Source organism: Mustelus asterias, chromosome 16, assembly GCF_964213995.1.
Source record: "Mustelus asterias chromosome 16, sMusAst1.hap1.1, whole genome shotgun sequence".
Lineage (NCBI taxonomy): Eukaryota > Metazoa > Chordata > Chondrichthyes > Carcharhiniformes > Triakidae > Mustelus > Mustelus asterias.
In genome coordinates, this window is record NC_135816.1 from 18,098,285 (window position 1) to 18,170,373 (window position 72,089).

General features: G+C 44.6%; 1 protein-coding gene across 4 annotated transcripts; it reads left to right on the forward strand.

Moving 5' to 3' along the window:
* The first annotated feature begins 33,891 nt into the window (after window positions 1-33,891).
* Window positions 33,892-51,900, forward strand: atox1 (antioxidant 1 copper chaperone). 4 transcript variants are annotated; one of them, XR_013499755.1, is made up of 6 exons: window positions 33,941-34,008; window positions 36,512-36,581; window positions 40,353-40,428; window positions 43,279-43,435; window positions 45,532-45,629; window positions 48,834-49,110. XR_013499755.1 is itself a non-coding variant. In XM_078230713.1 (5 exons), exons 2-4 carry the CDS (start codon window positions 36,564-36,566, stop codon window positions 43,401-43,403), a joined length of 219 nt encoding a protein of 72 aa, XP_078086839.1. In that variant the 5' UTR covers window positions 33,930-34,008; window positions 36,512-36,563; the 3' UTR covers window positions 43,404-43,435; window positions 48,834-51,885. The 4 variants fall into 4 exon arrangements, 2 of the variants coding, with proteins under 2 accessions (XP_078086840.1, XP_078086839.1); XR_013499756.1 differs by lacking the exon at window positions 36,512-36,581 and having other exon boundaries at window positions 33,892-34,008; window positions 48,834-51,885; XM_078230713.1 differs by lacking the exon at window positions 45,532-45,629 and having other exon boundaries at window positions 33,930-34,008; window positions 48,834-51,885.
* The last annotated feature ends 20,189 nt before the right edge of the window (window positions 51,901-72,089 follow it).

Sequence of the window (72,089 nt, forward strand, 5' to 3'; positions counted from 1 at the left end):
GTGTACATGAATGCATATGTGTGCGTGTGCATGTGTGTGCATATGCATGTGTATGTGTGCATGTGTGTGAGTGTGTGTGTATGTGTGCACGTGTGTGTGTGTGCATGCATGCGTGTGTGTGTGCCTGTGTGTGCATGTATGTATGTGTGTGTGTGTTGCATGTGCATGTGTGTGTGTGCAGATGTGTGTGTGCGTGCATGCGTGTGTGTGCACGAATGAGTGTGCATGTGTGCGTGGTGTGCATGTATGTGCATGTGTGTGCGTGCATGTGCATGTCTGCATGCATGGGCATGTGTGCATGTGTGTGTGTGCATGTGAACGTGTGTTTATGTGTGCACGTGTGTGCATGTGCCCCTCCATCAGTGTCTGATCACGGTGGAATGAATAAATCTGTCACTTCAAATCTTCCAGCAATGGCAGAAAACATCCTAGGTTTTGATTCTCTTGTACCTACTCAAAATATATCCATTGAAGATTTACAGAACCTGTATGTTAAATCATTCCTATTTTCTTCAGCTGTTACAATTATTAAAAAGCAGCATTAGATCATTACAGAATTTACAGCAGCAGAAGAAGATGATTCAATCTACTATGACATTTATTGCAAAAGGACTGGAGTATAAAAGTAGAGAGGTGTTGTAGCAATTGTATAGAGTGTTGGTGGGACCACATCTGGAGTATTGTGTCCAGTTTTGGTCTCTTTACTTGAGGGAGAATGCAGTGGCTTTGGAGGCAGTTCAGAGGAGGTTCACCAGATTGATTCCAGAGATGAACGGTTGTCGTATGAGGAGAGATTAAAGACTTTGGGCTTATACTCAATAGAATTTAGAAGGATGAGAAGGGATCTGATGGAGGTATATAAAATTCTAAAAGGGATTGATAGAGTACATAGACCCGATATTTCTTCTTATTGGGCAATCTAGAACAAGAAGTCACAGATATAGGTTGAGAGACGGTAGATTTAAAACTGAGATGAGGAGAAACTACTTGCAGAGGATGGTAAATTTGTGAAACTTGCTGCCCCAAAGCGCGGTGGAGTCTGGATCATTAAATGGTTTGAAGAAGGAGATAGATATATTTCTGATTTTAAAAAACAGGTTAAGGAGATATGGGGAACAGGTGGGGAGGTGGATTTGAGACCAGGGAGAGATCAGCCAGGATCTGATTGAATGGCGGAGCAGGCTTGAAGAGTTGAATTTGCCTACTTCTGCTTTTAACTCCTACGTTCCTATTGGTGTTATCTCTTCAACTAGAGCTAACCTGGCTAATCCCATTTCTCTGTCCTTTCTCCATGTCTTCTGTGATTTTTCATTTTCAAATAATTACTGGGTTTCTTTTTAAACAGTTTAGTGAGATTTGAGATTGCTGACAGCCTGGCCACAGCTCGCCCATGCCGTACTGATGTGACTCTACACATTATTGCAGCATGACTTTATTCAAACAAACAGCAGGAGCCCAAAGTACAACATCAGCCTCACCTCTCGGCAATTAACCTACTGACTGTTAGTATCTCTGATTTAAAGAGAAATGCAAACCTAAAGGTAAGAGCGTTCATTTCAGGGGGCAATAGCGGGCGCGATTCTGCCAAAAGTGCTGAATTGGTGGGAAAACTGTTCTAGATCACGACTGTTTTCTCAGTTCAACTTCTCACCCGAATCTCCCCGCTCTGTGCACTGCAGAGGTCCCAATCGCGAATCTCATTAAAAATCCAGGGGGGCGGGGCCTATTCGTGCCAGAGTCTGACAGTTCTGGAACTCTGCGCGTGCGCAGTGGTCCCGACCTGTCAGTCTCCCCGTTTGCGGAGAGGTGGTGCTCCCCGGGCATGGGCACCCTGGCAGTGCCAGCCTGGGCCCCTGGCACTGCCCAAGGGGGCAAAGTGCCCATGCACAGGGGGTACCTTGGCACAGCCCATTGGGCATCGGGCAGTGCCAAGGGGGCCAGCCCTATTGTGGGCAGAGCCTAGGAGTAATCGGTGGGGGTGGGGGTCCCGCTGCCACTCTGCATGGCGATCGGTCTGGGATGGAGGGAGGGCAGCGATTAGGATGGGCTGGGTGGGGGAGGTGGTCTGCTGGAGGGGGGGAGGGGGCTGACCCTGGGGGGGGTCAGCAGGAGGGAGGGGCTGTCTGCTGGGGTGAGGGAGGTTGGGGTATCGCCCTGATTGCCCCCCCCCTTCATTCCGATGGGGTCTCCCGCTAGTTCCCCGAACGTGGGGAGCTACTCTAAACCCCGACGGAATGAAGTTCTCCTGGTGGGATGGGAGATTCATTCGGGACCGGCAAGTTCCTGATAATCACATTTAAAATACATTTTTAAAAGATTCAAATGAGTTACCTGCCTTCCCGCCGGTTTCCAGCGTGATCTGATCTCCGGCTGTTCTCCGGCTTTGGGAGATGCGCATGCGTTCTGGCACATGCGTAAATCCGGAAAAAGGCCGGCGATGCGCATCTCCCACCCCGAACCACCAGAAATGTTGCAGGTCAAGATGGGAGAATCTCTCCAGCATTTCAGCCATCATAAAGTCACAAAATTAGTTTTACATTATTGTCGGCCTTTGTGAAACACAGAGAAAAGTATCCCAATTAAAGTTAAATAAAAAGGGACACTGTGCAATTCTGAAATAGAACCTCAGCAATTAATGAAGCAATTAACCAAGCTTCAGGAGGTGGCACAGTGGCACAGTGGTTAGCACTGCTGCATCACAGCGCCAGGGACCCGGGTTCAATCCCGGCTTGGGTCACTGTCTGTGTGGAGTTTGCATGTTCTTCCCGTGTCTGCGTGGGCTTCCTCCGGGTGTTCCGGTTTCCTCCCACAGTCTGAAAGACATGCTGGTTCAGTGCACTGCGCCATGCTAAATTCTCTCTCAGTATACCTGAACAGGCACTGGAGTGTGGCAACTTGGGAATTTTCACAGTAACTTCATTGCAGTGTTAATGTAAGCCTCCTTGTGACATTAATAAATAAACTTCAACTTTTTTTTCTATTAGCTTGCTGTGTCAGGCAGTCCCCAGTTTGGTAGTTCAGGAGGGCAATAGTGCATTTCAGCGACTAACAAATGGTGGCTTGTGTCCTCATCTGTACAACACATGGGAACTACATTCACACCTTGTACTCTGGGAACGCTGGTACTGAGAAAACACCTTTGCCCTATCGTGCCGATGTTTTTTTTACAAATCAAAAATTATGATTACGTTACCCTCTGCCAGTAAGGACCATTGCATTTGGGATGAAGGAATTCCTTCCAGAAACCTCTCCATTTCTCTTCTCCTCCTTGAAGGCACTGCTTAAAACTTAACCTCTTTGACAAAGCATTTGGTCACCTGTCCTAATATGACTTTCTATGGATCCGTGTTAAATTTTGTATGGTTATATAAATGTAACTTTTATTGTTGTTGATGCAGCTGTCGTCAGCTAATTAACTTCTTTTATGTTGATGGTTTGGAAGGATCCTGCTGTAAAGGTTTGATGCGTGCCGACACGAAGAAGCATCTCTGTGGTACAGGTTGTCTGCTGTGTGGTCTCCAAGGTACAACATAGATAAATGCCAGACCTTTTCGGAATCAAAATGTCCTCTGGTAAGCCCAGGAAGTGGGGAGAGCATTAAGACAGGTTAAAGAGATGTGTATTGTCTCCAGACAGGACAGCCAGTGAGACTCTGCAAGTCCAGGCAAGCTGTGGGGATTACAGATAGTGTGACATGAACCCAATATCCCGGTTGAGGCCGTCCTCAAGTGTGCGGAACTTGGCTATCAGTTTCTGATACTCACATTGTTTGTACCTTTAAGACTTGATTAGCTGTAAGTATTCGCATTCCAACCATTATTCTGTAAATTGAGTCTGTGTCTTTATATGCCCTGTTTGTGAACAGAATTCCCACTCACCTGAAGAAGGGGCTTGGGGCTCCGAAAGCTTGTGGCTTTTGCTACCAAATAAACCTGTTGGACTTTAACCTGGTGTTGTTAAACTTCTTACTGTGTTTACCCCAGTCCAACGCCGGCATCTCCACATCAAGCCCAGGAAGGACAGCCCGACAAGTATTGTTTTTCGGGTAAATTTTATGAATTTGCATTCCTTGCTTAGAGCTCCAGTGTGGTGGAGGTCATCGAATCATTCATTGTGTTCGATTGTTATGTCCCCTGTGGGACAAACATTAATCAAAATAACCCCCACCCACTGCCCCTATCAAAGAAATTACCAACAAGATTCCATTTTTGTAGCTTTTAGTTGAAATGAATCAGAACCAATGGCTGAAATTTTCCAGCCATTTCCGTCAGCGAAATCTTCCAGTCTTGCTAATGGCAACACTCTGCCACAGATTCCTGCCCAAAGTAAATCACACACAAATCATCAAGCAAATGAGATATATCTCATGCAACCACAAGCACCCACATCACTCCTTGCACTAATATGGCACCTATATAGCTACACAGTTCCACAAAATACTCTTCATCATTCATACGGGGCAGGTCACGATTCCTATCTGGCAACAGCTATTGCCTTCGAGTTTCACAATTATCAGCAAGGCACACTCCTCTGGCCCTTTGAACTAGATTACTTTTATTCATTCGTGGGACTCGGGGTTCTCTGGCTAGCCAGCATTTATTGCCCATTCCTAGTTGCCCAAGGACAGTTGAGAGTTAACCACATTGTTGTGGATTTGGAGTAACATGTTGGCCAGACCAGGTAAGGATGGTAGATTTCCTTCCCTAAAGAATATTAGTGAACCAGATGGGTTTTTCCGACAATCAACAATGGTTTTATGGTCATCAGTAGATTCTTAATTCCAGAGTTTTTTTTATTGAATTCAAATTCCACCATTTGTCATGGCGGAATTCGAACCCAGGGCCCCAAAATATTAGCTGAGTTTCTGAATTAATAGTCTAGCGATAATACCAAAATGCCATCACCTCTCTACTGAACTTTAAAAATTAAGAAACAAGAAAGCCTTAACAGTTTAATTTTCACTGTGCTCCAAATTTCCAGATGACCACTCTCACTCTGGCCGTGTCTCACTCAGAATGTGCTCTGTCCCACTTCTCATGCATGATGTGGAGAATCTGGCGTTGGACTGGGGTAAGCACAGTAAGAAGTCTCACAACTCCAGGTTAAAGTCCAACAGGTTTATTTGGTAGCACAAGCTTTCGGAGCACTGCTCCTTCATCACGTGAATCAGGTAGGGGGAAAGTGGGGAGGCAGAGGGGCAGTGGACCCCCCTCCCTCTCCCCCTCCCTCACCGATCGCAGGCTGAGTGGCAGTGGACCCCCCTTCTCCCCCCATTGATCACAGGCAGATTGGCAGCAAATCCCCCCCTTTCCCCCACTGATCACAGGCAGAGTGGTAGCGGACCCCCCTTCCCACCCACTGATCTCAGGCAGAGTGGCAGCAGACCCCCCCTTCCCCCCTACTGATCTCAGGCAGAGTGGCAGCGCTGGAATTCTACTGTCTCGCCCGTCATGGGAATCGGAGTGAGCGAGGGCAGACAATGGAAAGATTCGTTGACCTCGGGAGGGATTTTCTGGTCTCGGGTCAATCGAGGTCATAAAATTCCGCCCATGGAGATCTTCACAGTGGTAACAGAGAAAATAGAGTACAGGAGCAAGGAAATTATGCAAAATCTTTATCAAACATTGCTTGGGCCTCAGTAGAAGTATTGTGTTCTAGCTGCCATACGTTAGGAAGGATATAGAATCATAGAATACCCACAGTGCAAAAGGAGGCCATTCGGCCCATCGAGTCTGCACCGACCACAATCCCACACAGGCCCTATTCCCGTAACCCCTTATATTTACCCTGCTAACCCCCCTGACACTAGAGTCAATTTATCATGGCCAATCAACCCAACCCTCACATATGAGGCCTGAGAGATGGTGTAGAAGAGGTTTACCAGAGTGATACCAAGGATGAGGAACCTTAAGTATAAGGAGAGTGTGGAAGAGGCAAGGTTGTCACCCTTAGAGCAGAGACGTTTAAGAGGAGATTTGATTGAGGTGCTCAAAGAATGACTGGTTTTGATAGAGTAAATAAAGGGAAACTGTTTCCAATGGCAGAGGCTAACAATCAAACAGGGGACTGAGTATTCTCAATGCTCAATTGAACTGGTAAAATATTATCAGGGTTTTAAAAAAAATATCTTTGGATTTTTTTAAGGTCATGTGAGGAATGTTTATGTTAAAATAATGGTAGCTGACTGTTTATGAAAAGATTGGAAAGTTGACTGCAGTTGAGGTATTTGCAAGATTGTACCAGGATAGGAACAGCAGAGAATTATAGTGGGTCCTCTTCTGGCAAACTTCCACAGGAGCTCGAGGAACAACAAGGCAGGGCCATCTCAGTCCAACTTACACTCACTAAGTTACATCAGCATTCTTGATGGGATTTGATCTTAAAGTGCTTCAAAGCAATTTTTTCAGATTGAAGTGATACAAGATAAGATAAAAGATGCCAATTAGCATTTATATGAAAGAATGATCTGCATTTATACAGTTAAAAGCAAAATGCTGCGGATGCTGGAATCTGAAACAAAAACAGAAAATGCTGGAAAATCTCAGCAGGTCTGACAGCATCTGTGGAGAGAGAATAGAGCCAACGTTTCGAGTCTGGATGACCCCTCGCCAGAAGTCTGATGAAGGGTCATCCAGACTCGAAACATTGACTCTATTCTCTCTCCACAGATACTGTCAGACCTACTGAGATTTTCCAGCATTTTCAGTTTTTGTTTGCATTTATATAGTGCCTTTCACAACCTCAGGACATCTCAAAGCACTTCACAGCCACCGAGGTGTAGTCACAGTTGTGATGTAGGAAACAGCAGCCAATTTGCATACAGCAAATGAGCAATGAGACCATGGAGGGGGGGCGGTGGGGGGGGGGGGGCGGGGGGCGGAACGGATGTAAGAAACGACAAAGTGACAATGACCAGAGAATCTGTTTTTATGATGTCAGTTGAGGGATAAAATATTATAACCCTGATAATAAAATATTATCAGGGTTTTAAAAAAAAATCTTTGGATTTTTTTAAGGTCATGTGAGGAATGTTTATGTTAAAATAATGGTAGCTGACTGTTTATGAAAAGGCTGAGGTTAACTCCCCTCCTCTTATCCAAAATAGTGCCATGGGACATGAGGGCCGGAGTTTTCTTGTTGTTCATGCCAGTGGGATTTTTCTGGTCCCACTGCACTGAATGGAGATTGGGCTGAACACCAAATTCTCCGTACTCGCTGGGAGCGGCAACGGGACGTGAACGGCTGGAAAATGTCCGGCCATGATGTCCACCAAGAGGACAAATGATGCCTACGTTTAATGTTTCACCTCCAACAGTGCAGAACCATCTCAATACTACACCCGAGTGCAAGCCTTGATGTATTTTTGGCTGAAGTGGGATGTGAACCCATACGTCCGACTCAGAAATGACAGTGCTACCAACTGAGCCGTAGCTGACTGCAATCCAGTTTGTGGCACATGTCTCTGAGTCTGAAGGCAGTGATTTAAGTTCCAAACTGAGACAGAAGCACAAAAACTTGGGATGACATTCCAATGCAATCGTAGTGGGAGGGTGTTACTGCACTGTTGGAGTGCTGCCTTTCAGATGAGACATTAAACCAAGGTTCTGTCTGCTCTCACAAGCAGCTGTACAATTTCCCAAGGCACTATGTCAACCACCAAGAGTGGTGGAGTTATCCCTAATGTCCCGGCCATGATTTATCAATCAACATCATCAAAGCAGGTTTTCTAGTCATATTGCAGCTTGTGGGAGTTTGCTGAATGCAGTTCAGCTGACTACCTTACAACATTTCAAAGACACTTCATTGGTCATAAAATATTTCTTCATGAAAGGTGCCACCTGAATGCGAATCTCTTTCTTTGTACCCACGATTACGCCACCAACCGTGGTTCTGACGCATGTACCTAGTGATAATTGAGAACAAGTGCCTTGTTGCCAAGGCATGCCATCTGCCACAAGGCAACCTGTGGCAAACCTGCACTACAGGCACCACTGGGGCTGTCAAGGTCACCACAGGGCACAATAGGGATCTTCTGCAGTGTGAGCCAATGTTCTGCCCACACAATTATCGAACATGCAGTTGATACTTCTGTCAGCATGACTGGTGTATTCCTTTCCATTCTCTCGAACAGCAGTGCCACCATAAAGCTGTACTTCTCATAGTGTAGGTGCAGGGAGCATTGAGGCAGCCATTTTGATCCCTTGGTCCTTTCCCTCTGCTGCTGATACTGTTTAAACATCCTATAAATGTATTATTTGCTTGAGTCTTAAAGATTGTGACACATTTTTTCATTTTCCCCTATACTTGTTTGAGAATTTTTGTCCCCTCCTCTCCTCTCCTGAAGCAGTTATCTCAACAGCAACAACCTACATTTATATAGTGCGGGCAATTCTCCCAAAAAAATCTAAGTGTCGAATTCACATAAAAATTGGAGTAAATCCCGCTGATTTTTCTAGCGGGAGTTTCAAAATGAATCTCCCACATTCCGTGCACAGCAAAGTGCCTCAGAGCTGAGATTCAGGGAGCGGGGCCCATTCCCACTGGAGAGGCCGGCAGCATAGCGCTGAGCGAGCCACTGCACATGCTCCGGTCTGTCAGCACTGAGATCAGTGCATGCGCAGTGGCCCCGCACTGCCAGCCTCCTGATCGCCGGCCAGTCCTGTGACCCCTCGTTGCTGGCCCTTTGCCCACCCAAGGGCCGATGACTGCCCCTCCCCCACAACCGAACATGCCCGGGCCAGCCTCGATCCATCCCCATACCCAGCCCACCTCGATGTTCCCCCCGACGCCCGGAGCCCCAATCTCCCGATCACCCCCACTGGGCAGCCCTGACCATCCCCCTGGCAGTCCCATCAACCCCCCCACAGCCCCTCTCCCCTTGCCACCCCAGCAGACTGACCTTCCCCCCACCCCGATGGCCAACCCCAATCACTGGCCTCCCTCCCGCTTTCACTCAGCCCAGTGACAGCAGAACCCCTCATCCCCATCGATCTCCCCCCCAGAGGCCTCGCCCCCATTAGGCCACATCCCCTTGGCACTGCCCAATGCCCCTTGGACATTGCCAGTTTGCTCCTTGGGCAGTGCCAGGGAACTCAGGCTGGCATTGCCGAGGTGGTAATGTCCAGGGGGCAACACCCCCCCGGCGCTCGACCCTCTGGGGGCCCTTGATAGCCTCCCTTCACTCCAGCTCCCAGCAAGTGGAGCGCTATGCTAAATCCCGCTGGAGTGAAAGACTCCTGGCAGTGGGGGAGATGCTAGCAGGCCTGGAGATTTCAGTCCCGAGCCCACGAATGATATTTAAAATAGATTGAAATGAGAATTTAAATTATTTACGCAGCTCCATGCCAAATCCTGGTGCAGAGCTGACAGTGCCAGAAATACGGTTTCCAGAGACACACGACGACTGTGGCGCCCAGCGGGGAGCCCACAAAATGGCCTCTGCTTGAGTTTCCTGGCCCACTGCGCTACAAAAGCAGTGCAGCGCTCTGGGAGAATAGCCTCCAATGCCTTTAATGTTGTAAAATGTTTCAAGGCAGCTCACAGGAGTATTATCAATCAAAACTTGTCACTGAGTCACAAGAGGTGATTTTGAGGCAGGGGACCAAAAGTTGAGTCAAAGAGGTAGCATTTAAGGAGTGCCCTAAAGGTGGAGAGGGAGGTACCGAGGTGGACAGGTTTAGGGAAGGAATTCTGCTGAGGGCAGAGTTGCAACTAGTGGAGTAATTAAAATCGGAGGATGCTCATGAACTCCGATGTGGAGGAAATCAGATATCTTGGCAAGTTTTGGTGCTTGAGGAGAATAATGGAACAATGAGCAGTGAGACCATGGCGGGGGGCGGGGGGGGGGGGGGCATATGGGGGGGCTGGGGAGGGGTGGGGGAACAGATGTCAAAGCAGGGATGAGAATTTTTGAATCAGGGTATTGCTTAACCAAGAGCCAATGGAGGGCAGTGAGCACAGGGATGATGGGTGAATGGAAACCAAAAGAGAAAACGCTGGAAAATCTCAGCAGATCTGGCAGCATCTGTAAGGAGAGAAAAGAGCTGACGTTTCGAGTCCAGCTGACCCTTTGTCAAATTATATTACATGGATGAATGGAACTTGGTGTGCACATAATGATTCGAGCGGCAGAGTTTTAGATGACCTCAAGTTGATGGAGGGTGCAAGATCAGAGGGGAGGGTGGATATGAGGAGGCCAGTTGATCAATGCAATTGCAAAATCTCAAGGTAACAATGGGAGATGTCGTAATGTCACTGGAACTAATAATCTAGCAGCCCCGGAGGCACAGGTTCAAATCCCTCTACGGCAGTTGTTGGAATTTAAATTACATTAATTAGTAAGCAAATTAAATCTAGAATTGCAAGTTAGTTTCAGTAACTGTGTCATAAAACTATCATCAATTGTTACGTGAATGTTTTCCAGATATTTTCTTAGAACAGCATGTTCACAAGCCAGCCAGAGAGCAGGCTATACTCGACCTACTATTGTGCAATGAGACAAGCAATAACCTCATAGTGAAGGCTCCAGGTAGCAGCAATCATATGATATAGCTTTACAGAGGCAGAGTGCATCCACAACTAATGTTTTAAACTTCAATAAGGGCATTTATGAGGGCATGAAATTAGAGCTAGCTAATCTGAACTGCCAAATGTGCTCAAGAGATAGACCAAGAGATGTTCAGTGGTGGACATTGAAAGGGATATTTCAGAACACAGAGAATAGACACATTCCAATGAGAATGAAAAATTCCAAGGGAAGTAGCCTAGGAAGTAGTTCCTACTTCCTAGGAACTTCCTCGGAAGTTAGGAAGTAGCCCATCATCCGTGGTTAACTAAAAAAAATTAGAGACAGCGGGTGGGATTTTCCACCCATTTTTTACGGTGGCTTGCCACTGGCCAGCGGTGGGTTCTTTGCTCTTGTCAGAGAATCTAGAACTAGGGGTCACTGTTTAAAAATAAAGGGTTGTTTATTTAAGACAGAGATGAGGAGAAATGTTTTCTGAGTGTCACGAGTCTCTGAACTCTCTTCCGCAAAAGGCAATGGAAGCAGAAACTTTGAATATTTTTAAGGTTGTCAGTGGAGATGTGCGAGGGAAGTTTTTTACACAGAGGGTGGTGGGGGCCTGGAGTGCACTGCCAAATGAGGTGGTTGAGGCAGACACGTTAGCGACATTTAAGACTTATCTGGATAGGCACATGGACAGGCGGGGTTTAGAGGGATACAGGCGGTTGGTCTAGGTAGGACATCATGATCGGCGAAGGCTTGGTGGGCCGAAGAGCCTCTTCCTGTGCTGAAACGTTCTTTGTTCTAGAAAGATTCTTGATTAACAAGGGAGTGAAAGGTTATCAGGAGTAGGCAGGAATGTGGGGTTGAAGTTACAAACAGATCAGCCATGATCTTATGAAATGGCAGAACAGGTTTGAGGAGCTGAATGGCCTACTCATGCTCCTAATTCATATGTTCGTATGTTAAAATGCATTTGGTTGAATAATATCTCTTTCAGGAAGGAAAGCTGCCATCCTTACCTGGTCTGGCCTACATGTGGATAATTTTTAACTGACCTCTGAAATGGCCTAGCAAGCCATTCAGTTCAAAGGCAATTAGGGGTGGCCAGTGATGCCCACACCATGAAAGAACAAAAACATGAATAAGGTTTGTAGCAACAGATGAGCTGAGGCAGGGGTTGGGCAATGTTATGGAAGTAGAAATTGGTAACGGCAAAGAGGTCAGGATCTCATCGTGTGTTCAAATATAATATCATTATTATGAAAGCTTTGGTTTAGCCTCCATTAAGCTGCCAGGAAGAAAATTGGGGTGGGATTTTCCAACCCCCACACTAGTGGGTATTGTTGCGGGCAGAATGAGAAAACTTGGAGAGCCGTTGACTTTCAGTGGCTGCCTGCAACAATTCTCACTGGTGTCGGAGCCAGAAAATTCCCCCCAATGGAGCAGGTGTCCAGGGAACAGAATTTGTGAAGGAGTCCAAATACAATGGCTTCCCAATATTTAGCTCATCCTGTGCTGGATTTTGGATAAGCAACCTGACAGCTGAGTGATAATGAAGGAGTGCAGAGAGGCAGTGCTGAGATAGAGCTGGGTAACTTCAGTGTACATGTGGACACCGAAGCTTTGTTTGCAGTGATGTTGCTGAGGGGCAGCCTGTAGATAAGAAACAGGAGAAGGACAAGGATTGACCCTTGGGGGACTTCAGAGTGGTGCAGAAATAGAAAGTAAAATCAGAGGCAGGTGGTTCTCTGGCGATGATTGGAGGGATAGGAATGGAACCAGGAGAGGGCATTCCCACCCAGCCAGACAATGGTGGAAGGATGTTGCAGGAAGATGATGTGGTGATACCACAATGCCAAAGACTACAGACAGGCCAAAAAGGATGAGGAGGAGTAGTTTACCACTCTCACACTCACCAGGGATAATATTCATGACTTTGCTAAAATAGATTTCAGTGCTGTAGCAAGGGCAGCGGTATGTTTGGAGGGATTCAATTGTGGAATTCTAAGAATAATGGGCCCCGTGTGGGACATTTCAAGGATGCTAGAGAGGAAATGGAAGTTTTGGATGGGCCAGTTTTTTGCAAGGATGGAGGGTTCAAGATTTGTCCTTCTGAGGAGAGGATTGAAGAGAGCAGGTTTGAAGGAGATGGGCAGAGTCAGGTAGGAAAGCACTGTGACAAGCAGCTTGGTGGCAATGGGATTGAGAAGGCTGCAGGAGATGGGTCTCAGGGACAAGATAACCTGGAGAGGATGCGAGGGGATATAGGAGAGAATCTCGAGTATAATGCAAATTCAGAGCTAGGACGGGGAAAATCTGAGAGGATGTTTGGCCCAGTGGACTAGAGAAGAGAGGGAAGTGGCAGAAATAGCTCAAGCTTAGTGACAAACAAACACATAGAATCTCTACAGTGCAGAAGGAGGCCATTTGGCCTATCGAGCTTGCAACAACAACAATCCCACCCAGGCCCTATCCCCATAACCCCACTTACCCCAGGGACTCCTCGTACCTATTGTTGGAAATGAGAGCAGTTTAGACAATAGACATCTTGCAGGGCCCAAACAACCTCCGCTATCTTACCTAAGTGTCCATTATTTGTGGACAAACCGTGAAGGTGACTCTGGGAGGGAACTGGAACACAGTGCAGGAGGAGGCCAATCAGCCCATCAAATCTGCACCGACTCTCCGTCAGAGCATCTTACCCAAGCCCTCCCCTCCGCCCTATTCCCGTAACTCCATGTAACTAAGCATGGCCAATCCACCTAACCTGCACATCTTTGGACTGTGGGAGGAAACCAGGGCACTCGGAGGCAGACACGGGGAGAACATGCAAACTCCACACAGTCACCCAAGGCCAGAATTAACCCAGGTCTCTGGACATGTGAGGCAGCAGTGCTAACCACTGTGCCTCTGTACCACCAGTGCACACTGCGGACTGTCTGATGTGACTGTTGGGGCACTGGACCAGAACTCCAAGTTACATCAGGAACGAGAATTTGACTCCAACATTTTTTGGCATAAATGTGAGTATAAGATATTTCTCTCCAGGAGAAATCCCAGTGACAAAGTGTGGATGTTTTGTAATGAAACCTTCCCCCTACATTACTCACCCAGCCAGGATCACTAATTGCAGCTTTTTCACTGCGGAACCCTTGCTGAGAAACATTCACTTTTCACAGATTTAGAATCAAACTCTGGATACACAGAAACATAGAAGATTGGAGCAGGAGGAGGCCATTCGGCCCTTCGAGCCTGCTCCACCATTTATTACGATCATGGCTGATCATCCAACTCAATAGCCTAATCCTGCGTTCTCCCCATAACCTTTGACCCCATTCGCCCCAAGTGCTGTATCCAGCCGCCTCTTGGGTACATTCAATGTTTCGGCATCAGTTACTTTCTGTGGTAATGAATTCCACAGGTTCACCACTCTCTGGGTGAAGAAATGTCTCCTCACCTCCGTCCTAAATGGTCTACCCTGAATCCTCAGACTGTGACCCCTGGTTCTGGACACACCCACCATCAGGAACATCCTCCCTGCACCTTGTCTAGTCCTGTTAGAATTTTATAAGTCTCTATGAGATCCCCCCCCCCCTCATTCGTCTGAACTCCAGCGATAACAATCCTAACCCAGTCAATCTCTCCTCATACATCAGTCCCGCCATCCCCGGAATCAGCCTGGTAAACCTTCGAACTGATGGAAACATGGAACTCATATTGTTTGTCTAATCACTGTGCCTTGGAAGAGCTCATAAAGATATTTTGAAAGTGACAGATGTAGAAATTCTATTCTGAAAATTTCTGAGTTTTTAAACCTGTGGCTTTGCAGCAGCTGGAACAGCAGGTCTGCACTGCCCCCTTAAGGCTACAGGTAAAAACAGCAACTGATGATCGGAAACATGTTTGGAGCTGTAAAAATGATGTGGAGATGCCGGCGTTGGACTGGGGTAAACACAGTAAGAGTTTTAACAACACCAGGTTAAAGTCCAAATAAACCTGTTGGACTTTAGCCTGGTGTTGTTAAAACTCTTGCTGTAAAAATGCACATGGGATTGGCAAATTATAAAGATGGGAACTGAGACATTAGGGTGAGCAAGTGCTAAAGCTTTGTGCAATCCTTTGAGAGGCCCTCATTAAAATGTTGTGCGCAGTTCAGTGTCCCTAAATTTAAGAAGGGTGCCAAGGTCATAGGGGTGTACAGACAAGATGATGCCAGGGCTGAGAGATTTTAATTGTGAAGGAAAATGAGAGAAATTTGCTCCTTTTCAGTACAGTGGAGAAGTGTCAAAGGAGTTCCAAATAATAAGAGTTAAACTTTGGTGATTCACTGACACATCATCATCGAAAGGCAAATTTATTTGTAGCATAAGGTGTGCGGGTTAGGTGGATTGGCCAAGTGAAATTGCCCCTTAGTGTCAGGGGGACTAGCTAGGGTAAATGCATGGGGTTATGGGGATAGGTCCTGGGTGGGATTGTGGTCAGTGCAGTCTCGATGGGCCGAATGGCCTCCTTCTGCACTGTCGGATTCTATGATTCTATATGGAATGCCAGTCCTGTGACGGTTTTGCCAATTTGTCTTGCCGGTTTTAAAAATTAAGACAAAAGGGGTGAGAATTGGAATTTATTTTCAGAGTTCTGACAGCGCTGGTTTCAAAAGAAAAAGTTGAACTTCATAGAATTCACAGAATCACAAAATTGTTACAGCACAGTAGGAGGCCTTTCAGCCCATCTTGTCTGAACTGGCTCTCTGAATGAGCAATATACTTAGTGTCATCCTCCCACCTGCTTCTCATAACCCTGCAAACTGTTCCTTTGCAAATAAAAGCCTAATTCTCTCTTGAACCTACCTCCACCACACTCTCATCAGTGCGATCCAGCCAATAACCACTTGCTCTGTGAAATAATATTTTTCTCAAATCGCTTTTGCTTCTTACCATTAATCTGCGCCCCCCCGCCCCCACCCCCGCCCCGCCCTTGTTCTCGATCCTTTAAGACCATAAGACATAGAAGCAGAATTAGGCCACTCGGCCCATCGAGTCTGCGCCGCCATTCAATCATGGCTGATATTTTTCTCATCCCCATTCTCCTGCCTTTTCCACATAACCCCATATCCCCTTATTAATCAAGAACCTATCTATCTCTGTCTTAAAGATACTCAATGACCTGGCCTCCACAGCCTTCTGCGGCAAAGACTTCCACAGATTCACCACTCTCTGGCTGAAGAAATTCCTCTTCATCTCTGTTTTAAAGGATCGCCCCTTTAGCCTGAGGTTGTGCCCCCTGGTTCTAGTTTTAAGTTTTTAAAGTTTATTTATCAGAGTCACAAGTAGGTTTACATTAACACTGCAATGAAGTTACTGTGAAAATTGCCTTGTTGCCACACTCCGGCACCTGTTCAGGTACACTGAGGGAGAATTTAGCATGGACAATGCACCTAACCAGCACATCTTTCAGGCTGTGGAAGGAAACCAGAGCATCAGGAGGAAACCCACACAGACACAGGGAGATCATGCAGACTCCGCATGGACAGTGACCCAAGCCAGGAATCGAACCCAGGTCCCTGGCGCTATGAAGCAGCAGTGCAAACCACAATGCCACTGTGCCGCCCTCGTGAGGGGGATCAGTTTCTCCCTATCATTTCCATTCTCGGCCTTCTTTTCTCCAAGGAAACTAGTCCCAACTTCTCTTGGATCTTTCCTAGTCCAGTATCATCTTGAAATTTTATTGTCCTCATCACATATTTTATAGATCCCTTTTCTTAGATCTTGATGTGTTCTTGTGTTTATGCACCTTCAGCATTTGAGAAATCTATCGTGTCACATGCCTTAATTGTGTGGCCTTTCTTGGGTTGGCAAGATGTAACTAGTTGTGTGCCACATGGTTCATTCCTTGGGCCCTAACTATTTACAATCTATAAAACAAAGAACAGTACAGCAGAGCAACAGGCCCTTCGGCCCACTAAGTCTACGCTGACACAGATGCCTCTCTAATCTAATATTTTCTTGCCTCTAGTTTCTATATTTATTTTCTCTACTTCAACTTCTTGTAGAAAGTGCCCCACCTGAGCACAGCTTTGGCGTGCTTGAATCTTAAGAGATTCCTTCCTGTTGATTCCCATCTTGTGTATTTTGGCTTCAATTCCATTTTGGGAAGCTTCTTTTGCGGCCAATTCTGTGGACACCATGTTTTAAACAGCAAGTTTTAGTGTTAAAGAGTGTTCAGTGAGCAATCATCTTTGAATTGCTTCATTTTGAAGTCCACAAACATGTCTGTCTTGCAGACTATCTTTGAGGGTTGAGACAAACTCGCAGTTCTTTGCTAATCTTCTCAGCATTTCAATGAACTGTGATATATTTTTGTCCACTTCTCGGTTCCGATGATGGACTCAGGATCTCTCAGCCATTATTAGTGGCTGAGGGGGAAATTAATTTCGAGAATTTTGGTCAGTCCCTCATATAGGTTTTTTTGACGACACGTATCAGGATGGACGAGGCTCTGCTGAAATGTAAAAGCTTTACACCTTATTATGCCTAGGAAAGTAACAACTATAGGTTCATAGAATCCTACAGTGCAAAAGAGGCCATTCGGCCCATTGAGTCAGCACCGACCACAATCCCACCCAGGTCCCAACCCATAACCCCATGCAGTTTACCCTAGCTAGTCTCCCCCCCTCCCCCAACACTAAGGGGCAATCTAGCATGGTCAATTCACCTAACCTGCACATCTTTGGGCTGTGGGAGGAAACCGGAGCGCCCAGAGGAAACCCACGCACACATGGGGAGAATGTGCAAACTCCACACAAACGGTGACCCAAGACGAGAATTGAACCCGGGTCCCTGGCGCTGTGAGGCAGCAGTACTAACCATTGTGCCACCGTGCCACCCCTACCTTGTTCATAGCCAGATAACATTGAAATCTCCCTTTGTAAGTATTCCGTGTTTCCACATTTTCTTCGAACGCCTCTACAGTGCCACCTTTGCCCAACATTGCAGTTATCGATTATTAAATCGTAGTACTTTCTTTAACTTTTCCTCCCCTCTTATTTCTTTTTCTCGTCCTTATTAATTTGTATTATTTATTGTTCTGTTTTGTTTTAGTTGGATCTGTAGTTTTGGAACAAAAAATTCAAACAACTTCTTGGTAGGCATTCACACTTTTATTCCCGAAACAAGAATTCCCTCTCGTTTTTTTAAATTGGAGTAGTAGCTTCCCCTTTTCCAATTCCAATTCAAATGGGAGCTATAAAATAAATGGCAGAACCATCAGGAGCATAAACACACAGAGAGATCTGAGAGCACAGGTCCACAGATCCTTAAAAGTGGCAGCACAGGTGGAAAAGGTGGTGAAGAAAGCATATGACACACTTGACTTCATCGGCCGGGGCATTGAGTATAAAAGTTGGCAAATTATGTTACTGTTGTATAAAACGTTGGTTAGGCCACATTTGGAATACTGTGTCCAATTCTGGTCCCCACACTACCAGAAGGACGTGGAGACTTTGGAAGGAGTACAGGAAAGGTTTACCAGGATGTTGCCTGGCATGGAGGGTATTAACTATGAGGAGAGATTGAATAAACTGGGATTGTTCTCCCTGGCAAGACAGAGGCTGAGGGGCGACCTGATAGATGTTTATAAAATTATTAAGTGCATAGATAAGGTGAAGGGTGAAAGTTTTTTTCCCAGGGCAGAAATGACAATTACAAGGAGACACAAGTTCAAGATAAGGGGGGAAAGGTTCAGTAGAGATGTGCGGAGGACGTTTTTTACACAGAAGGTGGTGGGGGCCTGGAATGCACTGTCAAGTGAAGTGGTTGAGGCAGACATGTTAGTGACATTTAAGACTTATCTGGATAGACACATGAACAGGCGGGGAATAGAGGGATACAGGTGGTTGGTCTAGATAGGACAATGTGATTGGTACAGGTGTGGTGGGCTGAAGGGCCAGTTCCTGTGCTGTACTGTTCTTTGTTCTTACAATGTACAGGCTCTCTCTATCTCTGAGTGTGAGGATCGCATTGCTGCAGTCCCCGCATGTGAGGTCCCACCATTCGGAAGTCTACCCAGCCTTTACAGAAGGTAAACTCTCCTTTCCCAAGGCTACTCGCAGTTTTTCTTGCAGTGGAGGGTATTTCAACCTGCTTCCGAGTCGAGGAGCTGAATCTTCTTTTCTTTCATCGTCCTGATGGCGAGACTCCGTTTCGCACCAAAGTCGCAGTTGAAAAGAATAACTTCAGAATCCGGCCAGTTTCGGCATAAAACCAATTTCATCCCGAGATTTTCCTTGTTGTGTGTGCAATTAATTGACAACAAGGAAAATGGATCTCTGCGGTGCCGCACCAGGGGTTACTCAAACAAACTAAGTGCAACTTTATTTCCAATGTGCTGCCTCACTGAAATCCAACACGGAAGAGAAGTAAAAGCCCGCGAATGCCTCTGGTGAGATCATGTCATGTGACTAATCACACAGCGATGCATTGTTTTACAACACATGACAAGAGGCGACTTGGCCAAGGTAGATTGGGAAACTACATTAAAAGAAACAATGATGGACAAGTAATGGCTTGCATTAAAGAACTACCGTGGGTGGCACGGTAGCACAGTGGTTAGCACTGCTGCTTCACAGCTCCAGGGTCCCGGGTTCGATTCCCGGCTCGGGTCACTGTCTGTGTGGAGTTTGCACATTCTCCTCGTGTCTGCGTGGGTTTCCTCCGGGTGCTCCGGTTTCCTCCCACAGTCCAAAGATGTGTGGGTTAGGTTGATTGGCCAGGTTAAAAAATTGCCCCTTAGAGTCCTGGGATGTGTAGGTTAGAGGGATTAGCGGGTAAATATGTGGGGGTAGGGCCTGGGTGCGATTGTGGTCGGTGCAGACTCGATGGGCTGAATGGCCTCCTTCTGCACTGTAGGGTTTCTATGTTTCTAATACATAATTTATACCAAACCTATACGTCCTGAAGCCACAGACGTTCGACAGACAAAATGGCCCAACTGTTGCCAGCGAGAGAAGTTAACAATGGTATTCGCTAAAGAATGTAATAACCCCGAGGGTTGGGAAAAATTTAGAATTCAGCAAAGGGGCATCTCAGAAATTCACAAGGAAACAGAGTTAGAATAAATGGGTCTTTTTCCAATTGGCAGGCAGTGACTAGTGGGGTTCCGCAGGGATCTGTGCTAGGACCCCAACTGTTCACATTGTATTTTAATGATTTGGATGAGGGAACTAAATGTATTGGGTGCGACGCTCCCAAAAAATTCTAAGTGTCTAGTTTGCATAAAAACTGGAGCAAATTACACTGCTTTTATCAGTGGGAATTTCAAAATGAATCTCCCACACTCTGTACACTGCAGAGGGCACTAGTGTGAATCACGCGAAAAATCCAGGGGCGGGGCCTTTTCCCACTGAAGAGGCTGAAATCAGCTTGCTGAGCGGGCCCCCGCGCATGCGCGATCTCTGAGCGATCGCTAAACAAGTCGTCCCAGTATAGACATCGCTGGCCTCAACCCCCACAGACATTGCTGGCCTCATCGCTGGCCTCTCAACCACCCCCCCCCCCCCCCACCACCCCCCCAACCCCTCTACAAGAAAATTGCTGGCCACCCAGCCTCCCCATCCCCCACTGATCTGGACATCGCTGGCCTCCCCACAGCTCACTGACCCGGACACATCTCTGGCCTTCCCATCCCCCACTGACCCGGACATCGCTGGTCTCCTGGTCTCCCCATCCCTCCCCCTTCCCCCTCCTCACACACAGCCCTGTGCTGCCGTGCACACCCCTGCCTGAGCATTCCCCCTCATTGGGTGAGAGCCTTGAGCATTGCACCCCTTGGACATAATACCTTGTTGAGTTCACTCAATCAGCACATTTGGAGATGGCTCACCCTCTATTGAAACCAGGGTCCCTGTACGTTATTCACAATGAAATTTAACTAACGGGCCCATGACTGGCCCAATCTGACTGCACCTGGACTCCCTTAACAAGCCAGAGCTGTATATAAGCTGCAATGATGGACACACAGGCAGTCACGCCAGGAAAATGGCCCCAAAAAAAAGTGCTCCCAGATTTTCGGAGACTGAGCAGGTACACCTGCTGGACGCAGTGGAGGAGAGGCGCCATCTGCTGGACTCCGCTCAGGGCCAAGGGGTTGCGTAACAAGTGCATTATGGGAGGCAGTGACAGCCGCATTGACTGCCAGGACTCTGACCCCTCGGTCCGGAGAATGAACAAGAAAATGAACGACCTTCTTCGGGCGGCAAGGGTGAATGTGCATCCCAATTCTGAAACCTGTACATGTGCTGGCTGCTCCTGGAGTGGCCTACCTACAGCTCTAAATTAATGAGACCGAGATCCATTCTGCACAGTGGGGGTTAGAGAGAGAGAGAGAGAGATTGACAGATACATGAGTTTGCTTGCAACTACTCCAGCAGTGTGCCACCCCCCCCCTCTCTCCACCCCCCCCCCCCGCCCCCACCTCCCCCCCCCCCCCCACCCCTCCCACCCCCCAATCCCATCCACCACTTGAGGATGCTGGCAAGACAACACAATCTGTGGTGCCATGCGTCACCTGATTAGGTTGCCTGCATTGGCATCGTGAACATGGCAGGCAGGGAGAGCATGCAATCACTTGAGCCATTGCCATGAGTGCATTCCCTTCCAGGCATGTGTTGCAGGTCAGGCGCACAGGGCAGGGACAGACTCCTTATTATCACAATATGGTTCCCATTCACTGCAGAGTACATGCAGTATAAGTGTCCGTGTTAATCTGAGCACCCCTGCTTGGAGAACCAGCTGCTTCAACTGATGAGCTTTCAAGCAGCACATGGTGCACTCCCCCCCTCCCTAAAACCCCAGCACTCGGTCCAGTCCCTCACCACACCCCACAGCCAGAACAATGGAACAGCTCAGTGGCTCCAGACAGCAGCCTGACCAGCAACCAGTAAAGGACCCCACCCCACAGAGACCACATGGAACATCCCTGGGCTTGGGGACAGCGCTCCAGGAACCTCCCCACACCAGGCAGAAATTTTCCAAGCCCTGCCTCCAACTTCCCCTGCAGTCCCGGGGCTGCAGCTCCATAACACTTACCTCCATATTCCTGTTCAACGCTGCCATGCCAGGTCCCGACTTTTATAGAGCAGTTGTAAACCCCACCAGCATGACATCATGCCATAGAGGTGGGAGACGCTAGAGGGGGTGGAGATTCTTTTCGCGGACCTGCTCATGGCATGCTGAGGTATGTTAATGAATGCAAATTGCTGTTACACTGATTTTCAGTGTGGATCAATCGACGTGAAAAAGTTTAGGCTAGGAGACACACAGAGGCCCGGACGCCCAGTGCGAATCCCGCAGATCGGCCGCTGCTGACATCTCCTGGCAAATTATTTACAGATGATACAAAGTTGGGTGGGAGGGTGAGCTGTGAGGGGGATGTAGTGATGCTTCAGCATGATTTGGACAGGTTGAGTGAGTGGGCATCTGCACGGCAGATGCAGTATCATGTAGATAAATGTAAGATTATCCACTTCGATAGTAAAAATAGAAAGGCAGATTATTATTTCAATGGGTATAAATTGAGAGAGGCGGATACTCAGTGAGACCTTGGAGTTCTCATGCATCAATCGCTGAAAGTAAGTGCGCAAGTACAGCAGGGAATAAAGAAAGCAAATGGTATGTTGGCCTTCATAGCAAGAGGATTTGAGTATTGGAATAAAATTAAAGTTTATTTACTTATTAGTCACAAGTAGTCTTACATTAACACTGCAATGAAGTTACTTTGAAAATCCCCTAGACACCACACTCTGGCACCTGTTCGGGTACTCTGAGGGAGAATTTGGCATGGCCAATTCACCTAACCTGTACATCTTTAGACAGTGGGAGGAAACCAGAGCACCCGGAGGAAACCCATGCAGACATGGGGAGAATGTGCAAACTCCACAAAGACAGTGACCCAAGCCAGAAATCGAACCAGGGTCCCTGGCATTGTGAGGCAGCAGTGCGAACCACTGTGCCACTGAGTGTTTTACTGCAATTGTATAGGGCATTGGTGAGGCCACACCTGGAGCATTGTGTGCAGTTTTGGTGTCCTTATCTGAGGAAGGATGTTTTTGCTATAGAGGGAGTGCAGCAAAGGTTTACCAGGCTGATTCCTGGCTTGGCAGATCTGTCATATAAGGAGAGACTAAGTCGATTCGGATTATATTCACTGGAGTTTAGAAGAGTGAGAGAGGATCTCATAGAAACTTATAAAATTCTAACACGGTTAGACAGGGTAGATTCAGAAAGAATATTCCCAATGGTGGGGGAGGCCAGAACTAGGGGTCATAACTTGAGGATAAGGGATAAATCTTTTAGAACTGAGGTGAGGAGAAATTTCTTCACTCAGAGAATGGTCAATCTGTGTAATTCACTACCATAAATAGTAGTTGAGGCCAAAACGTTGTGTGATTTCAAGAAGGAATTAGATACAGCTCTTGGGGCTAAAGGGGTCAAGGGATATGGAGGGGGAAGGTGGGATCAGGATATTGAATTTGATGGTCAGCCATGATCATAATGAATGGTGCAGCAGGCTCGAAGGGCTGAATGGCCTACTCCTGTTTCCATTTTCTACGTATGTTTCTTGTAAAAGAGAATTGAGTAGCAGGAGATATAAAAACAGATTGCAAACGTTTCTCTCGGTATGTCAATAAGATGGGAGAACGTGAACTAAACTTGGATGGAACAGACTGGATTATCAGAGGGCCTATTCCTGTCGGTCATTGCTTGCATGCTCATATCTCTTTGCTTTGCCATTGTACCTAATCTTTGTTACTTCCTGCTTTGGATTTGCCTCTTAAGCAGACGAATTGACATTGAGTATGTGTGTGTGTGTATAGGAGTATAGGTATGGGTGGGGTGAGGGGGAATGGGGTTGGGGAGTGGGGTAGGAGCACTCTGCTGGGCCAGTTCCTTTCCTCACTCGAGATCCATGAATGGCTCATTTTCCAACAGGAATCGATCAACAGGAAGGAATTTGGTTAATTTTTATTGCAGCTGAAAGCAAGGAAATTGAGTTCTGACTGCAGATTTGACGAAGGTAAATGAACTCAGTGTGGACTATGGGACATCCCTGATCTACTTGGTTCAGCAGCACCCCAGGAAAGACAGATTTCTATAGGTTTCACAGGGGTGAGTGAGTTCCTTTATTGCAGTGATCCCCAATGGCAACTTAAATGGAAATTAAAAGTGGCAAGCCGCTTCATCAATGAGTCCATCTACTTCAAACAGTTCCCAACACAAGGTGCAGGTAATGTAAGTGAGAGGATTAAAGTCTCCCATTAAAGCATTGCACAGATTCTATCTCTCTTAGCTTCAGGGTGGGATGGGAGCAGACATGTCCAAGTCACTGTAGCTGGAGGCAGCTCTGTATCTGGTTCAGTAAGAATGATGTGGCCAAAACAGAAAATATTATTTCCATTTTTCATTTTCCTAATTCATAAGAGGTAACATAAAGGGTGCCGATTGAGAATATAGCTAAGCTACATTACTAACCATGTTGGGATCAATGGCTAATGCTATTCTGAGGGACGTGCTGGTTAGGTGCATTGGCCATGCTAAATTCTCCCTCAATGTACCCGAACAGGCGCCGGAGTGTGGCGACTGGGGGATTTTCACAGTAACTTCATTGCAGTGTTAATGTAAACTGACACTAATAAATAAACTTTAAAACTTTATAAATCACAAGTAGAATCTCTCAATGACAGCAGAGGTGAACAGTTGCGAAAATGAATGCACACGAATGGTCATTCCCCACTGAACATTTGTCTGAACTTGTCTAGCGATGTGTTGACAACTGTGACAATTATATAGAGAACAAAAGAATGTTCTCAGCCCTAAGCTGAACAAACCAGTCTGTCAGGATCACTGAAGTATTTGCAACAGCCAGGATTTTCTTGATTCTATCGCTGTGAATGAAAGCTCAGGCGGGTGGGGGGAGCGGGTGTGTGTGTGTGTGTGTTGGGGGTTGGGGGGGGGGTTGCTGTAGTGCAATCCGCATTGGAACCAGGGCCACCTTCTGGGGACGGTTACCAGTTAAGTGGCTGGGCCTATTAAAGATGCCCTCCTGCTCCCACGAGCAGCCAACCCAATCAGAGTTCCAGCAGTTTAGCAGCACCACTGCTTGGTCTGCAGCTGGAGGGAGGGAGCACACCTGTTATCATGTACCTTTTACTTTGTTAAAAAAACAAACTCTTTTTGACACAGAGGTTTTGGGGAATTTCTCTGCTAATCCCACAACTGTCCTTTGTTTTTCTCCCATTCCTCATCTGATTGAATCATTTACCTCATGTTGGAGCTTGTTTTATTCCATTGTCTTGTGTTGGACTCCTTAGCGTCCAATCTCTGAACCAAAAGCCAAGTAAGGTAAATTGCTCCATTTTACCTGCTGCATTAAGTGGAGATTATATTGCTTTGTTGATTCGTACAGATAATTAGCAGTTGTAGTTAATTACAGCAAATGAGAAACGAGCGACTTTCTAATCCTTTATTTGCACACATAGTCCACCAATCATAACGTAGCTTTTTGCACTTTCTTATCCACTAGAAATCCGTCTCCTTCATTAGCATAATATGTCAACATATCTTGTTTTTTTGGTATTTGTCATGGTAGCTTGTCTTTGTTTCATCCTATGGCCAAGGCTGGGATGCAGTGTTTATGAAACTGATGCAAAGCTAGATTAGTCTCTTTCCTGAACACACGACCGCTGACCTCAATGAGGCCTTGTTTCCATTTTTGCTGACAGAGTTGCCTTGTTGTTGTAACTTAATTTCCAAATACCCTCTGTGAAGCATCTTGGGACATTTTATTACATTAAAGTTACTTTAAGAATACAAGTTATTGCTGTTGTTGTTTTACTAAATGCCCTTTAGGGAAGGAAATCTGCTGTCCTTGAGCAATCTGGATTATATGTGATTCCAGACCCACTCTTGAATCTTAACTATCCGCTGAAATGGCCCAGCTAGCCACTCAGATATACAGGGATAGGCAATGAATGCTGGCCTTGCCAACAGCCCGTGAAGGAATAAAAACTAACTACCTCCATGTGGCAGCAAGTTCAATTTTCTAACCATTCTCCGGACAAAGATGTTTCTCTGAATTCTTTATTGAATTGATTAGTCTTACATTCCATAGTTTTAAACTTGCCCTAAGTAGCACCTTCATTATATCTACCCTATTAAGAGTATAAATAATTATTTAAAAATATCTGCCTGGCAGTCCGTATCTAGAGAGTTAAACTCTTCATGTTTTATGCTGTTGCTAATTGTCAGATATTTGTTCTGATTTATGGCAAACATTCCGTTGAGATTGCTGAATGGAGACTTTATTAACGTGACCTGTCTTTTTGTAACTCAGATTTAATAACCTTCATAAATCTGTCACCTCATTCATTCTCTGTACTGACACAAACCTCAAGGGCTGAATTGCTTGGGTCACATCCAATGGGGAAAAGAAAGTAACAACTTGCATTCATATAGTGTCTTTCACATCCCCCAGGATGTCCCCAAGCATTTCCAAAGCAATGAACTGATAATTGCTGTTGCTACGTAGACAAACGTGCCAGTCAATTTGTGCACAACAAGATCCCACAAACAGTAGTGGGATAAACTTCCAGTTAGTCTGCTTTGGGTGAGGGTTAAGGGGTAGATATTGGCTGGGACACACCAGGAGAAATCCTCTGGTTTCTTTGAGTGATGCCAATGGATTAATTTACATCAATCAGAACATGCAAACAGGTCCTTGGGCTGAGATCTTATCACTGCGCCACATCAACCTGCACTGTGTGTTAAATTGATCCTTAGTGTGAGGGGGATTAGCAAGGTAAATACATGGGGTTACGGGGATAGGGCCTCAGTGGGATTGTTGTCAGTGCAGGCTTGATGGGCCGAATGGCCTCCTTCTGCACTGTAGGGATTGTATGATTCCATTCTAAGTGTATGTTCTGTCACTGAGCCAATCAATAGCAGACACAAACTCTTATTGTTCATCAACTCATTACAGAAAACAAACTTAAAACAAAGGAAGCCTGGCAGGCGTCTTCCCCATTTCAAGGAAGTGTCGATGAAGATGACAACAGGAAGCAATCTGAGCAATTCTTCCCTGTTCCCCTAATCCTTCCCTCCCCACCAATCCCTGGGGGGATGTTAACAAGGAAAGGCACAATAATGGAAAAGCTAAAGCAAAGAATAGCAAGTGAAAGGTAGAAAAAGCTTCCGGTTCATTTCAAATTTCACTGAATTTCTCACGAGTGTGGACAGGAATCAGCTTTGGACAATCGAATTAAATCAGTGTGGCCCCATTTCAATGTCAGGATGCGCAGATTCCTTGTGGAGAAGAATCGTTTTGCCCTTGTCCTGGATCCACAGAAGTCAGAGTATATTAAGCATGAAGAAACTGACCTGTGACAGTGGGCAGAAGGAGGAGGCGGTGGTGTAGTGGTATTGTCGCTGGACTAGTAATCCAGACTCCAAGGCTAATGCTTTAGGAACCCGGCTTCGAAATCAATAGAAACCTGGAATTAAAAGTCTAATGATGACCATGAAACCATTGTCGAGAGTTGTAAAAACCCATCTGGTTCAGTAATGTCCTTTCGGGAAGGAAACCTGCCTTAGTCTGGCCTACACGTGACTCCAGATCCATAGCAACATAGTGGACTCTTAAATGCCCTTTGAAATGGTCTGGCCATTAATTAGGGAGGGGCAATAAGTTCTGGCCCAGCCAACGATTAAAAATAATCGAATACCCTCCCCCAAGGTGAATTTAGAAATGGGAGGAACATTTAATCAGGTGGGGTTTCCCCCCATTGCCCCACTACTACTTCCCCGCCTTTGCCCATATCTCCCTCCATTAAATCTGGGATGAGAAGGTTTGTGGACAGCCTTCCCACAATTCTGTTGGGATTGCTTGCTTCTGAGGGGTAGGGGACAAGGGAAGGTCACATGTTGTCAGGCACTCAGTGCCTGATCAAGAGATCCAGGAAGGTGGGGACCCTGCTGTGAGAAGCCTTGTGCCCCTGGGCGGTGCAGGGGACAGTGGTTAGTCATAAGACCATAAGACATAGTAGCAAAATGAGGCCACTCGGCCCATCGAGTCTGCTCTGCCATTTAATCATGGCTGATATTTTTCTCATCCCCATTCTCCTGCCTTTTCCCCATAATCCCTGATCCCCTTATTAATCAAGAACTTATCTATCTCTGTCTTAAAGACACTCAATGACCCGGCCTCCACAGCCTTCTGCGGCAAAGAGTTCCTCAGTTTCACCACTCTCTGGCTGAAGAAATTCCTCCTCATCTCTGTTTTAAAGGATTGTTCTTTTAGCCTGAGGTTGTGCACTCTGGTTCTATTTTTAGTTTTGGTGGAAACACCCTCTCCACGTCCACTCTATCCAGGTCTCGCAGTATCCTGCAAGTTTCAGTAAGATCCCCCCTCATCCTTCTAAACTCCAACGAGTACAGACCCAGAGTCCTCAACCTTTCCTCATACGACAAGCTCTTCATTCCAGGGATCATTCTTGTTAGCGCCGCTGCCTCAAAATGCCAGGGACCCGGGTTCAATTCCCGGCTTGGGTCTGTGTGGAGTTTGCACATTCTCCCCATGTCTGTGTGGGTTTCCTGTGGGTGACTCGGGTTTCCTGTGAGGCAGCAGTGCTAACCACTGTGCCACCATACTGCCCATGCCTGGATTCTTCATGACTGATCACATTCCCCATGTTAGGTTACTCTGGAACTCCATTTTGGAACACTTTGGGACATGTGAGAGGCACAAAGCAGCCACAACATAAAACAGATCATTTAATCCAATAAGTCCTCATCCAATAAACTGGTCAGACCTTTGGAACGCGTTTCACCTCCAAGATCATTGGTAAATATTATCAACCATGCCTCCAAGTTTGTTCTGTTGACAATCTAATCTTATTAGTTATCGCTGTATGGTTTTAACATTGCAGCAATGAATCTCCCACTTAAATCTATACACACATGAAGAGTGAAGTTCAACATGTCGTTTCCTGCAAGGTCAAATATGAGTCAAAGGAATGATTGACAGAAAAATAATCTACTGCTTGTTCTGAGATTTGGGTCCTTCTGTCTTGGACTCTTAGCGTGGGATTTAGTTTGTAGACTTCAGACATGCTCTGGTATCTGTTTAACACTTGCTTATTAGCACGACATCTAAACAGGTTACAGAGTCAAATCAAAGCAAAGTACTGCAAATGCTGGAAATCTGAAGTATAGAATCATAGAATCCCTACAGTGCAGGGGGAGGCCATTTGGCCCATCGAGACTGCACCGACTCTCCGACAGAGCAAAGTAAAAGCAGAAAATGCTGGATAAACACAGCGGGTCTGGCAGCATCTTTGGAGTGAGAAACAGAGTTAACATTTTGAGTCCGTATGACCCTTCGACTGAACTTGGGGGGGGGGGTGGTGGGGGGGTAGGCACATTGCTCTTAGGCACGATTCCAACCTCTCTCTCTAACACATGACTCACAGATCTCAGTGCCTCGTCATCATCCCTGGCATCTTTGAGCATAACCTATCTTGTTAACCCTTTATACCGCAGTGGTTGCCTCTCCTATGTCACTGGTCCTGACTCTGAGATTTGTGATGGAGTCAGAGGTCAGTGTGGATTGGCCGATAGAAATGTTGCCCAGATGCACTTCTCATGCCAGGTGTTGGAGGGAATAAACAAACTAAGTGTTTTGAGACTGTATCGAACTTCAACTAAAACGGCTTTTATTCAACATGCATGAGGGAGGGCAGATCTCAGAGCTGTAATTCCAGCTTGCTTCCAAGCTATTCTACCCCTCAAAGGTTCTTACACATTCTTATACCCTTTTTTGTGTTACAAAGCGTTACATTTACATTAGGTCATCATATTGTTACTTTGAATTTATTACAGTTCTGTTTTGATCGCATTATGCAGATCCATTGTCCTGTGTGCTTTAACTTTAATCATTTTCTGGACATTTTCTGGTCCAAAGATGTGCGGGTTAGGTTGATTGGCCATGCTAAAAAAATTGCCCCTTAGTGTCCTGGGATGCGTAGATTAGAGGGATTAGCGGGTAAAATATGTAGGGATATGGGGGTGGGGCCTGGGTGGGATTGTGGTCGGTGCAGACTCGATGGGCCGAATGACCTCTTTCTGTACTGTAGGGTTTCTATGATTTCTATGATATCCTATGTACTTGTTTAGAATATCAAAGCGTTGTGGTTGTCAAGTCGATTTCGATAGTGTCTTATTGTCCCCATCTCCCTGATACCTGATTAGTTTCCAGGGGCACAATGGCTCCTCTAGACATCGTTGCTGTAACCTCGGAAAGATCTCACCTGGGCTGCAATTGTGTTAGTGCTGCCTGGGATGTGGTCATGTCTGTCCACAGTGAGTGTGAATGCCACAGTCAGGCTGTCTGTTTAACCCTTTCCATTCATGCCTCTCCTGCTGCAGCCCACACTCCCTGGGTTTGCCCTATTACAACAGGTACAACCTCGAGGCTGCAACAGAAAGAATCCCATCGCATATCAGACAGTTGCTGTTTAGTAAGAATGTTTGCAGCCATTGCCACTGATCTCATGTGGCTCTCTCCACCAACAGATGAATGCCTTCACTCTGGCTCACATGTTTTCCTGGAGCAGCGGGAGGTACATTCACTGCTCGCCCCAAGCTTTTCTGCTCTGCACTCTCTTAATGGACCATGAGGTTGTGATGTAGGAAGCGGCTGGTGTTCCAACTTTGCATTGAGGATCATGCTGGGAATATGGGGATAAAATAAGATGAAATAATTGCTGAGACTACTGAGGGACATTTTATTCACCTACATGTCATTTATTTTGCTAACTAGACAAAAAATACCTTCTTGGTGGATTACATGTTTTTTTTATTCGATGTGGTTTTTTTCGTTATAATTAATTATCCAAACCAGACAGCTTCAGATTTGTAATGCAAAACCACCGATGGAAACAAAGTCCCATGCCAACACCGAGGAAATAATTGAATCATAGAATCCCTACAGTGCAGAAGAAGGCCATTTGGCCCATCAAGTCTGCACCGACCACAATCCCACCCAGGCCCTATTCCCGTAACCCAACTAATCACTAATTACCCTGCTAATCCCCATGACACTCGGGTCAATTTAGCAGGCCCAATCAACCTAACCCACACATCTTTGGGCTGTGGGAGGAAACCGGAGCACCCAGAGGAAAACCACGTAGGCACGGGGAGAACGTGCAAACTTCACACAGAGAGTGACCCGAGGCCGGAATTGAACCTGGGTCTCTGGCGCTGTGAGGCAGCAGTGCTAACCACTGCGCCACCATGCTGCCCGAGGACTCGCCATACAAATACAAGAGCAGGTCAGAGGCTAGGAATCCTGCAGTGATTAGCTTACTCCCTGATGCCCCAAAAACTGCCCACTATCTACAAAGTACAATTTTGTCTTTTAAAAAGCATTTAGACAGTTACATGGGTAAGATGGGTATAGAGGGATGTGGGCCAAATGCGGGCAATTGGGACGAGCTTCGGAGTTTAAAAAAAGGGCAGCATAGACAAGTTGGGCCGAAGGGCCTGGTTCCATGCTGTAAACCTCTATGACTCAATGACTCTATGACTCTAAGCCGGAGTGTGATGGAATGCTCTCCATTTGCCTGGATGAGTGCAGCTTCAACAACACTCAAGAAGCTCAAAATCATCCAGGACAAAGCAGCCCGTTAGATTGGCACCCCTTCCACAAACATGCACTCTCTCCAACCACCAATGCACATTGGCAGCTGTGTGTACCATTTCCAAGATGCACCGCAAGAACTCAGCAGGCTTCCTTCGACAGCACTTTTCAAACCCACGACACTATCATCTAGAAGTTCAAAAGTAGCAGATATATGGGCATACCATCACCTGGATGTTCCCCTCCGAGCCACTCCCCATCCTGACTTGGAAAGATATCGCCGTTCCTTCACTGTCGCTGGGTCAAAATCCTAAAACTGCCTCTCTCTAACAGCACAGTGGGTGTACCTACACCACAGAGACTGCAGGTTCAAGAAGGCAGCTCACCACCACCTTCTGAAGGGAAATTAGTGTTGGAGAATAAATGCTTGCCCGCATCCCTTGAATGAATTTTAAAAACCCTGAGGTCACAGTGATTTATTGGGACCTCTTGAGCGAGAGGCTTTTGAAGTATTGCAGTCTCGATCAGCTGTAGCAGAATTGGCAGAATGCATGCAGGCACTGCATCACTGAGGGGATATAAGCAACACTGAGTGAAGGGCAGCCAGGGCCAGAGGCACACACTGACAGGAAGATCAAGAACAACAACAATTTGCTCTGAAGAGGTCTTACAGACTCAAAACGTTAACTCTGCTTCTCTCTGCACAGACGCTGCCAGAGTTTTTCCAACGTTTTCTGTTTTTAAAGTTTAAAGTTTATTTATTAGTCACAAGTAAGGCTTACGTTAACACTGCAATGAGGTTATTGTGAAAATCAGCGAGTCGCCACACTCCAGCCCCTGTTCGGGTATACTAAGGGAGAATTTAGCATGGCCAATGCACCCTAACCAGCACGTCTTTCGGACTGTGGGAGGAAACCGGAGCACCCGGAGGAAACCAACGCAGACACGGGGAGAACATGCAGACTCTGCACAGACCCAAGCCGGGAATCGAACACGGGTCCCTGGCGCTGTGAGGTAGCAGTGCTAACCACTGTTTATTTGCATCTATATAGCAACTTTAGCATAGTAAAACATCCCAAGGTGATTCACAGGGACATTATCATCAACATTTGAAACCAAGTCACATAAGGAAATATTCGCTAAATAAAAGGTTCATCAAAGTGGTAGGATTCAAGGCACATCTTAAAGAGAAGTGGAGAGGTGTTGGGAGGGAATTCCAGAGCTCTGGGCCCCGGCAGCTGAAGGCACAGCTACCAGTGGAGGAGTGATGGGAATTTGCAAATGGCTGTAACTGAAGGAGCGTGTCGGCTGCTGGAGGTTACAGAGTTAAAGAAGGTGAGGTCATGGAGGGATTTGCAAATGAGGATCTTAAATTCCTGGAGCAGGAACTGGTGTAGTTTACCAAGAACTGCACTGCTGGATGGAACTTAGTGTGAGTTAGGTACTTGAAAATGTTGGCATGGATCGAGGGTTTCAACAGCAAATGAGCTGAGGCAGTGGTGGAGATGGGGTGATGTTACTGAGGTGGATATCGATGGGTCTTGATGATGGGGAGAATATGGAGTCAAGCTCAGTTTTTGGTCGAATAGGACTGAAAGCTTCTGATGCAACAAGACCATCTGTAATAGGAAAATATAGATATCACTTTGGATTCAGAAACTAGAATTAAATAGCGTGCTTACTTTGCAGTTTCTAATTCAAAGGATCATGAAACATTAACAGCTCATTAAACTAGTTTATTGCTCACTTGACATCAGCTTTGATACTGGATAAAAATGCTGCCAATTTCACAGCCCCCTGACCTGGAGCAAAGGCTCTCCTAGCGGCCGCTCCAAGTACTCCAGCCCGAGTATAGCTCGCGGGCTCCCCGAGTGGCAAATTGGTGAATCACAGCCATAGTGCAACCCGCGGGCTCCTCTAGCGGCCGGATTCTAAATAACAGCCCGGATACGGCCCGCGGGCCCTCCCCTAGCGGCAGATTAGTAAGTTACAGCCTGGGTGCGGCCCGCGGGCTCCCCTTGCGGCTGATTAATGAATTACCCTGTGTGCGGCCCCGGGCTCTCCCTGTGGTCGGATGGTGAATTACAGGCTGGGTGCAGCCCGCGGGCTCCCCTCTGTGGCCGGATGCTGAATGACAGCCTGGGTGCGGCCCGCGGGCTCCCCCTCTGGCCGGATGGTGAATTACAGGCTGGGTGTAGCCCGCGGGCTTCCCCGTGGCCGGTTGATGAATGACAGGCTGGGTGTAGCCCGCCGGCTCCCCCTGTGGCCGGATGGTGAATTACAATCTGTATGCGGCCCGCGGGCTCCCCCTGTGGCCAGATGGTGAATTACAGGCTGGGTGTCGCCCGCGGGCTTCCCCGTGGCCGGTTGATGAATGACAGGCTGGGTGTAGCCCGCGGGCTCCCCCTGTGGCCGGATGGTGAATTACAGGCTGGGTGTCGCCCGCGGGCTTCCCCGTGGCCGGTTGATGAATGACAGGCTGGGTGTAGCCCGCCGGCTCCCCCTGTGGCCGGATGGTGAATTACACTCTGTATGCGGCCCGCGGGCTCCCCCTGTGGCCAGATGGTGAATTACAGGCTAGGTGCGGCCCGCGGGCTCCCCCTGTGGCCGGATGATGAATGACAGCCTGGGTGAGGCCCGCGGGCTCCCCCTGTGGCCGGATGATGAATGACAGCCTGGGTGGGGCCCGCGGGCTCCCCCTGTGGTCGGGCAGATCAGTGTGAGGGAGCTCGGCGCACGCGCGGAGTGGTGGGCCGGGGCATTGTTGTTGTGGCAGAGCGGGGGACCGGCTGCGGGTCCAGGGAGGCAGCATGACGGTGAGGCAGGGCCCGGGGTCCGCTGGAGGAACCGCGCGGGTTGCGAGAAGCCGCTCGGGAGGGTGCAGAGGCGGTAGCGGGCTTCCCGGCATCATATCCCGGGGGTCTGGATAGGCCCCCCCCCCCCGGGACTGGCTATTCGGCCACAGGAGGCGGCATTGACTCAGGCCTCTCCCCTGCTGCAGACAAGCTGCAGAAAGGTCTGGAAAAGGCACAGCTGAAGCTGTCGATGTTTCAGGGTCAGAATCCCCTCTGTGAGGCCCACAACAAACAGGCAGCTTTCTGTACAATGGAGACTGAGGCTCGGGGATTGCTGCAGCCTGGCCCGCGGCTCCCGCTCCCTCAGCCCCTGGCGGTGCTTTCCAGCCCCACTGCACAGACACTACCTGAACTGGGCACTGAGGGAGGAGGGGGCACTGAGGGAGGAGGGGGCACTGAGGGAGGAGGGGGCACTGAGGGAGGAGGGGGCACTGAGGGAGGAGGGGGCCCTGAGGGAGGGGCTGTGGGATGGTGAGGGAGGGGCTGGGGGGACGGTGAGGGAGGGGCCGGGGGGACGGTGAGGGAGGGGCCGGGGGGACGGTGAGGGAGGGGCCGGGGGGACGGTGAGGGAGGGGCCGGGGGGACGGTGAGGGAGGGGCCGGGGGGACGGTGAGGGAGGGGCCGGGGGGACGGTGAGGGAGGGGCCGGGGGGACGGTGAGGGAGGGGCCGGGGGGACGGTGAGGGAGGGGCCGGGGGGACGGTGAGGGAGGGGCCGGGGGGGACGGTGAGGGAGGGGCCGGGGGGGACGGTGAGGGAGGGGCCGGGGGGGACGGTGAGGGAGGGGCCGGGGGGGAGGTGAGGGAGGGGCCGGGGGGGCGGTGAGGGAGGGGCCGGGGGGGCGGTGAGGGAGGGACCGGGGGGACGGTGAGGGAGGGGCCGGGGGACGGTGAGGGAGGGGCCGGGGGACGGTGAGGGAGGGGCCACAGGGAATGGTGAGGGAGGGGCCGGAATTGAGGCAATGGCGAGGGAGGGGCCGAGGCAATGGCGAGGGAGGGGCAGCATTGTTGGCGGTGCTGACTTTCAGATGAGGTTAAACCCAAGCGTACTTGGCTCCCTGGCACTATTTGAAAAAGAGGAGACTAATTTCTCTGACTATTCAGGTCAATAACCAACATCTAAAAGCACTGATTTGGTCAATTTAATTTCAGTTTTGTCTTATAAACAGCAAGGTAATTATGACCAGATGATCAGCATTTGTGCTGTAGACCAGGGGATATATAATTCTCAGTAATAGTGGCATGGGATCTTTTACACCGAGCTGAGAAGGCAGAGGAGGCCTCGATTTAATGTCTCAAGAAGGTGATGGCATTTCCAATCCCTTGTGTTTATATTGCACATTTTAATATAGTGAAACCGGAGCATTATTAATTAAAATTTTAACACTGATTCACATAAGGACATATTAAGGCAGACAATCCAAAGCTTTGTCAAAGTGGCAGGTTTTAAGACACTTTTTAAAGGAAGAATGCGGGAGAGGTGGTGGAACCAACAGAGAAAATACTGGAACATCTCAGCAGGTCTGGCAGCATCAGTAAGGAGAGAAAAGAGCTGACGTTTTGAGTCCTGACGACCCTTCCTCAAAGTTAATTGCTAGTCAAAGCTTGGTTTCAAATTCCAGCTTCCGCAATAATTTGCTTTTCGAGGTGGTGAAGTTTAGGAATGGATTTCCAGAGCTTACTGCTGAGGCAGCTGAAAGTGCAGCCAGCAATGATGGAGTAATTAACACGGCAACGTACAAGGGGGCAGAATTGGAGGAGTGGTGAGATCTCGGAGTGTTATACAACTAGAGGGTGTGACATAATGTGAGACCATGGAACAATTTATGAACTGTATCTCTGATTCAATTATACTTTTCATGTGACATTATTCGATTTTTAAAAAGCAGCTGCGATGACGGTTGAACCCTGTGTCTAAATTGATTTTGAAATTTATTCAGAAATCATCAATTTTTTTCATAAAACCTGCTCTTTATTCCAAGTTGTCTGATTTGAATGAACTCATTCAACCTTTTGAGCAAAAAGGTTTCATATAAATTACTCTAATTCGTTTTTTTGTATGAAAAACCTTTTGAATTAAAAGTAGATTGTGTGCTGCATCTGAAGAATAGTTGCTGTGTGACAGAATGTAAGCTCAAAGGAGATGCAGAGTTTTTCAGGTTGGACAAGTTTGGTATTTAATTTTAGAAAGGGAGTTTTGATCTGGTAGGGGATGGAGATTTTTGGGAGACAGGAAGAGATTAAGTTGAGTGTTAGTGGGGCGTGAAAGTGCATTCTTGCGGAAAGTGGGATTAAAGTACAAGTTTAACAACGGTCTGATTGAATGGTGGAGCTGGCTGAAGAGGCTGTCTGACCAGCTCCTATTTCTTACAATCATCTTATCTTCTTACGGTCGATTAGATGATCCAAATTATGTAATTTAGAATTAAGAGGAGAATGTAATTCACCTTCTAAAATTTGATTTCAGAATCGATTTCACAAGGAATGATGCAGCGGCAACAACGGATAGCTGGCACAAAATGGGGAGGATTGGAGATGTAATATTCCTGAGTATTAAGTTATACAGGAATGAAAAGGAAGGATAAAAGGAGAAGTAGCAGATTTGAATAGGGACAATACTGCAGTGCTGGAAAAAAATGTCCTTGAGGGGGTCAAAGATCAAATTTATTTGGTTGGAGTAATGAACAATGAAGGAGCTGTTATGCTACATGTTCTGTTTTATAGTTCACCAAGTAACGGAGATTGAGAGGTGCAAGAACTGGAATAACAACCATGCAAAACTATTGTCCCAATAGGGAAGATTGTATTCAGGACAGAATTATGGCGAAGGACAAAAGGATTTGATTTATTATTGCCACATATATTAGTATACGGTGAAAAGCATTGTTTCTTGCACGCTATACAGACAAAACATGGAGAGGGGAACGCAGATTTCATAGAATCCCTACAGTGCAGAAGGAGGCCATTTGGCTCATCGATTCTGCACCGACCACAATCCCACTCGGGCCCTATCCCTGTAACCCCACATATTTACCCTACTAATCCCTTGACAAGAGGGTCAATTTAGCATGGCCAATCAACCTAACCCACACATTTTTGGACAGTGGGAGGAAACTGGAGCACCCGGAGGAAACCCACACAGACACGGGAAGAATGTGCAAACTTCACGCAGACAGTGACCTGAGGCCAGAATTGAACCCAGGTCCCTGGCTCTGTGAGGCAGCAGTGCTAACCACTGTGCCATAGTGCAGCCCAACGAGAAAGTGCAGAATGTGGTGTTACAGTCATAGCTAGGATATAGAGAAAGATCAATTTAATACGAGGTAGGTCCATTCCAAAAGTCTGACAGCAGCAGGGAAGAAGCTGTTCTTGAGTTGGTTGGTACGTGACCTCAGACTTTTGTAACTTTTACCCGATGGAAGAGAGAATGTCCGGGGTATGTGGGGTCCTTAATAATGCTGGCTGCTTTGCCGAGGCAGCGGGAAGTGTAGACAGAGTCAATGGCTGGAAGGCTGGTTTGCGTGATGGATTGGGCTACATTCATGACCTTTTATAGTTCCTTGTGGTCTTGGGCAGAGCAGGAGCCATACCAAGCTGTGATACAACCAGAAAGAATGCTTTCTATGGTGCATCTGTAAAAGTCTTGTAAAAGAGTAATCTAAAACAGAAGTACTTATCCAGGGGAGGGCTAATTTGTAGCCTGGATATATTGGAGTTGAAGATTAGCAGATAGGAATGTAATGAAGCAATGGGCAGGATTTTAAAGAGGGGATGGTTTGGTTATTGTCTAGATACATTCTCTCAAGGGTGAAAAGCAGGGCACCAGAAGCTAGAGCTCCCTGGATTGCAAAAGAATTAGAGGCTGGAACTTTACTGCCCCGCTCGCCACGGGAATTGGAGCAGGCGAGGGGTGAACAATGAGAAGGTCCATTGACCTTGGGCAGATTTTACGATTTCAGGACGAGTGAAGCCATAAAATCCTGCCCAGAGAGTGGGATGAAGTATAAAAAGTGGGTGTGCGGCAAAGAGAGCCAGCACACAATTAGATTGCAGACTAACATAAAAGGGGAATCCCAGGGTCATCTATAGGCACATTACATATTTTAGGCATATTAACAGTAAAAGAGTTGCCAGAGAGATGGTGGCTGATTAAGAATCAAAAAGGAGATTTATTGGGAGCGGCAGAAGGCGTGACTGAGGCACTTGGCGTGTACGTTGTATCAGTGTTTCCCAAGGAAGAGGACGTTTGCCAAAGCTCCAGTAAATGAGGAAGTTGCCGGGATACTGGGTAAAATAAAGCACACAGAAAGGTCGAGGTGGTACCAGAAAGACTGTTGGTGTTTAAAGTGGATCAACCATAAAGTCTGGATGGGATACTCCTGAGGTAAGTGAGGAATGTAAAGGTAGAGTGTGGTGGGCACCATCTTCCAATCCTGTTTATATGAAAGGACTGGAGCATTGCAAATGTTACACCCTTGTTCAAAACAAAGCGAGCAATTACAGGCCAGTCAGATTAAAGTCAGCAATGAGGAAGCCTTTAGAACAATGATCCGTGAGAAAATTAATAACTGCTTGGCATATTGACTAACAAATGAGAGACAGTGCAGCTTTCTGAAGGACAAATTGCGTTGGACTATCTTGAGTTTTCTTTAAATGAGGTAAGAGGGTGGACAAGGGCAGTGGAGTTGATGATGTGGATATGGACTTCGGAAAGGTATTTGATAACATTGCACACGAAAGATGATTAACAAAATTGAAGCCCATTGGATAGACGGGGCTGTAGCAGCATGGATACAAAATTGAGTAAAGGATAGATGAATTGCACTTTTTGTTTTGGTCTGGAGACAGTAAACAATGGTGATCCCCAGGGTTCAAGACTCGACTCTCTGCTGTTTTTGATGTAGCTTAGTGACTTGGGGGTAGACATCATTATTTTGAAATTGGTGGATGAAATGCAACTTGGAAGTATAGTAACCAGGAAGATACTCATGTGTTTTATGACAACATTGACATTCAGTGGAATACACAGACACATGGCAGATGAAGTTCAATGCAAGGAAGTGTGTTGAAATAGATTTTGGTAGGGTGAATGAGGAGAGGTAATGCACACTAAATGGTTCCATTTTAAAGGGGATGCAAGAAGAGACAGATTTGGGGTTACAACTGCACAAATCTTTGAAGGTGGCAGCACGGGTTCACAAAGCAGTTGATATATATTACATGCTGGTCTTTATAAATAGAGACATTGGATACAAAGGTTGTGCAAAACCTATATTTAAGCAGAAGCACCAGTTTGACTCCGGCTGGTACATTATGTCCAATTTTAGATACCATACTTATGGAGGGACCCAAAAGGTTGTGAGGGGTACAGGAGATACCAAATAGAATAGTTCCCAGAAAGAGGGATTATAATTCTATGGCTAGACTGAGATGCTGGTGGTGTTCTCCTTGGAGCAGAAAAGGCGAAATGTGTTTTATTAGAGGTGTTTAAAATCATGGAGGGTTTATCTAGATAGAGTAAATGGAGAAATGGTTTTCAGTGGTTGAGGGATTGATGATGAGAGGACACAGCTTTGTAGTCATTGTGTAAAAGAACCAGGGAAGATGTTTTACAGGTTTGGAATGCACTGCCTGATGAGACTAATGGATATAGATTTGATTGTAAACTTCCAGTAGGGAACTGAATAGATACTTGAAGGAAAAATGAAATTGCATAGGTATGAGGAAAGAGGGACTCTTAAAGAACTGCATACTGCATGTGACAAATGGCCTTCTTTAGTGCTTTACTACGATTCAATGTTGATCCCCTTCAGGCTCGCTAGTGTTTTGTGTACATGAAACCACATATTTTGTTTAATGTTCTTATCTCGTGCATAATTTGAGAGTTAATGAGGCAAAAAGATTCCAACAACAATTTGTATTTCCATAGAATCTTTAACATCCCAAGGTGCTCAACGGGAGCATTGTAATACAAAATTTGACATGGAGCTACATATTAGGACAGATGGCCAGAAGCTTGGTTAAATACGTATGTTGTAATAAGTGTTTTAAAGGAGGGAAGAGGAATCGAGATGCAGAGTTAGTAAGTTGAGGAATTCCAGAATTTAGGGTCTAGGCCAACAATGACGGAGCGATTAAAATTGGGGTATTCAAGGGACCCGAATTGGAGGAACGCACATATATCTTGAGCATTGTAGGGCTGGAGGAAATTATAGTGAGCATGAGGGGCATGGCCATGGCTACATTTGAAAATAAGGATGAGGATTTAAAAATGAGAATTTTTCAATAATTTTAAGTATCTTTTGCAGAAACACGAGTTCTTTGTTGATATGACCTGTGAAGGCTGCTCTAACGCTGTGGCCAGAGTGCTGAACAAACTCGGAGGTGAGTGTTAACGTTTTGTATGAGAGCTTCTCTGATTTTGCTCTCCCTCCCACGTTTTACTCAAACTAATAGGAAATTAAACAGGTGTTCAAAATGACTGCACTTTGTAACTTTATTTTCTGGTCTTCTTTATAGTCAAGATATGAGGAAGGCCATTTGACCCATTTTAATTCATCCATCCTGCTTGACCTCAAAGTCTCTCCAACTATAGCAACCATTCTTTAAAGATTCCAATATTTTTACTTCCAGTTTAATCAGTCACTGGTTCTTAACATGAGGAAGACATTGTAATATCAGAATGATCTTTTACCAGTTTGAGTCTGTAGTCCCCAGTTCTACTCTTGGAATTTAATTTTCCAGATTTACTTTTTATTGTTTGTGCGGTTGCCTCTTGAGATGTTTCTTTTCAGGGCTGGAAGAAACAATGTTTTCATAATTCAAGCCTCTTAACAATAGGGATGAGGGTTAGCCTTCCTGCACTGCCTCCAGGCATCGAATGCTTGATGTTTTATCTCAGCTTCTCTTTCACACCCTATCTCCCTGTCCCTTGCTTCCCTGATGGCCAAAGATCTATCAGCCACTGTCTTGAATTAAGACAGTAACTGAGTAACCGTAGCCCTCTGGTGTAGCAAATACCAAAGATTCACAATCCTTTGAGTTAAGATGTTTCTACTCGTTCTTACATAGCTGTTTCTTTATCGTAATAGCATGATCCCTAGTTCAAGATCTCCAGACAGGAAAATAATCTCTCTTCATCTAAAACAACGTCTTGGCATCTAAAACATTGTGACAAAGGCGAGCGAAATAAACATGTTAAGCTTTTGTTCGCTTCCATAGGCAAGGTAATAGGCCGAGATGTCAAAGGGCAAAGTGTCAGTGGACTAACTGAACTATTGATTGAGCTGGAAGTGCAAAGAGCATGGCTGCACTGATGTGGAGGGTCAGTGAATATGAAAACATTGACAAAAGCTTTACCGAAATTATCTGTGTGGATAAATGTGTGTGTGTGTTTCTGGCTAAGAGCCTAGTTTGAAAAAAATCTCACAAGCAGACCTTTGTTTCCAGCTAGTAATTGCTAACTGCAAAGGATTTGATGGTTGAAGAAAGCTTTACTAGTTCTGATATCCGTTGTCCTTGAATGCTGTGCAGGAGGCAGGTGAAAGGATGTAGCTGGGAAATGGATGACTTTGGCCCCACGATCAAGAATGACTCTGGGGATTGTGAGGAACTGAAAGATTGACCTTTTGTTAGCTAATTTCATTTTGGTTCAGTGATAACAGTCCTCCCTCTGAGAGAGTCTGGATTTAAGAGCCTTGCCCTTTTTCAGCAGCCAAGGGCACAGAGGTCGATTGTGGTGCCTCCATTGTCAGCCTCATTGAGTTTGCCTTTCATCATCACTCTTATCAAAAACTCTGCTGCCTGTATTGTAACTCGCATCGAGTATTGTTCATCTGTCACCCCTCACTTGCTGACCTACATGGGCTGTCAATGTGGCAGTGCCTAGATTTAAAAATTCTCAATCCTTCCCGACCTTGCCCCTCTTTATTTCCGTTTATCTTCCAAGATTTTTCTGTTTCTCCAATTCTGACCACTTGCTCATCCCTGGTATTTATCACTTATTGGTGTTTCTGCCATCATTGCCTTGGACCTGGTCTCTGGAATTCCTTCTCTAAGCCCCTTTGCTCCTCTGGCTTTTAAGACACTTTTTAAAACTTACTGCTTGAATCAACCTTTTGATCAGCTAATATCTCTTGCGGTTCATTGTCAATGTTTGTTTGATAACACTTCAATGCAATGCTTTGTAAATGCAAGTTATTTAGTCAGCTCAGACCAGGCTATGGTGGAGTGTCACACTGAAAAATACAATTATCCTCGAGCCTTTAAGAAAACCCAAATAGGTTTCTACTAAATAGCAATGCATTTTACTTTTGTTGTTGTGCCTGTCTTGTGCTTAATTCTTTTAATATTCTTTTGGACCAGTTTAAGTCCTTCATTGCTCTTTAATGTTGAAAATGCTGAAGGCAGTCAGTTATAAAAATAATTATCTCAGATTTAAGTTGCAGAACTATTTGCCACTTATCAGGTACAAGGTTCAATCATGTGATGGAGCCTGTCTATAGTGCGGTGTCATTACCAAAGTGTATTAATTTTTTAAAAAAGGGGTCGGTGGGAATGGGGATGAGTATTTGAGCCTCTAATGGATCAATCTTCACATGTGAATCCACACACTGACTACCATCCAGTCATTGGGCACAATCTTCATACAAAGATGAAACACACAGAGTCAGAGGAGCAGGAGTTTCTCCTCCTTCACTCAAGGTTTAACATAGGCCAGTAATTGAAGTCCCTGGTCTATATATCATTGTAAGAAGTTTAACAACACCAGGTTAAAGTCCAACAGGTTTATTTGGTAGCAAAAGCCACACAAGCTTTCGAAGCTCTAAGCCCCTTCTTCAGGTGAGTGGGAATTCTGTTCACAAACAGAGTTTATAAAGACACAGACTCAATTTACATGAATAATGGTTGGAATGCGAATACTTACAACTAATCAAGTCTTTAAGAAACAAAACAATGGGAGTGGAGAGAGCATCAAGACAGGCTAAAAAGATGTGTATTGTCTCCAGACAAGACAGCCAGTGAAACTCTGCAGGTCCACGCAACTGTGGGCGTTACAAATAGTGTGACATGAACCCAATATCCCGGTTGAGGATCATTGTACAGTACATTATGGTTCACTTGCCCCCCTAAGCCAATAGGAAAATTAGTACATACCACTTACACAATGCTGATTTCTGCTTTTTGATTATTATATCGGTAGTATAAAATGATCTACCCTGTTTTTATTTGCAGATGTGCAATTTGACATTGACCTTCCAAACAAAAAAATTTTAATTGAATGTAAGCACAGTGTGGAGACACTTACAGAATGCCTGAAAAAGACCGGAAAAGATGTACAATACGTTGGAGAAAAGTAGAACACATCTGGTAATCGGTGTAAACAGAAAAGGTAACTACATACCACTGGAAGAATTCTGCAACGCACAGAACCTATGCTCTGCCAATGTTTCTGCACAAATACTCAGTGCTTAGAATATCTATCCAGCTGTCTTTGGACTTTGAAACCAGTATTTTCACATCTTGTGTCTTTAAAAGCTATTGTTACAATCTCCAAAAAGAGATTGATAAGATTTAAGAATAAATCAGAACTTCCAGTGTAACAAATGATTAAAAGCACTATCGACTAAACACTAATTATGCTTTAAACTACAGAGCAGAGCAATCCCCCTTTTATATGTATCATGTATCACACACTCAACCGAATTACAATCCTTAAAGCAAGCAGCCCACAGTTCCCCTCAGCTTCCAATGGGTTCCTGTAGTTTTGCTGAGTAGTAACTTAAAGTGACAGTCTCCGTGTCTCCAGCCACTTGCCTCAGTTTTCAGTTTTTCTTAAATCCACCTCCAGCATAAAACCTGGTCCAATGATTCTTCCTCTCCCAATCATGCTAGAACAAATCTCAGGGAATCTTTAGAAGGCTGGGGGCAGCTCCCGACTACGTTCAGCTGTGGTAGCTCGCAAAGCCAAGCAGCCTTTCTCTGTCTATGATATTCATTAATTTGTAGGGTAGCCTGTAACCTGATCTCAAAAATGGCTTCCTCTGCCACCCTCCCCATGGCAATGTGAAACACGTTAACTTTGCTTATATCTAGGTAAAATGGTAATTAGCTATCTTTGACCCCCCCCAAGCTCCCTCTCATCTTGGAAGTAAATGGACGATTTACATCCTGACCTATAACATTTTCCTTGGACTTTGGAAGACTCGTTGCAAAATCAGACTGCTGTCATTTTCTCCAAGCGTAAATACCTTGCACCATCTTCTCAGTAAAACAATCTAATCCTTCCTTTGATCGCTTACAATCAAACCATCCAGCCTTTCTGTCAGGCATACTTCAGAACAGGTCACGTTAAACCTTCTTTTAACCTAAACTTAAAGTTACAGTCCCAAAATATAATCTTATAACCCTTATAGTTATAATTCCATGCCTTTTATAGGAGTTCTTTAGTGAAACATTGAAAGTGGGGAAAGCAGAATTGGGTTCATTGATAAGTAAATAAAATGACGTATACTTTTGCAAAACAAAAGTGACTTGGATCAAGTATGAGATCAAGTGTAATACCTGCTTTTGTCAGCTGGGATCTAGTGTGTCTCTTGCAGGGACCATGAATTGGATTCAATTTGAATATGAATTGTTTTTGGTGGATTTAAGAGCTTGCCCTGTCCACTCTGCATTGGTTTTGTAATTCTGAGAAAGGAATAACATTTTAAAAGAAGCTAGAAGGAGGTTTAAAGCAGTGTGAATTTCTAGCTTTCAAGTGTCTGTAGGGAGTTATTTATATTGTATGATTAACTCCAGGGCAGAACTTTGTGAGGTGAAACACTTGCTCAAATCAGCATCACTATCAAGAGCATACATCACGTAATCTTTCCAGATAATGCTCACTCACAAAAGCCTCTGTTATCTCAACTTGCTTGTATAAACTCTAGGTCACATTTCAAATGATAGTGCTGCTGTTGATGACAACTGCTTTCGCTCTTGTTTTGTTTTAACCTACCATTCTGCATAAAGGTAACCACTGTTTAAGAGTCAATCTTGTGGGTGAAGTTTGGAAGCTTGTTTAATATTGTGCAGTCTCCTGGCTCAGCTCAGTCTTGTCTGTGGTGTTTATCATTCTTATTCTACCTAGCCTAGGGCTCCTAATGCTTTTGCACTGCTCACCTAATTTAGCGAGCAAGTGAATTTTTTTAAATGTGAAAAGAGTTGAGATTTCTGCTGCTTTTTATTTTAAAACTCAAGCTTGTGGTTGTTCAAGGTCTGTACAATGTGGATGTTACCTGGTTATTTAACTGATAGTGAAGGGAGAGCTTACCTAAAGATTATAAGAATCTTTTTTCCCAGTTACGTAAGTGCTTGAGACAGACTCTTATCACAAGTGGCTAATTCCAAGTTCATTAATTGCGATAAACTGTTGCATTAGGTTAATAGCCTGGAATTTTTTAATTTGTTTGTCTTGGATCTGTTACACATTGTGTTTGACTTTAGGGATGAAGTTCAGGACAATCTGTCACAGTGCAGTTCTATTTGGGCTCTTAGAAGGAGTGAACAAATGGAGGCTTCCCTTCTGTGGAAAGACCCTGAAGGTGACCGCATGCCTGACACTGTATGTCAAATTCAAACAGCTGAACTAAACTATATCACTTAATCATAGGTAGCCTTACCACATTCCATACTGACTGAGCCCATGACATTTAGCAGAGTGTTAATTAATGTGTGTTCTTCAATAAGGAGCTGTATCTGGTTCATGAAATCAAATGTTATAAAGATGTTATCAGGCAAGGCATTGCATGTGGGCAGATGGCCACAACTGATACTTTAGCCCAACAAACCTGGAAATGTTAAGTGCTTCGCCTTATGCAAACTTTTGCTAATTATTGCCTGTGTGTGTTTTTGACTTGTACGTGTTTTCTTGCACAAGTATTTCTTATATTACGCACCAGTCTTGGAGAAATAAATGGTCCTTGTAGTGCAGGAGGGGAATAGAATACTATGGAACCCAACCAGTCTGTGGCTATGACTGCTCCTACCCCAGTTCATCACATTATTCTTCTCGTTTTAATTTCCTTCCACCCATTAACTCTGCACTCCCAAACCATTCTCCAACCGAAAACCCATTGCAGGCTTAAATTCAATGCCAGGAGGCACAGCAGAATGAAGAACTGAAAGTCCATCTCTGATTTCCTTTTGCCTCTGGGCCTTCATTGCTGTTAACTGGTAAGGAAATCTGTTCTGTGCCACGAAATGAGCTCCTGCGAAATAAGGTTTTTTGAAAGATAAGGGCAGGAAATATTGTTGCAAATCGTGTAAACATAATTGCGGTTTTTAAGGTCCAGTTCACCTGAAGAATTATATCTCGCTTTCAGAAAGATTAGGACACGTTATACTGTGTGTTACATTGAGAATTTCTCGATTTCTAATTCTTTTGGAAGTTGCAGAGGTGTGGGACACCACGAGGACATCTAACCCTGTAACATCAAATTATGCAACTTCGTCAGGCATTGGATAGACCACAAACTGTTTGTGCTTGAGAACAGTAAGAAGTCTCACAACACCAGGTTAAAGTCCAACAGGTTTATTTGGTAGCAAATACCATAAGCTTTCGGAGCGCTGCCCCTTCGTCAGATGGAGTGGTTATCTGTTCTCAAACAGTGCAAACAGACACAGAAATCAAATTACAGAATACTGATTAGAATACTGATTCCACATCATGTGCTTGAGAATGCCATATAGAAAGCAAAATTTTGAATTCAATGTTGATGTTTCCAGGTCAAATACAGCTTCTTCTGCACTGCCGTGGCGAGGTATTTAATTGCAGCCTCAGATAGACTGCACCATCTTTGTTCCCCACAAACCATCCCTGCAGCGCCCCCCCACCACCACACTCTCAAACACTTTCAAACACCCGTCAGAAGCTGACATCCGAGGTGAAAGCGTTTGCAAATGTAAGTGGTGAAAGATTATTTTCATTGGTGAATTCTGAGAAACAACAATAACTTGCATTTATATAGCATCTATGCCACAGCAAAATGTCTAATGCACTTGATACTGTTATCAAATAAAATTTGACACTAAAGCATCTAAGCATTAATCAAGACAAGTGCCCAAAGCTTGGCCAGTGCTAGTTTTTAATGAGCATCATAAGAAGCAAAGAGAGAGGTTTGGGGAGGGAATTCCAGAGTTTTGAGCTTGAGCAGCCAAAGTTGCAAATGGTCTGGTTCAACTTCAGACAGTTGAAAGAGAGAGGGACCACAGAATTGTTTCAGCCTGTTGTGTCTGCCTTGGCTTTCAGATGAGCAACCCATCTACTGCCCTTCTCTCCATAAACATTTTCAAATAATAATCCAACTTCCTCTCGAATGCCTCAGTTGACTCTGCTTCCTCCACACACTCCGGCAGCGCATTCCAGATTCTAACCATTCTTTGCGTGAAACAATTCATTCTCTTGACTCCATTGCTTCTTTTGCCAATTATCTTAAATCTGTGTCCTCTCGTTCTCAATCCTTCCACCACTTCTTTCCCTGCCCACTCTGTCCTGACCCTCCATGATTTTGAATTTCTCTATCAAACCTCCTGTCCTCGGAAAACAGTCCCAACGTTGCCAAGTCAGTGGCAGAGTTGGTCACAGGGATTGAGGACAATGGCTTCAGTATTTAGTTAGAGCAAATGTAAGAAAAGCAGCATGACAAATCTGAGGCGTTGAATTGGTCAAGAGAGGTTGTGGTGAGGTGGAGCTGGCTATCATCATGTGTGGGCATTTATTTCATACAAGAGTATGATATTTTTTAATTAATCCGCTGGATGCACAATGCTAGGTAGAGCACTTTAATTGTTTGTTCTTTGTTGCCATGGGAAAGTAATAGGCCATCATTGTGATTTGTTGGATGCCTGAAAATCTTGCTAGGTCGCATAGTGCGGGCAGGACTGGTTAGGTTTCCTTCCTGAAGGGTAATAATTAACCAGTGAGGTATTTTTGAAGGCACTCTGGCAACTTTAATGGTCTCTTTTGTTTTTGTTATTAGTCTGCCTATTTACTGGATTTCATAAATTTAGTTTCACGGTTTCCCTTGGCGAAGTTTGAGCTTGTAACCTGAGATGCTAACTCACTGCAGTACCACACGTGCTATTGAAAGCAAGTCAAACGTAACATTTCAGAGGGGGTTAGATGAGTAATTAAAGAAAAATATGTCAAGAGGTGGAGCAAAAGTAGCACAATGGTGAGCACGGCTGCCTCACAACGCCAGGGACCCGGGTTCAATTCCGGCCTTGGGCACTGTCTGTATGCAGTTTGCACATTCTCCCCGTGTCTGCATAGATATTGTCCGGTTTGCTCCAGTTTCCTCCCACACTCCAAAGATGTGCAGGTTAGATGGATTGGCCATGCTAAATTGCCCCTTAGTGTCAGGGGGACTAGCAGGGTAAATATTTGGGGTTATGTGGATAAGGACTGGGTGGGAATGTGGTTGGTGAAGGAAGACTCGATGGGCCAAATGGTCTCCTTCTGCACTGTAGGGATTCTATCAAAAGCAAAGATTTGGATCAGGACAGACAGCGATGTGTGAATTTGCAGTGGGGTTGGCAGAACTGGCTGAAGCATCTCCTGTGCTGAAATTCTGCTGAATTCAGCCCCATATTAAAGGACAATAATGCCGCCTGGATCCCCTTTCAGATCAAAGTGCCTGACTGCACAGCTGTAAGGTGCTTCTGCTCACTTGCTGCTTTCTCAGTCGTTTTAAATCACACTGTTCAAATACACTTTGTAATAGCGATGAAATTTCCTTCCCTTTCAGAATCAGCAACCTGATGGGTGAATTCAAAGAGCTATTTTGACAGTCGAATCAATGGAACCAAATTACAGAGCAGTAACAGCTGGATTTTTTTGTGAAGATAATGAAAAGTTTTAACTCCAATAATTATTAGCCACTCTTTGAATGGGGGACACAAGTGCTTTTCATGTCGTTGTTTGGATGGCTGCCTCCATGCAAATGCCTTCATTTATAAATGTTTAAAATGTATCTATAATTATGTGCATTTACACAATAAATAAATGTCTGTCTTAATGACTCCATAAGCAGTTGCTTTCAGCCTTTTCCCTCCTTGCATTAGTTACATATTTAATTAGTAAGGTTGCTGCAGTTCTGAGTGTTCTGTAACTAGAGACATGGCAACATGTTGATTCTGTGTTGCCCACCCGATGACCTGATCAACAAGTTTATACTTGAAATCGGTTCTGATGACATGTTAAACTCTTTACAGATGCTGACTGAACTGTGTATTTTGGTTTTCGATAAATTTTCTATGATTTTTTTTTAAAAATTGACTAGAATAGTGTACACTACAAATTTGATAATGCCTAGAAAACTCACTAGAATTCTCTGGGTTGACTAAACAGCACTGCTGAAGCAGGGGACGAATGAATGTGTATTCACTTTGATGGAGAGTTATTAACTGCTGGGTGGGGTAAGGATCACGAAGTGCACTCGTGTGGTATTTGGGATGATGTAGTCATCACAAACTGCACCCCTGCAGACGATGGGAACCTGGAGTTTCCCCTGCATTTGCACATGGATGCACATGTAAACTGGGTATAATCAAATGGTGATGTAAAAATTTGGGGAAGAGAAAGTTGTGTGCATAACTTTTATACGCAAAATTCTCCTCTCAGTTTGCACTGAACATGCCTTGCGCTTCAGCTTCCTTGCGTTTTTGTCTGGTTTAGCCAAATTTGGTGAATTCTCTACCCCATTTTATTTAACCCTATGCTGATAAATTGACCATAAGACTTCGGAGATGAATTAGGCCACTTGGCCCATTGAGTCTGCTCCACCATTCAATCATGGCTGATACTTTTCTCATCCTCATTCTGCCTTTCCCCACATCCTGATCCCCTTATTAATCAAGGATCTATCTCTGTCTTAAAGACACTCAATGACCTGGCCTCCACAGCCTTCTGCGACAAAGATTTCCACAGATTCACCACTCTCTGGCTGAAGAAATTCCTCCTCATCTCTGTTTTAAATGATTGTCCTTTTAGCCCGAGGTTGTGCTCTCTGGTTCTAGTTTTTCCTACCAGTGGAAATATCCTCTCCAAGTCCACTCTATCCAGGCCCTTGCAGTATCTTGTAAGTTTCTATAAGATCCCCCCTCATCCTTCTAAACTCCCAACGAGTACAGACCCAGAGTCAACCATTCCTCATACAACAAGCAGCAGCAACCGCAGTAACTATTTAGTTCCTCTGCCATTTCTTTGTTTCCTGTTATTAATTCTCCAGCCTCTCTTTCTAATGGTCCAATGTCTATTTTTGCTTCTCTTACCTTCTATATATTGAAAAAAACTCTTCCTATCTTCTTTAATATTACTAGTTAGCTTACACTCATATTTCATCTCCCCCCTTATTGCTTTTTTAGTTGTCCTCTGCTCGCTTTTAAAGGCTTCCCAATCCTCTGGCTTCCCACAAATCCTCACCACTTTGTGTGCTTTTTCTTTTGCTTTTATGCTGTCCTTGACTTCCCTCGTCACCCATGGATGCCTCGTCCTCCCCTCAGCATGTTTCTTCCTCTTTGGGATGAATTTCTGGTGTGCCTGCTGAATAATCCCCCAAAACTCCTGCCATTGCTGTTCCACTGTCTTCCCTGCTAGGCTCCCTTTCCAATCAACTCTGGCCAGCTCCTCCCTCCTGTCTTTGTAGTTACCTTTATTTAATTCTAATACCGTTACATCTGATTCCAGCTTCTCCTCCTCAAACTGCAGGGTAAATTCTATCATATTGTGGTCACCGCTCCCTAAGGGTTCCTTCACCTTAAATTCCCTACTCACGTCTGCCTCATTACACATCACCAAATCCAGAATTGCCTGTTCCCTACCAGTAGGCTCTGTCACAAGCTGCTCTAAAAAAACATCTCTTAGACATTCCACAAATTCCTTTTCTTGGGATTCACTACCTACCTGATTTTCCCAGTCCACCTGCATATTGAAGTCCCCCAATATTATTGTAATATTGCCTTTTTTATGTGCTTTTTCTATCTCTTGATTAATTTTCTGCCCTACATCCTGACTACTGCTAGGGGGCCTGTACATAACTCCCATCAGGATCTTTTTCGATCCTTTGCGATTCCTCAACTTCAGCCACAGAGATTCTATGCCTTCTGATCCTATATCGCTTGCTATCGAGTTAACTTAATTCCTTACTAACAATGCAACCCTACCCTCTTTGCCAATCTGCCTGTCCTTTTGACAGGACACATATCCTTGGATATTTAGATCTCAGCCCTGATCCCCTTGCAGCCACGTTTCTGTGATGCCCACAACATCTTACTGGCCAATTTCAATGTGCGCAACAAGCTCATTTACCTTGTTCTGTATACTGTGCCATTTAGGTACAACACCCTCAGTCCTGCATTGACCACCTCCCTTCTCATACTTATCACCTTTTTCGCTCTGCTTGAGGTTAGATTTCTGCCACCTTCTATACTCTCTGTTCTATTACGTGGTCTGGAAACTTTACTAACCTTTCCTGAGCCCTCGGCTCCTTTAACCTAAATTGGTTTCCTTGCAGACCATACTTGTGTAATTATGTGAAATCTGTGTGTAATGTGGAGGAACTGTACTGTAATTCTCCAACTGTTTATAATGTGGGCATTTATGGTTAAAATCAAAAAATATATAAAACATCAGAAAAGAATTGTAGTCTGCATCATTTTCTCTCTACCAAATATTTTTGTAATAATAGTTACCAAAAGTGTAATGTTTAAATTCAGTTCTCTCAAGAATATCCCTGCAAACGTGAACAATCTTTCTAGAATGTGATACAGTTTATGATGCTCTTTTGATATTTGTGTATTAAAAAAGATAAATGCAGCCAGCGTATTATTTAAAATACACGAGAATAAGAAGAACCACTTTTGAGTAATTGCCACCGAGTCTTGAGAAGAATGGGCCTGTGTTCTCTGGAATTTGGAAGAATGTGAGGTAATCTCATTGAAATGTACGACTTGCTTAGAGGGCTTAACAGGATACATGCCGAAAAGCTGTTTCTATTTCCCCTCCATTGGAGAGCCTGGAACCCAGGATCATAGTCTCAGAATAAGGGATCAGTCATTTAGGACCCAAGTCAGAAATTTCTTCATCGTCTTGTGACTCTTTGGAATTCTCTCCCAGAGGGCTAAGCTTGATGGTCACTAACGGAATCATCGGATATGCAAATTGGATGGAAGATTTGGCCCAAAACAAATCGGATATGATCTATTGAATGGTGACAGATCAGAGTTGAGGTGCCATGCGTCCTACTACTACTAGTGTGTCTTTACACACTATTCCCTTCAGCTGTATCAATTCATTTTACTTGCAGACTGTGGTCATAGGGGTATACAACCTGCTTGCTTTTGAAGTTGGCTGAAAGAAAAGTGCTTCACCTTGTTCTGATTCTTTTCACAAAAGAAATTTTTTTTACTATCCATGGTTTTCCCTTGAGTTTACGTTTTTGATAACTTTCGGTTGAGATTGTAAGCGGCCAGTTCATGGCATGCTCATGAATGGTCAGTTTTGCTGCTCGTAACAAAATGAAATTAGTCTCTTTTGGAAGCCACAGCATGCTAGCCGGTGAGGCTTTTCAGCTAATAGTGATGCCTTTAAAAACTTGAAGGCTGGGTTTCTCGAAACCTTCTCATGGAAATACATTGCTGCAGCTGTTTCGAATACAGAAATGCTGTTTTATAACTTAATTTTTAGAAATGTAACAGCCTGCAAATTTCAAGCTTCCGCACGTCATAACTGGTGAACCCCAATGATGCCCTGAGGCACACGCCCAGAGAATCTGCAGGTAAGGGTTGCTAGTGCAGTTGGAACCTTCCAAAAGTCTGATTTAAGTTGCAAACTTCGAATGGTTCCTCCTGACCATAAGAAATAGGAACAGGGATAGGCCTTTGAGCCTGTTCTGGCATTCAATAAGATCACGCTGAGTGTTAGTGACCTAACACCATGTCCACTTTTCTGCCTAATCTCCATAACCCTTAATTCCCCTACCGATTAAAAACCTATTGATCTCAACATTGGAAATATTCAAAGATTCAGCCTCCAAAACTTCCTGGAATAAAGAATTCCAAAGATTCACACTCTTACTCCAATCCATCTTAAATGGGCATATCCTTATTACGTGACTATGTCCTCTGGTCCTACACCCTCCCATGAGTGGAAATGTCCAACATTTACCCTGTTTAACTGTGATGTTACTGTACCTTTGAGTTTTTAAGTTTATGCTCACAACCTTAGGTGATGTCATTGTTGGGAGGAGAAAAAAACTGGGCAGGTCAGGTGATAGGAGTTCAGTTTCAGTTTTGGGAGTTGGCGTGTTAGCAGCATCAAGCTGGAAGAGAAGTCTCTCCCTGATTTTTTTTTTCCTTTGGAAATTCTGTTGTTTTCCTGAAGGGTGAAAATCTGCTGGACCAGAGTTTCTCTTGTGTTTTGGGAAGCTGTCCTATCTTCAAACTGTTCCGAATGAATCCAGGAACCGCAGACTTCACCCAAAGGACTCAATTTCCATTATCACGTGAGCAGTAGTCTTTGCTGTAGGTAATCTGTTTGAAGGGTCGTTTATGGAGGTTGGTTTGATTGGAACACATTAGATATCTTTGTTAAGGGTTATACATTATAGTGGTTGTTTCGTTTCTTTGTAATTAATAAATGTTCATGTTAATTTTCTTACTTATTATACATGTTGACTATATTCTTAAATAAACTTTGATAAAAGCTCCCTCGTGGGTCATTTGACTCATACCTGAAGTGAAGCCTGTCATGCTTGTCCTAGCCAAATTCAAGATGCAAAACTTATGATCTGGATGGGCTCCATAAAATACTTAGGAGTTTTTGACCTGAACCATAACAACTGAGGGCTTGTCCAGGATTAAAATCCATATTTCTTGATTGATTTGGGATTATTGAACTCAGACAGTGAGCGGTGAGCATATTGGTGTTTTCTTTTCATGTGTTGTACTCAGATTTAAATAGGGAGTGCCTTGTGGAATAATGGTTCTTTCAGAGTCTAAGAAGTTCTTGGGAGGTGGAAGAGATCACGCAAGGCAGTTTACAAAAGGGGACTAAGATTTTGGAATTGGCAAAACAGTGCAGTTGACATTGCCTGACAGTGTATGGAAAGGGAAGGTATTTGTGGTGATCGCTCAGCATTTAAAATTGCCAGAAACACAGTCAGAATCACTCAAAATGGTTAGAATTCAATTACAATTGAAACAGTTTGAATTACAACAAGATAAAATAAGTGAAACTGCTTGAGCTACAGATCAGGGAAAAAGAAAGGATAGCCCGAGCAGAACAAAAAGAGAAAGAAAGGATAACCCTAGCAGAACAAAAAGAAAGGAAAGAGAAAAATACAGAGATTTTGGATTTCAGAAACTGGCCATAAAATGGGAGCATCAGTTAAAATTGCCGGAGGTAAAGGGAAAAGTACAGTGTTATGGTTCAGTCAGAAACTCAAGTGTTTTATGAAGCCCGCCTGAATCATAAGTTTTGTATCCTGAATTTGGCTAGGATAAGCATGAGATGTTTCACTTCAGGTATGATTCAAGTGACCCTTTAGGGAGCTTTCATCAAACCAAGTTTATTTAAGAATATAGTTAACATGTATAATATGAAAATTAGCAAGAACTTTTATCAATTACAAACAAGAAACAATCTGATTTTTGATCAGATGGTTGAAAAAGAACAAGATCAGGTGGAGGATGAGGTGGATACTTTTAGTTTGGGAAGGTTGGCAGAGTTGCAACAGAAAGATATAGAAATAAAACAAATGTATCAGAAAGCATACACGGAAGAGGAATCTGAGTGTATTGTGGTCTAAGTGGTATTGCCGGTAGGGTGTAGAAAGGAGGTTGCAAGTAAAACATGAGGTACCAATGGGAGGACATTTGGGAGTAAGGAAAACTCGAGCTAAAATACAGAAACATTTTTATTGGCCTGGACTGCATTAAGATGTAGTTAAATTTTGTCGATCATGTCACACGTATCAAGTGATAGGGAAACCTCAAGCGGTGATAAAACCAGCACCCTAATACCCTTTCCAACATTTGAGAAATGTTTTATAAGGGTCTTAATTGATTGCGTAGGATCCCTCCCGAAAACAAAAAGTAGAAATCAATATCTATTGACTACATTGTGTGCATCTCGGTTTCCAGGGGTCATTCCATTACGCAATATTACAGCTAACAGGATTGTAGAGGAGTTACTTCAATTTTTTACTAGGTATGGACTACCCACAGAAATACAATCAGACCAAGGATCTAATTTTACCTCAAAGTTATTTAAGGAGGTTATGGATAGCTTAGGAATAAAACAATTTAAATCAACTGTGTACCATCCATCGTCGTCCAGTACTTCCCCGGAGCAGAGAAGCTACGGCATCTCCTCCGGAGCCTTCAACATGAAGACGAACATCTCGCCAAGGCCATCCCCACACCCCCACTTCTTGCCTTCAAACAAGCGCACAACCTCAAACAGACCATTGTCCGCAGCAAACTCCCCAGCCTTCAGGAGAACAGTGACCATGACACCACACAACCCTGCCACAGCAACCTCTGCAAGACGTGCCGGATCATCGACACAGGTGCCATCATCTCACGTGAGAACACCATCCACCAGGTACACGGTACATACTCTTGCAACTCGGCCAACGTTGTCTACCTGATATGCTGCAGGAAAGGATGTCCCGAGGCATGGTACATTGGGGAAACCATGCAGACGCTGAGACAACGGATGAATGAACACCGCTCGACAATCACCAGGCAAGACTGTTTTCTTCCTGTTGGGGAGCACTTCAGCGGTCATGGGTATTCGGCCTCTGATATTCGGGTAAGCGTTCTCCAAGGCGGCCTTCACGACACACGATGGTGCAGAGTCGCTGAGCAGAAACTGATAGCCAAGTTCTGCACACATGAGGACGGCCTCAACCGGGATATTGGGTTCATGTCACACTATTTGTAATCCCCACAGCTTGCCTGGACCTGCAGAGTTTCACTGGCTGTCTTGTCTGGAGACAATACACATCTTTTTAGCCTGTCTCGATGCTCTCTCCACTCACATTGTTGGTATCTTAAAGACTTGATTAGCTGTAAGTATTCGCATTCCAACCATTATTCATGTAAATTGAGTCTGTGTCTTTATGTGCCCTGTTTGTGAACAGAATTTCCACTCACCTGAAGAAGGAGCTTGGAGCTCCAAAAGCTTGTGTGGCTTTTGCTACCAAATAAACCTGTTGGACTTTAACCTGGTGTTGTTAAACTTCTTACTGTGTTTACCCCAGTCCAACGCCGGCATCTCCACATCATACCATCCAGAATCACAGGGTGCTTTAGAACGGGGGCATCAAACTTTAAAGACAATGTTGAGGGCTTATTGTCAAGATTATCCAGAGGATTGGGATAAAGGAATTCCATTTGTACTCTTTGCAATTAGGGATGCACCAAATGAATCAACCAAATCCAGTCCATTTGAATTGATTTTTAGTTATGAGGTAAGAGGGAGAAATTGGTGAGTGAGCGTTCTGAGACCACATTATTGGACTGTGTGTCAAATTTTAGGGAAAGGTTGAATAGAGCAGGTGAATTGGCGAGGCAACATTTAAAAATATCAGCACATGATGAAACAGGAAGCAGATAAGAAATCAAAAATTTGTAGTTTTGCTAGTGGGACAAAGTCTTAGTACTGCAACCTTTAAAAGCAAAGCTTATTCGGCCAAACTGAAAGGAAATTGAGTGAGGTGAATCATTTGATAAAAATGCCAAATAAAAGGAAAACTCTCAAAGTGTGTCATGTGAATATGCTTAAAAGGTATTTTGATAGGGAAGGAAAGCAAAGGAAGGATGTTTTTGTGGTAATACCACAGAGTGTAGAACCAAATTCAGATGACTTTGAATTTGACATTCCTCAAATTAAATTGGATAACGAGGGTGTTATTAAAAATTGGGATAAATTACTGAGTTATCTTCCAGAGGAAAATCGAATTGGCCTGATAGAGTTATTAATATTACATGGACAAGCATGTGAGAATACACTGGGAAGTACTAAGGTAATTGGGAGTGAGATAGTTGTAGAGAGTGCTGTTCTAATTAAACAACATCCTGGCAAATATTCCCTTTCCAAGTTGGCACAGGTTCGGGTGGAAAAACTGATGCTTACTCAGTCTGAGATGCAGCGGCCAAAAGTCTCAGTCAATCACACAAAACTGGTGGAGAACGCAACCAGTAGTTGGACAATGATGTGAATAAAGAAAGTGGGCAGGTGTGGAGACAGATACAAGTCAAGTTGACTGGTTTGGAACATGTTCCTGAGTTGTTCAAATTGTCTGAACATAAATTGCTGGACTGTCAAAAACAGACCATCATCGATGCAAAGAGACGTGTGGATGAAGCAACAGTCATATGTGATCTCAAAAAGGAGTTTGAGGAGCGGAAGTATCGTACTAATGTGGATCAAAGGAAAGGACAACGTGAGATCAGACTGTTTGCCAAAATTGTACCATCATCTAAAATGAATTTCTGGCATAATGATTCTGTGCAGTGTACAGAGATGCGGGTGCCCAGTGAAACAGCACTGTATGCAGCTGGTGTTTGAATAAATTATGGTGGTTTTTGCAGCAGCGTAACTGACACTGTTATTTGTTTTTTTATACTTTTCCAATTCAATCAAATCAAATCCAATTCAGAGTCTCAACAAGTTGAGACATTTCCGATCCAGGCTGACAAGACAGGGCATGCAATCCTCTACCCTGTCTTGGGCCTGATCTACATGAGCCAAGCTGATTGGAGTAGGCGGACATCTCCGCCCCCCCCAGGCTTGATCTCATTTGCATCTTAGCCAAAAGGCCAAGACACCGCTTTTAAAAATTGCTTCATATGAATCATATGAAGCTTAAATGCAACCCAATGGCCACTACCAAGTGCAGCATCACCAGACCACACTTGATCTTAGCCAAGTAACCATGGTCGAAATAGGTTCCGACACCAAGAAAGACAATCTGCTGTGTGTCTTTGCCAAAGAGTGTGCAGAAATTGATGGTGAAGATCGAGAGCAAACAAAGGAGTCAAATTGTTTAGCAGAGGAGGAGCTAAGGCCAATGAACAAGAAAGCGGACAAGATAAAATGACCTTCCTGAATGGCCCTGACTACACACATGTAATGTGTTATCCTGCTGATTCTGCTTCGTTCTCTGAGGACATTGCCAGAGCTAATTTATCATTGCAACAACAAACTGAGTTTGGATTTGGAATCAAAGCAGGATTAAAGACTGAAGGAGAATATTTTGATTTGATTTAATTTGATTTATTGTCACATGTATTGGGATACAGTGAGAAGTATTGCTTCTTGCATGCTATACAGACAAAGCATACTGTTCATAGAGAAGGAAATGAGAGAGTGCAGAATGTAGTGTTACAGTCATAGTTAGGGTGTAGAGAAAGATCAACTTAGTGCGGGATAGGTCCATTCAAAAGTCTGATGGTAACAGGGAAGAAGCTGATCTTGGGTCAGTTGGTATGTGACCTCAGACTTTTGTGTCTTTTTCCCGACGGAAGAAAGTGGAAGAGAGAATGTCCGGGGTGCGTGGGGCCCTTAATTATGCAGGCTGCTTTTCCGAGGCAGCTGGGAGGCTGGTTTGTGTGATGGACTGGGCTTCATTCACGACCTTTTGTAGTTTCTTGCGGTCTTGGAGAATTATTGCGGTATTGAAGAGGAAGCTGTTTGTCACAAATGTGATAAAAGAAGGAGTGTTCGATGGTGGAAGACAAGGACTGAAAGGGACTACATTAGTATTATATTTGCATGTTTTGATTTTGTAACAATGTAAGTATATTTATTGTAGAGTCCTAGTACTGTGAAACTGAAAGATTTGAAAAATGATACCATCTTTGAAAGTTGATGGTTCATTTTATTCTTAAGAGGGGAGGTGTGATGTTAGTGTACCTTTAAGAGTGTTTTCTTTTAATTCATGCTCACAGCCTTAGGTGATGTCATTGTTGGGAGGAGGAAAAAACTGTGGGCAGGTCAAGTGACAGGAGTTCAGTTTCAGTTTTGGGAGTTGGCATGTTAGCAGCATCAAGCTGGAAGAGAAATCTCTTTCTCTCTCCCTGTTTTTTTTCCTTTGGAAATTCTGTTCTTTTCCTGAATCTGCTGTTGTTGGGGGCTGGACCAGAGTCTCTCTGGGGTTTTGGGAAGCTGTCTTGTCTTCAAACCGTTTGGAGTGAATCCAGAGAACTGCAGACTTCAACCAAAGGACTCAATTTCCATTATCACGTGAGCAGTAGACTTTGCTGTAGACAACCTGTTTAAAAGGTTGTTTAAGGAGGCTGGTTGATTGGAACACATTATATATCTTTGTTAAGGGTTATACATTATAGTGGTTGTTTTGTTTCTTGTTTGTAATTGATAAAAGTTCTTGCTAATTTTCTTACTATACATATTGACTATATTCTTAAATAAACTTTGTTTGATAAAAGCTCCCTTGTGGGTCATTTGAATCATACCTGAAGTGAAGCCTATTGTGCTTATCCTAGCCAAATTCATGATGTAAAACTTATGATCTGAGCGGACTCCACAAAATACTTTGGAGTTTCTGACTTGAACCATAACAATTGGGGGGCTTGTCTGGGATTAAAATCTATATTTCTTGATTGATTTGGGATTACTGAACTCAAAGACAGTGAGTGGTGAGCGTATTGGTGTTTTCTTTTAGGTCTTGTACTCAGGTTTAAATAGGGAGTGCCTTGTGGAATAATGGCTCTTTCAGAGGCTAAGAAGTTCTTGAGGGGGACCCTTTGTCAAAGCTGCTCATTTATCAGGCAATTATTGGTTTGTCATTTTGTTATATCCAGCTTGATACTTTGTGTGTACATGAATTCTATTGCTAATCAGCATGATCCGTATTACTTCACATTATAGACATTAGCTTATAATCTATTCTGTACATGCAATAATTACTGTTCTATTTTTCAGTTCTTTAATGAATGTATTTATATTGACTTAAGATGAAATTTAATAAAATCATGTATATTTTGTCCTATCTGTTAACATGCTGCTTATAAGCTTTACTTGCAGCAAAGTTTAATTGGAATCCTGTTAATGAAATGCTAACATTAACGTTACCAGGGAATCATGCCTGTGCACAATGTGAATGCTGACTGACCTCTTCTGTTCAGACTAATTAGAATCACCTTCAGCTATCATTTGAAGCTGTGTTACGTTTACAAATAGCATCCTTCAGAGACACTGCACTTTTGCTGTTTCTCATGCATCCGTTTGTCAGAAAGGAATCCTTTACAGATAACCTTAGAAATCTAACTCCAAGTTTGAAAAAAAGAAAGTTAACAGCTGAGACTCTCAGCCGAGCTTTGACTAAACTCACTTTCATGTCCTTTTTAAATTCATTATCCAGAATACGGCATTCTCTCGTTTCCTTCTCTATGAACGGTATGCTTTGTCTGTATAGCGCGCAAGAAACATGTGACAAATCAAATTAAATCAACAGAATAAATAGAACTTGATATTTAAATGCCTCAATAGTGTGTGCCATTAAATGGGAATGATGTGTCTGTGAATGTACCCTTCAGTAGGAAACAGAAGACCAGGAGAGCAAGCATTAATCACTTGGAACGTAAAATGGTGTGAAAGGAATCATACATTGCTTACAGCACACAAGGAGGCCATTCAGCCCTGTCAGTGCTGGCGCTTTGTGAGAACAACTCAACTAGTCCCACTCTTCTGCATCTTCTCCATTGTCCAGCAAATCTTTACTCTTCAGGTAATTTTCCGATACTCTTTTGCGAGCCCCAATTGAATCTGCTCCCACCACACTCCAGGGTAGGTCATTTAAATCCTAACCACTCCCTGCATAAAAAAGTGTTTCCTCATGTCACCTCTGGTTCCTTTGCCAATCGCTTTAAACCTTTGCTTAATGGTTCTCAATCCTTCCACCAATGCAAAAGGTTTCTCCCTCTCTGTCCAGATTCTTCATGATTTTGAACACATCTTCAAATCTTCTCCAAGGAGAACAGTCCCCATGCAACTGAAGTTCCCAAGGTCAAGAAAGGTACTGAAAACTCCTTTTGTTGGATTAGCAGGAAATTAACTTGTGTTTATGTGGCACCTTCGCATTGTTGCAAAGCTGTGCTTTATGGAAAATGATGGAAAATCACATTGAGAGACTGAAGCAACATTCCAGTGGCCAGGAAGCATGGTTGGAAGATGGCTGAACATTTGCATAACTGTACATGACAATGTCTAAAACTATCAAGTGTAGCCCAGTAAAACTCCATCAGAGATAATTACCCTGAAGACATTTCAATGGGCAATTCCTGAACCCTTCACAGGACTTTCAGACTCGATGGCCTGGGGATGGTCTGGTGCGGCAACAATAATCTCTCCCTCGATGTCAACAAAACGAAGGAGATTGTCATCGACTTCAGGAAGCGTAAAGGAGAACATGCCCCTGTCTACATCAATGGGGACAAAGTTAGAAAGGGTCAAGAGCTTCAAGTTTTTAGGTGTTCAGATCACCAACAACCTGTCCTGGTCCCCCCTTGCCGACACTATAGTTAAGAAAGCCCACCAACACCTCTATTTTCTCAGAGGACTAAGGAAATTTGGCGACTCTCACCAACCTTAACAGATGCACCATAGAAAGCATTTTTTCTGGTTGTATCACAGCTTGGTGCGGCTTCTGCTCTGCCCAAGACAGCAAGGAACTACAAAAGGTCATGAATGTAGCCCAATCCATCATGCAAACCAGCTTCCCATCCATTGACTCTGTCTACACTTTCCGCTGCCTTGGCAAAGCAACCAGCATAATTAAGGACCCCACGCACCCCAGACATTCTCTCTCCCACCTTCTTCTGTTGGGAAAAAGATACAAATGTCTGAGGTCACGTACCAACCGACTCAAGAACATCTTCTTCCCTGCTGCTGTCAGACTTTTGAATGGACCGACCTCACATTAAGTTGATCTTTCTCTGCACCCTAGCTACGACTTTAACACTACATTCTGCACTCTCTCATTTCCTTCTCTATGAACGGTATGTTTTGTCTGTATAGCGCGCAAGAAACAATACTTTTCACTGTATGTTGAAACTTGTGATAATAAATCAAATAAATCAAATCAAATCGAGGAATAAGCTATTAGGTGTATTTAACTCAGACACCAGACCCTGGCTGAGAGAGGAATTCACTCAGCGATAATCCAATCAAATTGAAGCCATGCATTTTAAATCCAATTGCCACCACATTGGCGGGATTATACGGCCTTGCTTGTCCCGAAACCATAAAATCCCCACCAAGTTCAATAGACCTTTCTAATGTCCGCCTCTCATCCGCTCCGATTCCTGTGGCGGGCAGAACGATAAAATTCCAGCCCATATTTGGGTCATTGGGCAGTTCAAAGAGCATCGTATGACAAGCTAACTCTCATTTGTTTTTCTCCAGGATACAAGACAGAAGCAGAAAAGGTGCCAGAATGCAAGACTCCTATATAGCACCCCCCTCTTTTTGTCCCCATCCAACTTGCAAATTTGAGCCTTGTCTATTGTTTGATTATCGATGCACTGCAGGCAAAGGTTTTAAAAAAAAAATCAACCAGCAGTTGTTGTCTCTGAAGGAAAATATAAAGAATGCATCAATATTTTCACAGTAACTTCATTGCAATGTTAATGTAAGCCTACTTGTGACACTAATAAATAAACTTAAAACTTTAAAACACATTTGAATCATTTTAACGCCGGATACAGTGTGGAATTTTACGGCCTCACTCGATCTGAGACCAGAAAATCCCGCCTGAGGTCAACGGACCTTCCCATTGTCCACCCCTCGCCCGCTCTGATTCCCGTGGCAGGCGGGGCAATAGAATTCTGGCGACAAAGGTTTAAAGTTTATTTCTTAGTGTCACGAGTAGGATTACATGAACACTGCAATGAAGTTACTGTGAAAATCCCCTTGTTGCCACACTCTGGCGCCTGTTCGGGTACACTGAGGGCGAATTTAGCACGGCCAATGCACCTAACCAGCATGTCTTTCGGACTGTGGGAGGAAACCGGAGCACCCGGAGGAAACCCACGCAGACACGGGGAGAATGTGCAGACTCCGCACTGACAGTGATCCAAGCCGGAAATCGAACCCAGATCCCTGGTGCTGTGAGGCAGCACTGTTAACCACTGTGCCACCGTTCGACCGTTATCAATATATAAGATTCATACGTCTATAACTTTTATTGGACTTTAAAAAAAACCTATGTAAGCCATCTTCACACTCTGTCGCTTATTAATGTGTGTGTTCTTGAAAATTGGAGCATTTTTATTATAAGACCAGGTTAAGTACAATAAATGCCATCCCCGTTTTTGAAATAGTCCAGGAAACCTGTCTGTGTGTGTCCTTTGCAGGCACAGCACTTAAACAGTTAAACAGTCACCGAATTGACAAAAACCTATTGCGGTCAAATGAGGAGTGGGAAAAGAGGGGAAGCATTACATCACTCCTCACCGAATCTGAACAGCATAATAAAACATTCCAAGGTGCTTTACAGCAGCGTTATAGAGAAACATGTGACTCGGAGCCACTTAAGACACCATTAGGGCAGATGTCCAAAATCTTGATAAAAGAGGCAGGTAGTAATTGAGTGAAAGGAAACGCTTCAAGTACCTTAAGCAATAATGAAAGCATATATTCTTGCCAAAGACCTTAGCTCTCCATGACTCAACGTCTATGAAGTTTCTCCCCTACCGTTATTTTCCTTTCTTGTTTCCTCTGTAAAATTACGCTGCAACCTAATGTCTGGGCCTTTGATTTCTACTGGTGTTAGCTGACACCAGTCTTCGACTATCCATTTCTGATTTATTTTACAGATTGCTATTGCATCTTTTCTGTCACATTTTTCACAAATCACTGATTTTAGCTGAAATACCAGGGGCTGAATTGAAGCATTAACACCAATCGTCTCAATCGGCTGAGTGTTTAAATCACAGCTACTTGTTAACAGCTGCACCACACATGGAGTTTTGGAGCAGTTTTGAAGTCCACAATCTGTCTAATAAGAGTGACAAGTTTATTATGATCTTGTGCAGTGTTATATATTGAAATGTACACAAATTAGTAAAGTTTATTTAATAGTCACAAGTAGGCTTACATTAACACCACGCTGGAATCAATTCTTTCAGGTCACCCCTCACAAACTCTGTACTCTCGCCATGAACTTCATCCCCCTCATCTTTAAAGTTTATTTAGGCTTACATTAACACTGCAGTGAGGTTACTGTGAAATTCCCCAAGTCGCCACACTCCGGCACCTGTTCAGGAGAACGTGCAAACTCCACACAGACAGTGACCCAAGCCAGGAGTTGAACCCGGGTCCCTGGCGCTGTGAGGCAGCAGTGCTAACCACTGTGCCACCGTGCTGCTCATCTTCTCAAGCTAAACAAACTGACTCCGAACTTGGTGTCCCACTTGTCACTGAGCTGAGCTTCCAACACCAGATCTTCTCCATTGAGGACCATCTAATTCCACCTCTCTAACATCAATTGCCTGTGTTTAGCTTAGTCCATTTACCACTAAACTCCTCATCCATGCTGTTGTCACCTCCATGATTTGTCCAATCAATTGGCCTTTTTGCTCGTCTACCTCGGTCTCTAGTTCTCCAACACCTGAAATTTATGATTCTCATCTGTGTGAATAAATTCCTCAATGACCTCACCCTTTCTGAACTCTAACCTTCCCCAGCGGCGGCACCTCCACACGAGAATTCTCAGTTCCTCTGACTCTGACCCCTTGCTGAGCTCCTCCCTCCTCTTATATCTCACCTCTGGTGGTATAGAACATAGAACATAGAACAGTACAGCACAGAACAGGCCCTTCAGCCCACGATGTTGTGCCGAGCTTTATCTGAAACCAAGATCAAGCTATCCCACTCCCTATCATCCTGGTGTGCTCCATGTGCCTATCCAATAACCGTTTAAATGTTCCTAAAGTGTCTGACTCCACTATCACTGCAGGCAGTCCATTCCACACCCCAACCACTCTCTGCGTAAAGAACCTACCTCTGATTTCCTTCCTGTATCTCCCACCACGAACCCTATAGTTATGCCCCCTTGTAATAGCTCCATCCACCCGAGGAAATAGTCTTTGAACGCTCACTCTATCTATCCCCTTCATCATTTTATAAACCTCTATTAAGTCTCCCCTCAGCCTCCTCCGCTCCAGAGAGAACAGCCCGAGCTCCCGCAACTTTTCCTCATAAGACCTACCCTCCAAACCAGGCAGCATCCTGGTAAATCTCCTCTGCACTCTTTCCAACGCTTCCACATCCTTCCTATAGTGAGGTGACCAGAACTGCACACAATACTCCAAATGTGGTCTCACCAAGGTCCTGTACAGTTGCAGCATAACCCCATGGCTCTTAAACTCCAACCCCCTGTTAATAAAAGCTAACACACTATAGGCCTTCTTCACAGCTCTATCCACTTGAGTGGCAACCTTTAGAGATCTGTGGATATGAACCCCAAGATCTCTCTGTTCCTCCACAGTCTTCAGAACCCTACCTTTGACCCTGTAATCCACATTTAAATTAGTCCTACCAAAATAATCACCTCACATTTATCAGGGTTAAACTCCATCTGCCATTTTTCAGCCCAGCTTTGCATCCTATCTATGTCTCTTTGCAGCCTACAACAGCCCTCCACCTCAGACACTACTCCACCAATCTTGGTGTCATCAGCAAATTTACTGATCCACCCTTCAGCCCCCTCCTCTAAGTCATTAATAAAAATCACAAAGAGCAGAGGACCAAGCACTGATCCCTCCGGCACTCCGCTAGCAACCTGCCTCCATTCCGAAAATTTTCCATCCACCACCACCCTCTGTCTTCGATCAGACAGCCAGTTACCTATCCAATCGGCCAACTTTCCCTCTATCCCACACCTCCTCACTTTCATCATAAGCCGACCATGGGGGACCTTATCAAACGCCTTACTAAAATCCATGTATATGACATCAACTGCCCTACCTTCATCAACACACTTAGTTACCTCCTCAAAAAATTCTATCAAATTTGTGAGGCACGACTTGCCCTTCACGAATCCATGCTGACTATCCTGGATTAATCCGCATCTTTCTAAATGGTCGTAAATCCCATCTCTAAGGACCTTTTCCATCAATTTACCAACCACCGAAGTAAGACTAACCGGTCTATAATTACCAGGGTCATTTCTATTCCCTTTCTTAAACAGAGGAACAACATTCGCCATTCTCCAGTCCTCTGGCACCATCCCCGTGGACAGCGAGGACCCAAAGATCAAAGCCAAAGGCTCTGCAATCTCATCCCTTGCCTCCCAAAGAATCCTAGGATACATTTCATCAGGCCCAGGGACTTATCGACCTTCAGTTTATTCAAAACTGCCAGGACATCCTCCCTCCGAGCATCTATTTCCTCCAGGTATCTAGATTCCAACGTAGTGTTGGTTAGAGATGGGGAGGTGCTGGCCTAGTGGTATTATCTCTAGACTCTCAATCCAGAAACTCAGCTAATGCTCTGGGGACCCAGGTTCGAATCCTGCCACACCAGATGGTGGAATTTGAATTATAAAATAAATCAGGAATTAATAATCTAATGATGACCATGAAACCATTGTCGGAAAAACCCATCTAGTTCTTTATGGAAGGAAACCTGCCGTCCTTACTGGTCTGGCCTACATGTGACTCCATAGTCATAGCAATGTGGTTGACTCTCAACTGCCTTCCTCTGAACAAGGGTAACTAGGGATGGACACTAAATGCTGGCCAGCCAGCAACGCCCATGTCCCACAAATGAATAAACAAAAAGTAGCAAGTCTTTCTGGAAGATATCCGAGCCAAACTACACAACTTGATATAGGAATGGTAGGTTATGGATGGGACAAAAGAGTGGAGAACAAGAGGTCACAGGTATAGGTTGACAGGTGGTAGATTTGAAACTGAGATGAGGAGGAACTACTTCCCACAGAGGGTGGTGAATTTGTGGAACTCGCGGTGGAGTCTGAATTGTTGAATGGTTTCAAGAGAGAGAGATAGACATATTTCTAATAACAAAAAGGAAAGAGGGATATGGAGAACAGGAGGGGAGGTGGATTTGAGATCAGGGAGAGATCAGCCATAATTGGATTGAATGACGGAGCAGGCTCAAAGGGTTGAATTTACCTACTTCTGCTCCTAATTGTTATGTTCCTATATCTGAATACAACGCAAGAGTCACTGGTTTGGGCTGGCTGTTAATAACTGGATTCATTGCAGGGCAATTGCCATGTAAACAACACAGGCATCAGAGATCGTCACCACTCAGTAAAATAAACTCTGACAGCTGCCAGTAACCGGATACATTAAAGACTAGCAGCTCTGTGAAGTAAATACAATAAACACCAGAATTTCTGTAAGTAATCAGGAAGTGTCTGGATAATGAACACTGCAATCCTTGCCGGTGAAGATTTCCCTCCACTAGATGGCGCGTCACTCTATGATCAAAGTCAAAGCATTCTGTACTGACAGACATTCAGTTTGTTTGATGGACATTATGCTTTAATATTCGATCAGCATCAGTGCTGACTTAAGAAACAGGCTGTTCTAAGAAGCAGTCTGGTAGCTTTAACCTGTGGAATTCCAAAAGCTTAAGGAAAAACTTTAGCCAAAACAAAGCTTAATGTCTCAGTAATAAAACACCTCAGTGCCAAGAGTCGTTTTATTTGCATATTTCTCGCCCTATAAACCTGAAATGAACAGTGAGGAAATTGTTCAAATTAGAAGTTAGGAATGATTCACTTTATTTCTATTCCCCCATGCATTCCGTTTTTATTCCCCAGCCACTTTTCTTGCCAAATAGCCCTTTCCCAGTAAAAATTTACTTGTATTTTTCTATCTTCTCTTGCCCAATTCACTACCTCTTTCTCTGGTTTTAAATATGGCCTGCCTGCTTTTCCCGTCTATCCTCTTCTGCTATGACCTTTTGAGGCCAGAAACATTGGATTCTGCTCAGCTGGACACTAGTTGTCAACGGCAACAGTAACTGGCAGCTTACACAGCAGCTTAATGTTAGTAAAGTTAAAAGTTTATTTTATTAGTCGCAAGTAGGCTTACATTAGCACTGCAATGAAGTTACTGTGAAAATCCTCCTCGTCGCCACACTCCGGCGCCTGTTCGGGTACTCTGAGGGAGAATTTAACATGGCCAATGTACCTAACCAGCACGTCTTTCGGACTGTGGGAGGAAACTGGAGCACCCGGAGGAAACCCACGCAGACACGGGAGAATGCTCAAAACCCACATACACAGTGACCCAGCCAGGAATTGAACCCAGGTCCCTGGCGCTGGAAGGCAGCAGTGCTAACCACTGTGCCACCGTGCCGCCCATAAAAGCCCCAAGGTGTTTTCAAGGATGAGTTAAAGATGTGTTTACGCATATCTGATAATTATATGTTCATTCAATAAATGTGATTAGGATACTTTGCAATTGGTCATTGGTCCATGCTCGTGTGTTGAACTCTTTCCCACAGCGTTACCTCTGATCATGTCCCTCCAAGGCTCTATCATTGGCCCCTCCTATTTCTCAGCAACATCATTTGAACAGTACTAGTTTCCTCTGACAAACATGAGCTCATCCACACCACCATTTCTCCACCTCGCCGCTGTCTCCAAACATTGTTTTTCTGACTTCTGATATCTGGATGAACAGAAATGCCCTCCAAGTGAATATTGGGAAGATTGAATCCACTCAGTTCAATCCCCATCACAAACTTTGTTCTCTAGCCACCCCACTCCATCCCTCTCCCTGGCAACTGTCTGAGGTTGATCTAGGCTGTTTGCCCCGCTGGTGTCATACTTACTCTCTAAATGAGCTCGTAACCATATATCTCACATCCATGCACTTGTTACATCTAAACTCGACGGTTTCATTGCACTCCTGGCTGGCTAGCCATCTTCTGCCTTCCATAGACTTGAGATCAACCAAAACTGCTGCTTGTGTCCTAATTGCACTAAGTTCGATTCATTCATCACCCCTGTGCTCACTAACCAATATTGGATCCTGATTAAGCAGCACCTCAATTTTAAAATTCTCATTCTTGTCCCTATTTATGTCTATAATCTCATTCAGTCCTACAACCTTCTGTGATATATGAACTTCTCTAATTCTGGACTTTTACACATGCCCGATTTTGATTTCTCCACCATTGGTGGTCCTGCCTTTAGCTGCCATGGTCTTAAGCTCTGGAATTCATTCCCTAAAGCTTCCCATCCCCATACATCTCTTTTCTCCTTTTAACGCATTCCTTAAAAGCTACCATTCTGGCCACACCTTTGGTCACTTTAATGGCCCTTTACATGGCTCAATGTCAAATTTTGCTCTTGTGGAACGCCTTGGGGTGTTTTATTATATTATGTGCACTATCCAAATACCAGTTGTTCTTGTTAAAGCAAGAGCTAATTTTAGCCAGGGAAGAAATCATCTCTTACAAAAGTGCTGCACAGAATTATCAGGGCTGGAGTAGGTCGATCACCTAAGGGGGAGGAGAGGAATTTACTGGAATGTTTTTCCTCCAAATTGGTCTAGGTTTTCAATCTGGTTTTCTCTCCTCTCCTAGAAGATGACGTTATTTTGAATGGGGTATATATTGTGACACACAAGTTATTGCAATGAACAAGCTGGGACATTCCAGATGGTCTTTTTCTGACTGTAATTATTTATATGTTGGTTTATTCTGTCATCAGTTAGATGAAGGTAAAGTCGCCATAGTCCCAGATGACCATAGGCTGCTCTCCCCTTTGAGGGGGAGAGTTGACTGGTGGTGATTTAACTCGAGGGTCACCACACCTCAGGCAAGGGAGAAGGTTGATAAGGCAGGGCCTTCATGGTTAACCTTAACCGCCAGGGGAATTGAACAAACACTGTTGGCATCACTCTGTATCACTTACCAACCATCCAGCCAACAGCACTAAGCTGAATCATCAGTTAACACACCCGCAGAATGAGTTATCTGACATAGTGTTGGCACTCCCACTACACAGATGGGATAATTTGAGCATGAATTATCAAGGGGTTTTTTTCCTTTATTCCTTCATGGGATTTGGCGTCGCTGACAAGGCCAGCATTTGTTGTCCGTCCTTAATTGCCCTTGAACTGAGTAGCTAGGACAATTCTGAGGGCAGTTAAGAGTCAACCACATGGTTGAGTCACATGTCGGCCAGATCGGGGTAACAACAGTAGATTTTCTTCCCTAAAGGGCATTACTGAACCAGACGGGTTCATCATAACATGACCATCATTACTGAGACTACTATTACATTCCAGATTTATTAATTGAATTCAAATTCCATCAACTGCCAGGGTGGGATTTGAACCCATGTCCCCATGAGAATTAGTCTGGGTCTTTGGATTAATAGTCCAATCACATTACCACTACACTTTGTCTCCCCTGAAGGTGAGTCAAGAAATTAAAGCCAGGAATGAGAAATGGCCATTCGGCCTAATGCAAATTCTGGTGCATGAGCACTTACAGTTTAATTGTATTTTGAATGACATTGATATTTTTTGCCCTTATTTTCTTTTTAGCTGCTTATTCCAAGCATTAGTCATTCCTAAGTAAAGATATTTTTCTCCTGATATCCATTTCAAATTTACTACTAAGGTATTTCTTCTGATTCCATTTTCTTGGTGTAATTTTGAAGTAATAATCTGAGTAACCTGTTACATCTAGAACCTCTGCTCTTCAGACATCTGGGGCTGCACATCTAATCATGACCTTAATTTGGATTAGGTCCTTCAGTCTCTTTTATATGTGGACTGTTATGGAAAATGGAGGCAATCCAGTTGCGGCAAGATGTAAAACTGACAATTGGAGTGAATATATCTGGTGTCACCAGCTGGATAGGTAGCTTTGAGGAGGTATCAAGGAAGTTAGATAAAGGAGAACCAGTGGACATGATTTATTTAGATTTCCAGAAGACCTTTGACAAGGTGCCGCATAGGAGACTGTTAAATAAGTTAAGTGCCCATGGTGTTAAGGGTAAGATCCTGGCATGGATAGAGGATTGGCTGACTGGCAGAAGGCAGAGAGTGGGGATAAAGGGGTCTTTTTCAGGATGGCAGCCGGTGACTAGTGGTGTGCCTCAGGGGTCAGTGCTGGGACCGCAACTTTTCACAATATACATTAACGATTTGGAGGAAGGAACTGAAGGCACTGTTGCTAAGTTTGCAGATGATACAAAGATATGTAGAGGGACAGGTAGTATTGAGGAAGCAGGGGGGTTGCAGAAGGACTTGGACAGGGTAGGAGAGTGGGCAAAGAAGTGGCAGATGGAATACAATGTGGAAAAGTGTGAGATTATGCACTTTAGATGGAGGAATGGGGGCATAGAGTATTTTCTAAATGGGAAAATGCTTAGGAAATCAGAAACACAAAGGGATTTGGGAGTCATTGTTCAAGATTCTCTTAAGGTTAACATGCAGGTTCAGTCGGCAGTTAGGAAGCAAATGCAATGTTAGCATTCATGTTGAGAGGGCTAGTATACAAGAGCAGGGATGTACTTCTGAGGCTCTGGTCAGACCCCATTTGGAGTATCGTGAGCAGGTTTGGGACCCGTATCTGCGGAAGGATGTGCTGGCCTTGGAAAGAGTCCAGAGGAGGTTCACAAGAATGATCCCTGGAATGAAGAGCTTGTCGTATGAGGAACAGTTGAGGATTCTGGGACTGTACGTGTTGGAGTTTAGAAGGATGAGGGGGGATCTTATTGAAACTTACAGGATACTGCGAGGCTTGGATAGAGTGGATGTGGAGAGGATGTTTCCACTAGTAGGAAAAGCTAGAACCAGAGGGCACAACCTCAGGCTAAAGGGACGATCCTTTAAAACAGAGATGAGAAGTAATTTCTTCAGCCAGAGAGTGTGAATCTGTGGAACTCTTTGCCGCAGAAGGCTGGGGAGGCCAGGTCACTGAGTGTTTTTAAGACAGAGATAGATAGGTTCTTGATTAATAAGGGGATCAGGGGTTA

What these genes read in the sequence shown, in the direction of transcription:
- atox1 (XM_078230713.1), top strand. An exon ending in AGTGCTGAACAAACTCGGAG is followed by an intron (nt 40,429 to 43,278) that starts GTGAGTGTTAAC and finishes TTTTATTTGCAG; the next exon opens with ATGTGCAATTTGACATTGAC.